This window comes from Pholcus phalangioides, unplaced genomic scaffold (genome assembly GCF_987345545.1).
Source record: "Pholcus phalangioides strain wild (caught in Gottingen) unplaced genomic scaffold, Ppha-v1.0 ptg000009l_1, whole genome shotgun sequence".
NCBI classification, from domain to species: Eukaryota; Metazoa; Arthropoda; class Arachnida; order Araneae; family Pholcidae; genus Pholcus; species Pholcus phalangioides.
In genome coordinates this window covers 39645591-39717679 of record NW_028301602.1, presented here as the reverse complement: position 1 = coordinate 39717679, position 72089 = coordinate 39645591, and the positions used below count along the sequence as shown (strand labels likewise).

General features: G+C 36.3%; 3 protein-coding genes across 7 annotated transcripts; 1 reads left to right on the top strand and 2 right to left on the bottom strand.

Moving 5' to 3' along the window:
• Nucleotides 1–18060: 18060 nt before the first annotated feature.
• LOC149083052 (alpha-tocopherol transfer protein-like) lies at nt 18061–30951 on the bottom strand. 3 transcript variants are annotated; one of them, XM_089236165.1, is made up of 7 exons: nt 30394–30586; nt 28117–28362; nt 24308–24426; nt 22706–22948; nt 21970–22163; nt 20630–20740; nt 18061–18430 (listed from the first exon to the last, which is right to left on the bottom strand). In XM_089236165.1, exons 3-7 carry the CDS (start codon nt 24417–24419, stop codon nt 18254–18256), a joined length of 837 nt encoding a protein of 278 aa, XP_089092291.1. In that variant the 5' UTR covers nt 24420–24426; nt 28117–28362; nt 30394–30586; the 3' UTR covers nt 18061–18253. The 3 variants fall into 3 exon arrangements, with proteins under 3 accessions (XP_089092291.1, XP_089092290.1, XP_089092292.1); XM_089236164.1 differs by lacking the exon at nt 24308–24426 and having other exon boundaries at nt 30394–30951; XM_089236166.1 differs by lacking the exons at nt 20630–20740; nt 24308–24426 and having other exon boundaries at nt 30394–30724.
• Nucleotides 30952–35066: 4115 nt separating this feature from the next.
• Had1 (beta Hydroxy acid dehydrogenase 1) lies at nt 35067–50183 on the bottom strand. The gene is made up of 6 exons (XM_089236163.1): nt 49966–50183; nt 46177–46411; nt 44419–44580; nt 37758–37952; nt 37063–37168; nt 35067–35475 (listed from the first exon to the last, which is right to left on the bottom strand). The coding sequence occupies exons 1-6, from the start codon at nt 49998–50000 to the stop codon at nt 35261–35263; spliced, it is 948 nt and encodes a 315-aa protein (XP_089092289.1). The 5' UTR covers nt 50001–50183; the 3' UTR covers nt 35067–35260.
• Nucleotides 50184–53083: 2900 nt separating this feature from the next.
• LOC149083050 (alpha-tocopherol transfer protein-like) lies at nt 53084–71169 on the top strand. Of its 3 annotated transcripts, none has more exons than XM_089236160.1 (6): nt 53084–53318; nt 59013–59172; nt 63297–63542; nt 64543–64736; nt 69957–70067; nt 70726–71169. In XM_089236160.1, the coding sequence occupies exons 1-6, from the start codon at nt 53316–53318 to the stop codon at nt 70906–70908; spliced, it is 897 nt and encodes a 298-aa protein (XP_089092286.1). In that variant the 5' UTR covers nt 53084–53315; the 3' UTR covers nt 70909–71169. The 3 variants fall into 3 exon arrangements, with proteins under 3 accessions (XP_089092286.1, XP_089092288.1, XP_089092287.1); XM_089236161.1 differs by having other exon boundaries at nt 53214–53402; XM_089236162.1 differs by lacking the exon at nt 69957–70067 and having other exon boundaries at nt 53201–53318; nt 70726–71001.
• Nucleotides 71170–72089: the final 920 nt, after the last annotated feature.

Sequence of the window (72089 nt, the reverse complement as noted above, 5' to 3'; positions counted from 1 at the left end):
TATTATTCTGTTGTGTCCGTGGCCTTCATCTCACTATGAAAAAGAGTCTCTGCTTCTGTCTTATTGACATAATGGGTCTCTGGGGTAGAAACCTTTGATGAGCCAGGGGTTCAAGTAACCCTGGTTTAGATAAAGATGACCACATCACCACACGTGTGTGCTGCGTGTTGCCACATGGATCCCGAGTAAGCTAATTAGTTCGAAACCAGCTGGTTAATGGGACTCCTGGTTAGCCAGAATTCACATCGTTTGCATGCGATTACTGTATCAGCGCATAACAATTTGATCACCACATATACCATATATATATCATCGCATATCAGTATATGACAAGGCATGCTTGTTTGGGTGCGATCTTATCATCCCTTGAAATACGACCCGATAGTTTTAAATTATTCTGCATGCAACATTGTGTTTCAATACACTATATTTAGATATATTTTCATCCATTTCTCTCTCCATTTATCAATGTATTGATATGGAAGTCCTTGTTTCGAAAACAAACACTTTTGAAGTTATCTTCAATGCCCTTCGCACACTGATCTTCCCAGCATGTCCTTTGTTATCAGTGAATTTTTAACGTGGAAATGATCCTGTTTCGAAATGTTCAAATTTTTTCTGTGAATGTCCCAGTTCACCTCGAAGCGAGAGAAAAATATTATCGTAGCTTTTTTTTCAATAACGTGATAAGATAAATTGCGCTGAGACTGCCACTTTGTTTGCCGGGTAAAAAAAAGTATAGTCAATTTCGGTTATAACAACATTGAAGATTCTACTAAATTTTGTCGTTATAACCGAGGTGTCTTTACAACTTGACGTTTTCAAAACCATTTAGATACAAAAATTGTGTTCACATGCAATGAAATACAGTCGGCCCCGCTTAATCGGATATACCGACTCTAGCACACAATATGTGATTATGCAGGGAACAATTCAATTGTCATTTCACAACTTTTGTATAGTTTGTATATTTGAAAACTGATGAAGGATCAATATTAATAAAGCTTTTAGAATAAATGAGACATCAAAAAGGAAATGAAAATTATATTTTATTACAATGATCACAATACCCAAGACTTTTCTGTATATCAGGAGAGTTGGCGTCCTTTATTGCGTCAACAGAAAACAAAAATAAAATTATTAAATGTACATATTGAATAACTTGAATACTTGGAGGTCAATACCTACTCCCAAATGTACTTATCTTAACCAAGTTACATATATTACATTAATTTCAAATGTTTCATTTAATAAAAACATATGTGTGTAATGGTTGATACATTAACAGTTTGAAAATTATCTTATTAAGCGGAGAACTTAATAATTGAGACGTTGTCTCTGTGGGAGAAATTTTGGTGCCGGATGCTTTTATCCGTTCAGCGGAGTATCCGTTTTTCCATGTTGATCGGTTAAGCGGGACAGACTGTACTGTGTGTGAAAATTGTAACTTCACCATGATTAGGGTGACCATATTTCGACGAGAGAATATACGGGAAATTGGAGTCATAAATACGGGATGTTACCCATTCGGCGAAATTTCACGCAGAGCTAGTCGGCAATGACAGAATTTATTTCACGGAAAAAAAAAGAAGCTGAGCAAGACAGATATGTGTGAAGTCCAGAAATTACGCAAATTACTTCCATCCCGATTTTGGTAAAGGTTGTGAATTGGAGTAGGCTTCATTGGGGAAAACGAGATAGTTTTATGAAACGTCGCTGTCTGTCGCCATGGGCAATTTACGGGTGAGTTGTGCCGGAAGCGTGTATGTGTACCTAATATTTGAGGGCATAACTAGAGTTGTGCGTGAATTTTTTGTGCTGCCATCTGTTATTCAAGCTATGAGGGGAATTGAGGCTGAAATACGTGGAAAATCTTGATAAGGCCGGGAGGCTTGAACCTCACCAAGGAAAATGTAGGAAATCGCGATCCTAAATACGGGATATAACTAATTGTAGCAAAAAATTCATATGTGACAAAAATTTGCTAATTACTGCTAAAATGGGTAAAGGGGGAGGGGTGAGATAAATGACTGATAAAAATCTCAGAGTAAGGAAAAATGTATTCGATGAAAAAATAACATTCAAATGACAGGATATTGAGGTACTGGGATCTTTTGAATACGGTAAAAAACTGGATGTTACCAATTGCCATCAATACGTTGCCGTAAGTCGGCAAAACGCCCAATTGTTCAAATGAGGAAAAACCGTTGAACCTGGCAAATATGTGAGATGAATATTTTTAAATACAGCCATAGTTATCATAATAAGTTTTGAAAACGCTGTTCATTTACGATCTTAGTAAACATTGCAAATTCAAATAAGCATCCTTAAAAAAACGGAACAGATGTATAAAAAAATTCAAAACAACTAAAAATAAGGGTATGTCCCGTAAGCACGCGATACAAGCGATCAGTCGAATTGTTTCAGACATTTACTGGTCCTTGAGTCCAAAAAGGTTGAGAAAAGCTAATTTAGGCAATAAAAAGTAGGTGTTTTTTTAATTTGAATTCAATCTATGAACTATCCTAACAGAACTTCATAAATTAAACAAAACAAAAAGAAAACTAAATCAACATAAATTATTAAATTGAAAAAATAAACAAATGTAGAAAACAAAGATAAATAAAATATACAGTAAAATAAACCATAAAAAATAATGCTAGATAATAAATAAATGATCAATTATTCAAATATTGACAATAATACCCAAAGCTATAATTCAATTAAAACTATGAAGCTAATAAGTAAATTACAAACAACTGAATTTCGTTCTATTTGTGCTCAATCCCTGAACATAAATATTTTCAAGCCAATACTAACTTGCTAACAAAACATAATGCAGTAAATGGCAGTTGTACGTGAAATTTTATGCACAAGACATTTTAACTTGGAAAAAAATCATTAACTTGCACGTGCGAATTTAAAACTTAGCGGTATAAAATATAGAAAATGATACATTTTCTTGTCGTGATTTCCATCTGTTGTCCTTTATGCGCATTGACATCACGAATGAGCTTCCTTGATGATCCATAACAAAACGATTTTCTGTTAATATATTTCAATACGCAATGTAGCTTATTTCATTATTGCATATTTATCCTTATCGCGCCATACATCGACTGAATTGAGAGGAAAAATACGTATATTAACTACCCTCGTGTTACTACTCTCATGAAAATAATAAGTTCTAATTAATATATTTGATATCTATCACGTGGCATATGACGTCTTCACAACTCTTCTCAATTTTTCACATCATACTCAGAAGGTGAGCAAGAGGAATTACGGTATGTATTATCTTGACGAAGTATAAACTTAAGATGGTTCCGGAAAAAAAAAACAACTAACTGTGTTGTCTTCTTTCTTGATTCTGCAAAAATCTAAAGTCATCTCTAAAATTTATTTGTCTTAAAAATAAAAAATAAAATTCTCGGTGTTTTATTTTAAGCCTGTACAGGAAGGCTATCACAAATTGTTTGCACAGCAGGCATATCTGCAACTCTTGACTTTAGAACCATACTTTCAATTAGAAAAAGTTTTCAAATGTAGCGTGGTTACTTGATATCTCAAAATTTGTTTTTAAACTTTTTATACAGTCCCCGTGTGCCTATAATGGAAATGTAGCTCTCTTTCTGAAAAGTCATTTTCAAAAAATTCCATATTTTTAAATTCAATATTAAAATATATAAAATCGGCCATGTTTTTGAAAATTTATCACTATGTTGGTAAGTTTTCCTTGGGTCACACGTTGGCATTTTTATTGACTGCATGCAAATTGAATGAACTCAACCATTTTATTTCATTCTTTGTTTTACTTACAATAAATAAAGTTACATTTTTCGACAATTACAGAATTTTCACAACTTTCAATTTAATTTGAGCTTCGTAATTCGTAACCACACGCTCAACCATTGAACATAAATGCTGTGAGAAATTCAAATATCTCCGTTAATATTGCATTTAAAAATATGAAATTCTTTGCAAGTGACTTCTCAGCGAAGCATTAAATTTTGCTAATTGGAAGTTTTAACACAAAGGTTCATACAATATTAGTTTTAAAATACTAATTTTATGACCCTTATCATTCGCTGAGTGCAATATTCGCTGAGGTATTTCAATTCAAAAAATTGAGAAAAGTTGGGAATAAACCCGCATAAATGCTTGTTTGAAGGGGTATGCTCAACACACCACCTATAGAACAAGGCTTCCGCATGAAGCTTCTGACGTCAGTGAAGAAGGCCATTTCTCCCATTGCCATTGGATATACTGAAAAAAGGTAAAGATATTGCATGCGTCGGCCTGCTATATCCAATGGGAATAAGTGAAATTTCAATGACGTGACGAGCTTCGTGCGGAAGCCTTGTTCTACAGGTGGTGTTGGTGTGGTCGGGATAAATGGGTATAAAAACTCGTTTAAGGCTGGTATATTACACTATAAAAGTTTGATAAAAGTCCTTTTATAAAACTTGAAAAATTCAGCCAATAAGGTCAACGGTTGCATTTTCTAGAATGTAACCAATAACCTTATTGGTTAGATTTTTCAACTTTTATAAAAGGGATTTTATCAAACTTTTATATTGTAATACCGGCCTTATCCCAATTTTTTTCAATAAGTACATTTTTCACTAGCTGTAGAACGACAGGTGAATGTGATCAGCTTTTAGCTAATGAATTTTTTCGGTAAACTTCATCGAAACAAAAACAAAAGTGTGACGAAAAATCCATATCCGAAACGTTATATTCAAGTTGGTTCATTTTCGTCGACGTTATAACAGTGGCGTATTTACAGAGGGACTTGGTGGGCTGTATCCTAGGGCGGCAAGTTTGGAGGGGCGGCAAATGTTTAGAATGAGTGGCTAAGAAAATTAGTATAACGATAAAATTAGTATGGTTATAAGGGCGGGAAAATTTTATAACCACGAATCCGCCTCTTCCCAGTAAGAGAAAGACCAAGTCAATGAGTGAGCTAGAGAATTTGCAATCGTGTGAGTAAACAAAAGAGTGTGCAATCACGTAAGTGAGCAAAAGAGTGACCTACAGCATGCACAAGCATGTGATTTGCAAAAACAATGAAATAACCTAGACCGAGCGCGAGCGGGTGAATAGCCATAAGAGTGACACAAAGTGTGCGCAAGCATATTAATAACAGAAAGAGTGACGCAAAGCGTGTGCAAACATATGAATGGCTGGAAGAGTGACCTAGAGCGTGTTCAAACATGTAAATGACCAAAAGAGTGGGCAAGCATGAGGGTGACTGAAACAGTACGCAAGTATGTGAGTGACCAAAACGATGTGCCAGAATGTGAGTGACCAAAACGATGTGCCAGAATGTGAGTGACCAAAACGATGTGCAAGAATGTGAGTGACCAAAACTGCAAGCATGTGAATGGCCAAAACTGCAACCATGTGAATGGCCAAAGAGTGACTTAGAGAGTGTGTGAGCATGGGAATGGCCAAGCAGGCATGTGAGTGACTAAAAAGGTATGCAAGCATGTGAGTGACTAAAAAGTTATGCAAGCATGTGAGTGACTAAAATGGTATGCAAGCATGTGTGTGACTAAAAGAAGGACTTGGAGACACCGGTACATTTACAGTCAGAGGGGCTGAGCGGTTATAGCGCAGGGCTGCGAATTCGAGGAATGAGTGGTCAAGAAAATTAAACTAGAATGAGAGAAGGGCGGTAAATTCGGGTAGCCCCAAGGCGAAAAAACCGTAAACACACCTCGGCGTTATAAGCACGGTTCATTAAGATTATTCTCTATGGGAATCAACCAGGACGACAAATTATTGACGTTATAGTCGAGATGTCGTTACGACCGAAGTCGTCATGACCGAGTTTGATTGTATTTGAGTTTTTTCTTCTGTTAGTGTACGTTAACGAAAATATTCATTAACCGGCGAATGCATGGGCGCGACGGCAGTGTTTAAGATTTGTGGATGCTCAGATCGAGATTTTTTCCTTGATATTCTGAGGGATTTGTGAATTAAAAGAAATTCTGAGAAGGTGCTAAACTCCGTTCCCCCAAAAATACTACCCACAGCAAACCAGCGGTGACGCTACTGTGTAAATGAGTATGCAAATAAGTCAGTATGGATTCAGAGGACCGTTTTCTAATCATCTAGTGTTCAGAGGAGGAAAGAAAGTGTCAATGTAGAAAAAAAGATGCAGAGAAGGTCTTCCGTGAGACAGTATTTATAGCACTGAAACTTGCTCATTATGTAAATATAAATTTCTTAGTTTATTTCCTAAAAGTTAACAGACCTTATCTTTAGAACATCTATTTCGAAACTGAACACGTAATAACACCCTTCAGCTCCAGATGCGTTAACATTTATGAACAGCTAAACCATTATAAAACTCGCAGAACAAAGAAATTATTTACGCATTATTACAAAATTTGCAGTTTAAACTGTTTTTCTACTCACCTGTGTAGAATTCTATGGATACGATACCTTAGAGAATTGGAAGGAGGATTCGTATTGTTCCCGTAATTGAACGAGGAAAAACTCGGGGTTCGTCCAAGTCGTACATATTTAAGACACTGCAGTGTCTTAAACTTGTATCTGCCCTCTTCGGGTCTGCGTTCAGCAAGGGAGATTGGTAGCATATCTGGATGAGACGGTATGTGTAACAGTTTACCTTTTTTATATGTGTATATGTTGCGAAACAAATCGGTAGTTATGCATAATCACCACTTGTACATAATCATCAATAGTCTCGGGAAGTTTGATAAATTTCACTGCATTTATTACTTTTTCCCGCGCTGCTATCGTTTCTACAAAAGCGATGAGGGATCCAGATTTGTGTCGGAGACTGATCAATTTAATGTCTTCATGTATAAAATCTATGGGCAAAGGCCAAAATAGCAGTTCTGTTTTGGTAGGAAAACTATATGTTATTGATTTTTAAGTGTAGTGGCTCCATCTATTGTAAACAGAAGTAAGTGAGTCATTGCGAAGAGAGCATTGGCACGTCCTCATTTGAGAGTTTCGGGATCTGTAACACTTATGTATTCCCCCTTCGCCCTTTTTTTCCGATTTTATTCGATCTGTGCAATGTTTGGGTTTGATTGCCATCTATTTTCCAAGACAGGAACATTTTTTTGACTGACCTAACAGAAGTGACCTAACAGAGCGAGATGGCCTCTCAGTAGACTAACCTTATTGCTACGAAAATATCGCGAATATAACCACAAAACCTTGATTTTATAGTGGTTATACAAGCATAGTTTTTACAGTGTCAACTGTGATAATGTACATTGTTTTATGTACTGAAGTACGTACTCTCTCAGCGTTATTGTAGACAAATAAATTGAAAATAATACCTGGCGCATTTTTTGGCCACCTAATGCGGGCCGTTGATATTTGTTTTGCATTTATTTGTCTTCATTACGTCATATGTATGTTATATTTCTTAGTCCGTTTATGCCCGCACTTTGATGCGCTTTGCATTCCATTTCGATATTGGAATATTTTGTTAAAATTATACATCAATTAAGAATGTTCCAAGAGATTCTTTTAAGTACATCAACAGGAAGTAGGACAATCGACGACAAGTGTCCTCAATTGAGAACAGCAAAATATGAAGACATATTTGGAAGAAAAAAAGTTCCAGTGAAAGGAAATTGAATCGTGTTAGTGTAATCTAAATAATCAATTACTACAAAAGAATCACTTGTTAGAAAATTGCAGTATACTGTCGATAATACAGGCGCTGATCCAGGGTAATGTGTTAATTGGCCGATTCATTGTGTAGGTTCGTTTGATCGATCGTTCCGTATTTTACGGGACAGACGAATTTTTCCCGTATTTATTTGCGGCTCTTGGGAGGGGCGATCTCTCCCCCCCCCCCGCTGGACCCGCGCTTTGTGATAATATAAGGTGAAAACCAAAAGTACCCACGACATAATAAAATACACAAACTTCAAAAGAGCATTTCTAAATCAGAAATGGCTTCTCGAGAATTTTTTCGAAGCTAATCTCTGAGTAGGGTTTTCATCTATACGTGCTAAAATATACATCTACCTGCAAGGCTAAAATATTACACAAAGCTGTATCCTCGCTGCTGAAATGAGTACAGTCAGTGCGTGTGGGCTAATTACCGGGGTTCTCAAACTGTGAGCCGCGACGCCTCTGGCAGAGGTCTCTTCCGATGAAATAATTTTGTAAACTGCTTTAGGAAGTCACGGATATGCGTCGACTAGGGAAAGGGGTGCCGCGGGTGGAAAAAGTTTGAGAACCCCAGGGTTAATATATTAAGGCAACGAGAGTTGTTAGTCTTCAATTATGTATGTACTCAATCACTGTACATATCAAAATAAAGTTGGTGTTGTGGATAATTCTGTGGTGTTTGGTTAGAACGTGATAATTCCAAAATCACATTTTTGAGATATATCATTTTCATTGTCATTTAAAAATCAGAAATAAATCATACACATAAATGCAAATGAAAATATCATACGTCAGAATGTTGTTTAATCGCACGCACGTATTTGTACATTTATCTTACTTCTAATTAGTTATAATTAGCAAGACCTACTATTAGATCAAAAAGACATTTTTTGGAGATATCATGTTCTGACCAAACGCCACAGAATTGAGTGGACGAAAACAGGTATTTAAAACATAATTTTACCTTTCCCTGCCAACTGAACAATTTCGAGATATACAGTCAAACCTCGTTAGTGCGTTACCCGGTTAACACGTCACTCCGCTTACCGGATCAATTTTTGGAAGTCCCAATTATCCTCAAGCAGCAATTGGCACAGCTATGGCTTACTCCGCTTAACGAGTCACTCCGCTTATCAAGTCATATTTTTGCTCTCCCAAGAGGGACTCATTAACGAGGTTTGACTGTACTGTGTAATTAATTATGTAAATATTCCATAAAACCTTTTCATAAGTGGGTGGAATTAAGGCGGAATTCTCGATATTTTAAATGTTATGTCTATTGCACAAAGTACAGGGTGATTCAGGAATCATTCTGATTTCAAAGTGATATTTTTGGCGTGAATACGTCGACGATACTGAATGCATTCGCAAAAAGTTGTTTAACGAAATCATTTAAACACTCATATTTTAGAAAGTATTCAGAATCTATGAGTGTTTTTGATGTCTGCCGGTAGATCCGGTTAAGACAAATCCAATGATGTAACTCTGATTTTAATACTTCTTCTGGTCTGGGCACTAGGCTCGCGGCCCGCATTCATAACAAAACTGTTTTTCACCATATTTCAGGAAGTTCTCAACGCAAATAGACGACTATGGTATCATCTGTTAAATATTCCAAAGACAAATCCGATTGTACCCATTTCATTAAGTCAGTACCTATCTACCACGCGATTCAAAGCACAAAGTGACATCAAAACTTGCGGCCGTGTCTATGACACAGCCTACACACATTCTGTTATTAACTAACGGTGCAGAATCGTGAGTAATGCATGTAAATAAAGGGAAAATGTCGTAGTTTTTTTTTAACAAATGTTCAATATGACTTTAGTTACCCGTATAAGGTCATTATGAAAATCTTACAAAACACGTGCTAACAGAAGCCAGATGCGGAAACTTTCTTCTTCAATAAGCTCTTGCATGTGAAGGCAGAAATTAATTTTAGCCCATCACGAAGCTTCGGAACTTGTAATTCATGCAATTTGCATGTCTAGCAACATTTTTTTTCCTCCACTCGCAGCAAACAGTAGGCTCAAGAACACTCTGAGCGGTGATTACCGGCTGACAACATCCAAACGAAAGAAAACAAAAAGCTTTCGAGAAGCTTAACTTTTCGAGAATTTTTTCTCCAGACACTATTTCACTTTCTGCTTTTCAGTAAAATGTTAAATGGTGGGAAAATTTCAGCGATGCTTTTCAATAGGCTCCTTCCCCCCCCCCCCCCGTCTATTTTTGAGCAGAATTCTTTTCCGGATCTTCATTCTATGAAAATGTTTTGAAATTTTTGTTTTACGTAGTAAACGCTTCATATAAAGATCTATATTTTTTGCTCTGATCCTTTGTCTGTGCTTCCTTTTTTCATGCCGTTTCATTTCTTCCTGGCGAGTTTTCATTAGGGGCCGTTCAAGTAAACTGAAGAGGCAAAAAAACTGGTACAGGCATGCGTATGCAAATAGAGATATGGAACCCAATCAGAGTACGGCGCTGCGGTCGGCAACACCTATACAACACAACAAGTGTATGGCACAGTTGTTAGATCGGTTACTGCTGCTACAATGGCAGGTTATCGAGATTTAAGTGAGTTTGAACGTGGTGTTATAGTCGGCGCACGAGAGATGGGACATAGCATCTCCGAGGTAGCGATGAAATTTGGATTTTCACGTACGACCATTTCACGAGTGTACCGTGAATATCGGGAATCCGGTAAAAAATTAAATCTACGACATCGCTGCGGCCGTAAAAATATCATGCAAGAACGGGACTGACGAGAATCATTAAACATGACAGACGTGCAACCCTTCCGCAAATTGCTGCAGATTTCAATGCTGGGCCATCAACAAGTGTCAGCGTGCGAACCATTCAACGAAACATCATCGATATGGGCTTTCGGAGCCGAAGGCCCACTCGTGTACCCTTGATGACTGCACGACACAAAGCTTTACTCCTCGCCTGGGCCCGACAACACCGACATTGGACTGTTGAGGACTGGAAACACATTGCCTGGTCTGACGAGTCTCGGTTCCAATTGTTTCGAGCTGATGGACGTGGTACGGGTATGGAGACAACCTCATGAATCCATGGACCCTACATGTCAACAGGGGACTGTTCAAGCTGGTGGAGGCTCTGTGACGGTATGGGGCGTGTGTGCAGTTGGCGTGATATGAGACCCCTGATACGTCTAGATACGACTCTGGCAGGTGACAGGTACGTAAGCATCCTGTCTGATCACCTGCACCCATTCATGCCCATTGTGCATTCCGACGGACTTGGACAATTTCAGCAGGACAATGCGACACTCCACACGTCCAGAATTGCTACAAAGTGGCTCCAGGAACACTCTTCTGATTTTAGACACTTCCGCTGGCCACCTAAATCCCCAGACATGAAAATTATTGAACATATCTGGGATGCCTTGCAACGTGCTGTTCAGAAGAGATCTCCACCCCCTCTTACTCCTACGGATTTATGGACAGCCCTGCAGGATTCATGGTGTCAATTACCTCCAGCACTACTTCAGACATTAGTCGAGTCTATGCCACGTCGTGTTGCGGCACTTCTGCGTGCTCGCGGGGCCCTACACGATATTAGGCAGGTGTACCAGTTTTTTTTGGCTCTTCAGTGTATTACGTAAGCAAATTTTTAGCCATTTTTGACCCCCCCCCCCCTTGTCAGCAAAATTTCGTCATCAGCTCTGCCCCTCTGAATCCTAACTCATATTTTCATAAAGGGTGGTTGATGACGTAAGCATTATCCGAACCCCCCTCCCTCCCCCCTTGTCATCAAAAGTCAGCAAATCAAACCCCCCCCCCCTTTGGTGATGACGTAATACTTGAACGGCCCCTTACTGGTTGCAGGGCCATTCTCTTTTTACACGCATTCACACAGCGACTCGATGTCATTTTATCATGTATGCTTAATACGGCCAGCACTTTAATCTCTCTGCCATTAAGAAGAAGAAAAATGATGTCATCTAAAACAATGATTTATGACGGGATCCGCAGAAGATTATGCTCCTATAGATGATAATGTGAGTGATAATAGAAGAGCAACCTCCGAGAAATATCCTACATCGTCAAGAAATTAGCATTGTCAGAGTGACCTGAAGAAGAAGACGATAAGGAAGAAGAATGTGAGGAGCAAGAAATCTGTGTCAAAAACTATTCGGGATTTGAGTACTAGACGAATGAAATACAATGACGGAAAGGCATCGGATTTAGTCCTACAACTTAAAATATATTTCGAAGAAGTTGGAATGCTCAGCTAAACCAAACATCGATTGATCAGTTTTCCCAAAAGATGCAAATGCAGTGTGCAAACTTTGCGTAATTCTCCTTTTGAAATTTTAATTGCCTATCTGTGAAATATTTATGCACTTTTATGACTTAAAACGCATCTTGTATTGTCAGAATTTCGTTCATTTTCAAGTAAAGAACAAGTTAAATTATAGTTAATACTGAATTTTACAGTTTCAAGAGGAACCCTCTCCGGTATATATATATATATATGATTATTTTTTTCCATAATGAACAGTCCATATTATACTGTATCAAAACCGAAAAATTTAAAAAGCATCTGAGAATTTAAAAAAAATTTCGAATAAAAGAATCTACGAAAATGCTACTTGACTGCAACAGAAATGAAAAGATCTGGATATAGATAATAAATGAGGAAAATCCTAGAGGAGTCTTTTAAAGCCTTAGTTCCTCCTCTTAGGGAAGATCAAATCTGCTATTACACACACGAAAGTCACCAATGGAGTTAAAAAATTATTTTTATGTAAAATACTTGCTATTTTATAACGTATTGACAGACACTTGTACGCGAATTTTCCGATAAGAATTTAACGAGAGTTTCAGAGAGACTCGCATTAGGCAATTTGTTTCGATGTGAATTCACGCCATTTTAGATAAGATTTGCAGTCATTTTCTAAGAATGATAACGGCTACGAGTAAACGTTCAAGTTAATAAACTAACATATGATGTTAGTGCAAAGATGACGTCACTCACCGCTCCCATACGGAGGTTTTTAACAGCTGGCTGATGCGAAGATGAATTTCTGGAAAGAGAAGAAAATTCAACCGCCTTTGCGGGGAATCGAACCCACGGCCTTTCACTTTCCGTGTGAACGCCCCGTGTGAACATAACTGCAAGCTTGTTCAATGTTTTTGTACAGGAATACTTGAGTCATGGACGCCGGAACCTGGGGGGGGGGGGGGAGAGGCTGAGGTTATTTGAGCCACCCAGTGAGCTGTGCTTTTTTTAGTGGTCAGAGTGACGGACTCGCATTGTGAGGACCTGGGTTCAAACCCCACCGCCGCCACAGTGGCGGTCTGCTGAAGTTGGTTTTCTGTGGTTACTATCTTCTAGGTGCGAATGGGAGCCGATCTCCCCATTAGAAGGTTTCGCCACAGAGAGCAACAGGTCTACAACAGTACAAATATTCAAACATCACACATCATTCAGAATTTGTAATATAGGTGGCACCATTACAAATTCACACATGACACTATATACGCACTCAGACTGTTAGGTACACACACTCACATTTCCAGCACAACTCAATCGGTAGTAAATTGCCTATGGCAATAGACCGGAGTTGTACACAAGCACAAAGGTAGATAAAGCTGGTGCATCATCGCCCGGGTTCGACATATTCCAAGTGCACATTGGTACTTGTGTAAGCATACGTATACTGCGTGGTGTCGAAAGGGAAATTGTGCATGCTTGTACAAAAAGATTGAACATATATGTAAGATATGCTGGCAGTCACGTGTGTAGCCACCTAAAGAAGATAGACAACTTGAATAATTGCTATGGACAACCAAGCACGCTTTCAGTCTTTTAGGATTGGAGCACACGTGCTACTTACGAGCGACACGTGCAAATTCTAATAAGTAGCGCATTATTTTAACGCATGTATCCCGATAGAGCAAGCTTTTAAAATAGCCCTCTACTTAATCATCGCACGTCGGTCTATAGCCTGGAATACACAAGATATCATCATTGGATTGCATTTGCGTTGTAAACTTCCCAAGATATAGCGTGAAACAAATTCGTTACGAATAAGGGCAGCGGCCCTGGTGCTCAGCTTTGAAGAAGTAGTTACACCAGTGGGGGCATCATCAAATTTTTCTTATTGAGATCTACCATCAGACATCAAAAACCTTGATAGGTTCTGAATACTCCCTGAGATATGAACGTTTAACCCTTCATCTACCACATCATAAAAGTTAGAATAATAAGGAAATGATAATGAATATTTAAAAAAATAAATAAATATAATGATAATAATAAATAACTATCATGTAAACTATTTGGGGGAACTCATTTTAGTTCAAACTAAAGACAAAAAAATAGAAAAACACTGTTTTCTAAGGCTGGGATTACACTATAAAAGTTTGATAACAGTTCGCTTATAAAACTTGAAAAATGCAACCAATAGGCGGATCAGTTAAGTTCGTTCGAATGTAACAGATGTGCTGATTGGTTATATTTTTCAAGTTTTATAAAAGAATTTTTATCAAACTTTTACAGCGTAATACAGGCCTAAAACAGTTAGTACATAACAAATTATCTAACCCGGTGCTACTTTGAACTACCGTCGGTAGATATAGGCCTCGATGAATTCGTTTCACATCTTTTTTGGTGATGCATCCAATATTTTCAAATGGTTTGAAAGAAGTTTTCACGCGTAGAAAAAAATAGGATCATCCCCTATTGAGAAATCCTCGTATGCTACTGGTCTCGAATCCTACTTCAAATCAGTGGCAATGTCGGCTGTGGTTTCATTTCATTTTCAAGATATTTGTAAAATTATTTTTGATTGATTTTAAGCAGGGTTGGGGGGGGCCAACCTTTTCCCAAGCCACGCCACAATCAAGATTAATTTCAATGCGCGTACCACCTTGTGGATTGCAACAAGCAGACCATACAACCCGTTTTTACGGGATACCAGCATTCCTTCCGTCCCTGAAAAATATTGTTCGACTGTCCGCTTATTTTCTCAAAAATTTTTATTTTGTCACTCTTTTGAGTTTTAAATTGTTTTTATTTTTGAGTCATGAATTCGAATATCACATTTGCAGATTGTGTATGTACGTATTTGGTAGAAGTTTATCTTACACCATGCTCGACATAGATACCGGAACTTTGGTTGCTTGGGCCCTCCCACCCCCAATAAACTTTGTAAAAGCTTAGTCCCCTTACAAAGAGTTTATAGAAGTATAATGTAACGTTATATTATACAAAAATGCACGTCCCCCATGTGGACGATCTGGAATCTCGTACACATGGGAACGCCCAGCAACTGTGCCCAAAGATGAAAACACTCCTGATACCATGACATGTCACTTGTGGCCACCCCGATACACCATGTATAAAGCATTGTTTTAATATCAAGAAGTCTTACTCTATTCAGATGAAACGTCTCGACTGCAACTGAAATTATCTCTGCCACTATTTGAAGTTTTTTTTCATTCCATTTGTTTCATTTAGTTTCTTTCATTTCGGTTACATGAACACGGTTTAACACCTAATGGTCATTTAACCTTTGTGTATTCGACCTTGTTGTTCTCAAGCAACGGTGTGTTGCTTACATTTCTTTATTTTTATATCAGAATTTTATGTTTTGAGCTCGTTTCGGCATTGATGTTTCTTAGCCAGTTGTTCTCAAAGAAGACAAATATTTTGTCACCAGCGGCTGCCTTCGACTTGCCATCGTTTATCTGCGACTCCCAGGATAAGTTTGATAGATAATATGAGTAGTATATAGGGCCCCCAGAGAATGCCAAAAAACCAATCAAAAATCTCAAAATCGTGTGTTTTTTGAATATTATATTTTATTATCCAAATATGCTTTTGTTGCCACATCGTTTGTTATTGTAGGATTAGGGGAAATAAGAAAAGCAATAGAAAATATACCACATACAGAATTAGAATATGAAAATTGCATAAGCCCTGCCTGCTAAAGCTAAAGGACCATCAAACATAAAATAATTTCGTTCCCAGATATGATATTTTATCATCCACATTATCTTTTTTTTTTTTTGGATTTTTATCATAGGATTGATACAGAAATCAAATACTAAAAATATATATGTATTAGATAAAATATTAAAATACATTGCTCAAAACAATTAGGGGAGCACATGGTTTCAACAAAATTACGCAAAGATGTATACCGATAAGTAACATAAAATGAATCATCCATAATTTAAAGCCTAGCAGGAAACGGAAGAAGAAAACTTCATATGCAAATCAAAGTTCATGACGTCAAAAACCAGAAAAAGGAGATAAGGGCAGAAATCGGGATGTTGCAGAAACGTCTGTTTTACTGCCGTAACTGTGAAATTCGATTGCGCAGTATTTTTTTTTTGAGACAAGGTGACTTGAGGATGTCTCAACAACGTGATTTACCGGAATCCATGGCATGGCGTGTTATAGGCAGACTGGAATCCGGGCAAACACAACGTAGTGTCGCGGACGCTGTTGGAGTCGCCAGAAGTATTTTTGCAAGGCTGTGGAATCGATTCCAAGAAACAGGAAATGTTAGACGTCGACCAGGGCAAGGTCGGCCACGCGCCACTACAGCAACTGATGACCGGTATATACGGTTAACAGCCCGTCGAAACAGAACAGAGAATGCTACGCAGCTGCAATAACGGTTGCTCTTGGCAACAGGACGAAGGGTGTCCAGCCAAACAGTACGTAATCGGCTTCATGAGGGAGGGCTCTATGCACGTAGGCCAATGGTCTGCATTCCGTTGACCCCACGCCACCGTGCGGCCCGAAGAAGATGGGCTGCTGAACATCGAGATTGGGAGCAACATGATTGGAGCCAAGTGCTGTTTACAGACGAGTCCCGATTCAGTCTGGAGTGTGACACCCGACGTGTTCTGGTATGGAGGGACAGGGGCACTCGAAATAACCCCGCATTCGTTCGTGAAAGGTCACAATACAGACGAGCTGGTTGGATGGTATGGGGTGGAATCAGCATAGGCGGACGTACGGACCTGCATATCATTCGGAATGGCACTTTGACGGCCCGAAGGTATGCAGACGAGATACTGCGACCTCATGTCATCCCTTATGCTGGAGCCATTGGAGATTCCTTTGTTTTCCAGGATGATAATGCCCGACCGCATAGAGCTCGTCTGGTGGAGAACATGGTTGAAGCTGAAACAATACAGCGTATGGAATGGCCAGCGTGCTCTCCTGACCTGGACGACGCATTGCTGCGCGACCAAGGCCTCCTGTTACTGTCCAAGACTTGCAGATTGCACTTCTTGAGGAGTAGAGAGCAGTATTCCCCAAAGTCTGATCGATAACCTCATCGCATCCATGGCAAACAGGTGTGCAGCAGTCTTAGCTGTTCGAGGAGACCACACGCCCTATTAATACTCATGCATCATGTCTAAACAGTACTTTTTTTTTATCGTTTACATGTAACCAAATTGTTGCCCTAAATCATCTTTTCATGTTTTTTCCATATTTTCAAAGCTTATTAAAGCTTAATTCCAAATTTTTTTACGCCTTTTTTCTGTATTGTGCATTGATACGCTTGTACTACCCATTGTATGCCAATACGTGGCTGTCTCGCACGGTTTTCTTCACTTTTTTGCTTGCTCCCCTAATTGTTTTGAGCAGTGTATTATAATAATTCATATCATAAATCTATAAAAATGACACCGGTTGAATCTAAGAAAAATGAATTAGAAGTTTCAAAGTTCAAAAACCACTTTGCAAAGTACCAATTTAAAATCATTTGTTTTACAAGTTTTCTACTGCTAATTAAATCCTTCATTTTAATGCTTTCGAAATCATAGCTATTAAAAATTATTATTCAAAAAAAAAATAGTGGACTTCCGCAAAAAATGTTGAAAAATGTTCGTAGTCATTGGAGGTCGAAAATGCAAAAAATGCATGATTTTGAGATTTTTGATTGATTTTTAGGTGTCCTGTAGAGGGGGGGGGGCCCTATGTACTACTAATATGCACTCCTTAATGGAACCACCTCAAAACATTAACAGGCACAAACATCAGTGTGTCTAGCTAGTCGCGACGTCCCTAACAAAGATTGGTGATGCCACTTGGACCACGTCTATTTCTATTCTAACTAATTCCTAAACATGTGATTTTTACTTTTGAGCTGTTCATATTTTTTGATGATTCAATTTTTTTAATTTTTTGATAATTCACTTTGATAATCCAATTCATCGAGGAAAATGAAAACAAAATCACAACATGAAACATTCGATTTTTTTCTAAAAAATAAGATCTGTATATTCAATCTAAAATACAGTGATGTAGAATTCCTTTCAAACACAATATACTTGAACACAATACACAGAATAAAAAAAATAAAAAAATTCAATTTTTTTCTAAACAATACTCTCTCAGCGCATAACGTGTGATAATTTATTTACATTATGGCAACTTAATGAGATGATTTTCCAAATATGTACAAAAAAATTGTTGAATTCGAAAAAAAATGAACTTTTCTGATGAGATCTTACATTGATTTCTGACTTCACTTCCAATCTTGTTAAAAAATTATCGAGAATGAATTGAATTGAATAATCCAACTTCAAGACAGAACGTAACCGTAGTATGAATTCGCTTTCATAGCAATATCGTTCTCAACCATGAGTTGGTAGAACTCTCGGCTGTCAAAAGATTCGAGTTTACCTCCGAATTCCTCGGGTAGAATAGCTGAAGGAATATACTTATGCAAATTTTCCATTTGGCTTCCGTGGAAAAATATCTATTGGGAACACAAAATTCAAAATCAATATATTTTTAAATTTATTTCAACTTTTACAAATCTCTATAAAAAGACAGTAGTGAAAATTTGCAACTTATATTTCTATCGCGTATTTCGACAGAGCCCTTGCATAATGGAAGTCAAGACTTTCAAGCCCCTTTATCTACTGACGATACTTTAAGGTACCTTTGACCTTTGAAAACCAAACACCCCCTGCTTCCCATCTCATTGGGATATCGAAGCGTTCCTGGAGGATGGGTGTGTCTGGAAATTTTATTAAATATCTTCAGAATAATAAATAAAAATATTACATATAGATTGCACATATAAATTCACATATAATCAATGTTCGTCAATGGACGTATCATAATATACGGAGGAAAAAATTAAATAACTCCGAAAGGTATAACCGCCAGATCACGCTCATCTTATAGTAAAGAGTTGATTTGAATAATCGTTGTATCGCCAAGACTAATTAAGATTGATAGTCTCCGGAATATAATCTCAATTTACAAGTTGATTAGACATTCGCCTGTACAAAATGCCGACAGGCGCAACGTCGCTTGGCTCTCAGTAGATGGGTTTCAGCGACGAGGCCGCAGATCGTATATTCTAGTAGGGTCCGGGTGAAAGCACCTAGCTGGTACATAGTCGTCATCAGCACCTCGTTTACGCTTCGTGCCAACCCATTATGTATGAATATGATGAAGATTTTTGTCCAGGAATTGGATCAGCTGGCGAAGTCGGCCGAAGTTGATTGGGCTCTGAAGTACGCGTCGCTTCCAGCAAAGCTTTCCATTATCCGGAATGTGGCCGAAATGGAACTGTTTAGTGCGCAGGCAGGAACACAGATAAGGCTGTAATGTCCCGACTTGACCACAGAGACACTTGTCATTGTTGGACTTTTTAAAGCGTTCTAAATATACTGGTAACGGACCATTCTCTGTAACCAGAATAATCTTTTCGCGCGACCAAATGAAAGGATGCCAGCGAACATGCCGTTGGATTAAGGTACTTTAAGGTACCAACACTTTTTAACCCCCACTTTTAACTTTAGTCATAAAATGAGTAGTTCGATTGAAAGTTTCTGATCGAATCATCGTTATTATTCTACTGTTTCTACAAGTCACCTTCGTCAAGCTATCATTTTTGCAATCTTTGTTGAAATTTTTTTACACGTGATTCTTTCAATGAAATTTTAAAATAAATCAAAAAATATTGCCGTGTTTTTCATTGATCAACATGTAATCTGGTTAAAGCGGCATCGTATAAAAATGATCTCGTAGTTAATACAACGCACTGTATGAACTTTCCCTCAAAAATATTGACTTGATAGTAAAAGAGAACAAATTACCACATTCTGGCAAAAAAAAGTGTTGATTTGGTTAAAAAAAAAGTTTCAAGGAGATCTCATTTGGCTAACACGTTAAAAATCTGCTGATAAATTTGCCAATATAGTGGATGAACCTAACCCACACAATTACACGTAAGCTACACGTAACAACAAGGTTATACTATCACACTACATTGAGAGAAAAAGCGCCAATCGTGAAAGAAGAAAGCCGAACTTGGCTTCTTATGGGATTGAATATTTCAGTTCATTTTCAACAAGTGGCAACCCGCTGCTGACGGAAAAATTTACTTTCGTTCGGTGTTTGGCACGTAACTGACAGTTAGAAAAATGACACGTTACAACCCTTACATACGTTATTGGGTGTTGGTGTTTTGAAGTATAAATGATGTAAGATTACTTTATGATTGACAGATGACAGCAGAAGTGTGAAGTATTCAAAAACCAGAGTAATTTAATCGTTGTGTACTAAATAAATTTTTTGAAAAACATTATTATTATTATTTTGTTTTTAGACCTTAATTACAGCTAAAATGATCCACCAAAAAATGTAAATGATAATTAATTCTATTTTTTCATAATGTGGTGGATAAGGGATTAAACATATTTTTAAATAAACTTATAGTGCAAAAAAATAATAAGATTGCAACTCGGACCTGGGCTAGAGCTCAGTCACACCCTGTAGGAGGGTATGATTTTTGGTATTTAATGAAGAACACATACACACACATATTCTTAATGAGAGAGAGAGAGAAATATTATAAATTATATATTCAAGTGTTTTTCTGCAATTATTAAAAATATTTAACATTTCTGTGTGATACTGATAATATAAAAGTTTTCCTCACCCTTTTCTTTATTTTATTATTCAGAAGAGGTTTAATAAGAAAATACAATCTGGAAAATACAGCAGGATTATTCACAATGTGTATTTCTCTCTGTCGAAGTGGAAATGCGTCCTGTAACAATGAAACCAGAGTAATGTCGTCATGCATAATGTATGAACATGAGTATTCATTCTATTGTTAGAAGATTGCCGTTAAATTGGAGTGCATCCTTGCATCCATCAAGAAATTCCGATTTTTGAAAATTGAATCTCGGTAGACAGCTGAGTGGATTAGATTCCTGAATCAGAGATAACAAAATTGAAAAAGTGAAAAAAGTAACTGATTTCCTTCAGTTATCTGTCAGTTATCTTACTGAATTACCTCTGGACAGCCGAAGTGATCTAATCTGTTCTGCTATCATCTTGACTGATGATAAATCGAATACACCGCGGCTCTTTAGTCCAGAATCTTTCAGGATATCAAATCCTTCACAAATTCCTATGAATACATTTCCTATGTATTCTCTATTAACAGTTACGGTGGCAATGACGAGATATTTCACCTAACTTGATGCCTTTTGTTTCCGCAGTCCCGAAATATCTCGCTTCCTTAAAATCCTCTTGTTTCGGCAATGACGAGCCAGATACAGCACATTGTAGTTGTTTTTACAGTAAAACATGTTTTCTGATCACCCCATCCCACAACCTGTCAGATCAACCACCAGTGGACCGAGTTAGCTTTTGTTCAGAGTTTGATAACGGAAAAAGAGAGAGACGGGATATTATTCGATCATTTTTGTCGCACAGAGGTCATTTTCTGCACACGAGGGCCTAATTAGACAAGAACTTACAAACCATTGCTGATTCCGAACAGCAGCGTTCGACATTTTGCGACATTTCGCCCTTTTTATGTTCGCTGAAGGGAGGTTGGTGTGTGTGTGTGCGCGTGTTCATGTTGTCGCTCCGCGTCAGGAAAGTTTCGGACACGGATGAATCGGGTATCGTACTCGTGACACCTCTAAACATCCTTTGGTACTTCAGGCGAGTACCTTATACTCCTGAGCTACCGCACCCTTGGGTTAGTAGAGGAATATGGGTATAGTATGAATAACAGAAAAGAGTAAAATGTTTCTCTTCTTTGTTTTTGTCATTATTCTCGATGTTAGGAGGCGAAACACTTATCAACTGCTCACAATATCGAAAAAAAATATTCTTCTTGAAAACAGGGTGGGGCATTTTACAGAGGATTTAGTAGTAATTTCCACTCTGGCGGTTCTAACAACGAATCAGGAAAAATTAAAAAAAAAAAACCCTTAAAGGATTATGCTATTGACTGTTATTGTGTCATAACCAATAGTTTACCTGAACTCCACTGATGAAACATTGGATGTTTTTCAAGCCAATGCTAAAAACGTGCCTCCAACCGAATCCTTTCAGATCAACGATGCCAACAACCCCACAGATTTGCGTCATGGCGTTCTTCACGACCGCTTCATTACATAACATTCCGTACTTCAGTATATCTTGGAAAGAACATTCATCTGGGTTCCACCGACCTTCAATTATATGGGAAATAATTGAACCAAATTAGAGCAGGAAATAACACTAATTCGTAAATAGAAAATTACTTTTTAAACGCTTCTTCATCGAAACGGGTAGAACCTAGATAATTTAAAAAATAAATAATTAATTACACTACACTACTAAACCAGACATGCACCTCGTCCATATTCAGCTGCGGAACTTCTAACGAATTGATACACGTTGGGATGTGTTTGTGTGCGTGTAGTGAACCTTCCGTGAAGTTTGTTTCTGTGTAATGCCTGTTATGTATAGTGCTGCCATCTGCCATAAATTTTTCTAACTATGCATAAAGTGTAATGATTGATTAGTATATCGTTTGTAGGACTGTTGCTCTCTGCGGAGAGACTTTTTAACAGGGAGATTGGGTCAAATTTGTGCCCTTAAGTTGGGAAATTAATTAATTAATTGATTATACTACATGATGACTAGAAATTAATATTTCCAACTTAAGTTTGAAATTTAAATAAATAATTATAAAAAAAAAAATAGACTTGAAAAAATGTCGTTACCTTACCAAAATGTGATACCATAATCGGACATCCAGATAGAGTCCTATAAGGAAGGTACTTGAAACAATTTGTTTCGGCGACGTGTTTCACTGCTGAAGCCGTGTAATCTTCATAGATATCTGGATATATGATGCGATGATTGTAATAGGCTTTCACTAGAGCGGAGGCCCGGCTCGAGTCGAATTTTTTGGCTCTCAGAAAACGTATTAAAAACCTATCGTCTAAGTTAACTCTTAGACACTTTTCATCTGCGAAGGAAAAAAAAGCTATTTATACAGCAGGGTACACTGTAATTAATGCGCGTAAGATAACATTTTAATGAGAAAATTATTTGAGAAAAACATTACTCTTATATGAATAATAGTACCGTGTATATTCAGTTTTCTTTTTGATATACGCAGAGTCGCCTTTAGGGGATGTGCGACAGGCGCGGTCGCACCGGGTTCCGCACCCCAGGGCCGTCATTTCAACTTTTTCCGGGGGGAGGGGGTAAAGCACATGTACTCAATGTATATATATATATATTTTTATATGCTGAAACAGAATGATGCTTGATACATACAGTGAAGCTTGAAATCGACAGAAATATAACGAACTCCGATTTAACAAATCGATTTTACGATCGCACCCCCTATATAACAAACTTTCATTTAAAAACTCTTCGATTTAAGGAATTTTTACAAGTTTTTGTGCATACACAGTCACAAAACTCCTATTTAATGAATTCTACAACCGGACCTCAATATACTCATTTGAAAAATTTTATATATATGTATTTATCAACTTCACCAATTACACTAGGGCAGCGTTTCTCAACCTTCGCCGCCAGAGTTGATAATTCGATTCTAACTGAATAAAATATTACCCAGTTGTTGTTTTGATACAGTAAAACCTGTCTTTAACGGAATCTATATTAAGCGGGAAACCCCCCCCCCCCTCCCACCCCGTCAAAAAAATCGTGGTGCCGTAATTTCAATACCAAAATACACATTAAAAAACCTGGATTAAACGGAACCTGTCTAACGCGGAAACGGAAAGGAAAATTTTACCCTCTAACGGAAAATTTCCCACAAACACTTCGACTGTTTCATGACCAATTGACAAAAGGATCATACAAAATGTTAGTTCTTCTATTGAAATTTTTGATGCAATGACTGCTTGCCAATGCGAGTTCTACTTCAGCCAAGTAAAGATTTGTAAAAACCGTTACCGAACATGATGCTGTGGTTTTTGAAAAGCCGCATGTTGTGAATCAGTGGCTTTCTGAAATTGTTACAAATTTTTTTCGATAAAGCATCCTTTTCTGCGGGAGAAATCAGTGTAATGGTTAGATTTCCAAATGATATACAAGGACTTACAAAATTGTATGCAAGCTGCTTTGCGTGATCGCAAGAGCTGCGCAGGGTAGGAATTAGAGGGAGGCGAAGGGGGAGGGAAATTGGTCGGGGCGGCAATTTAGGTGGAAAACTTTACACGGGAAAATCATCGAATTTTTTGCAGTGGTCGGGGCGGCGAAAACATGTTGTCCCCCCCCCCCCCACAAAAATCCTAGTTACGGCCCTGGTGCTGAGGATTACATTAGCATAGACGACAATGTACTAACTAACCTGACACGACAGATATTGACACCACCCTCAATGAAAACTTCAGAGCACAAGTCAAAAAGAAAATAAATGTAGTCATTCCAGATGAAGAACACGATGTGGGGTGAAATTTCATACAGATGCTGTGAAAACATAAATATTTAGTAATTATAGAGTGAGTAAATAATGTACATTATTTTATTTTATGTACATTTAAATTAATAAATTTATTTTCAAATGATTTATTTTTATTATGCTGTACTTGATTTACACACGAGAACGTTACATAATTTAATGTACATTATATAACATTCATAACATTCATAAATAACTTTCCACGTATTACGGGACATCAGTGGTCCGTCGAATTGTTTCAGAAATTTTACTGGTCCTTGGGTTCTGAAAGGTTGAGAAACGCTGCGCCAGGGTATTAGGCATACGCTCCGGTGAAAGCGATTAATTACAAATATTTATAAAATTAACCCAAAAACGCTTGTGGGTATTATGTGTAGTTTCAGTAAGTTATTTTTTTATAAAATTCACCAACAACGCATGGGTATTATGCAGAATCACCGGTAAAAGTGATAAATTTATCAAACTTACCGAGACGATTGGAGATTAATAACCGGTTATTATGCGTGGTAACCGATTTATCACACACATTTAGCGAAATATATCTCCTCACTCACCATTCAATTTTCGTTTCATTGGCTTTAAACTCTCCAATCGCCTTTCTTCCGTTTCGTATAATTCAATTTCAGCTTTCTTCAACACCCAGTCAGGAATTTCAAAATCACCACTTCGAAATGGGATAAATCGTTCGGACCCTTCCTCCATCACAGCGATTAATACTTAGTGGATTTTTAATAACGACTGAGACGAAAAATGACCGTAAATTGGCTTTTTATTCGACAAAGAAGTGTATTCAAGGGAAAATTAAAAACATACTGAGGCAAACACGGAAAGTTTTATTTCCATTTCGTCCTCTGCAGGAAATCTGAATATTTTGCATTTAAAAAAATAAATGTTATGTAAAGTTATTTTTCGTCTCACCCCCCTCCCCCCAGCTGAAATATGGATTATATTTCACGGATGCTACTTCTCTGTTCCCAGCAATTAGTTACGAAATCAGTATAAATTTCTCTTTGAAAGACGGTGTATTGTTTGTTTTTTCCCTATAGAAATTTTTCCAGCGTCTCATCTTCTTCTTTCACAAGAACATGAAATTACACATTGAACTGCCAGTAGTTTAACAAAAGGAAAAAAAATATATTATCATCGATAATTATGACGTGCATTCAAGTCAAATGCAAACAGGTCACGTTATTATTATAAGGATTTTCCTTTGAGAGAAAATATAATAGAAATTTAGACTGTAATTATTTTTAGATTTAAATCCTTTATGTACAACTTTTTGGCAAGAAATTTGGAAAATCTACATTTGGCGTATCGTTGATAAATATGATAGCCTTGTCCAAAACTAACCGCACGTTAGAAAAGAACGAAGAAGGGGGAAGAAAAAACGTAGAAGAAAAAGAAGAAAAAAAATAAATTAAAAAAAAAATACCGTATATAATACAGTTTCCCAATCTTTTTTGTCCCATCGCCCCCAACGCAATCTAACCCATAGGATAGATTGTTAGATTGTTATGTTGATAAATTCTTAATATCCTATGTTATACCCGTAGCTTCTACCGCCCCTCTGGAACTTTCTATTGCCCCCAAGAGAACATTGTTGTTGTTTTTTTCATACTTTTCTCTGTTTTTAGAATTCAAATATCTCATCAAACATTGCAAAAATAAAACGTGGATTTTTTTACATCAGGAGAGACGACAAAAACTTTCTCATTGGATTTTGGGGCACACGGAGACTAATTTTTTCCCTATTTTAATAACTATGCAACCACTTGCAATATGAACGATGCATCTGAGTTCTACACGTCATTTTTTATACTTTTTCCTCCTAATGGGAAGTATACATTTAGGATCAACGGTTCGCCAGTAAAATGCTGTGCGTACTGGTAGCTATGCGCATCCTAAGACACCTTTACATATGTATCGTATATAAAGGGACTCTTAATTAAATTAATGTGTTGATGTAGCTACTGTTTCAATTAAAAATATGCTTAAAAAAACAGCACCAATTTATATACATCCACTTAGTGGACAAAACAATTCAATACGTTTTTATGGGGATGAACTGTTAAGAGTTGAATAAATAAAATGTTCGCCTGTTTTTATTGTGCTGAAAGAAATATGTCTTGTGGTGATATTGGAATAAAATAATATTACAAATTTTACTAATTGATAATTTTTTCATTCGGGGAATCGTACAAAAACTTAAATTTATATGATTCCCTAATTATTTTACCTTAGTTTCGTTATGATACAGAGAAACCTTGATATTACGATACTCTGCAGACCAAGAAAAAATATCGTTGTGATTATCGTTGTATCAAGGGGTAGCATTATCCAGGGTCATTTCTATATGGATTTCTACGTGGACAGCATGGGCATCTGCCTAGGGCCTTTCCCCTTAATTTTTATAATAGTATATATTTGAGTCAAATTTTTATCAATTTTATTTGATAAAATTTTGGAAAATCATAGAATTTTCCCTAAATCTCATCTCATACTATTTCCAAAGTCCCCATTGTTAGAAAACCCCTATTAAATGTGAATTTCAATATTATACCAATTAGTAATAGTCTTTTGTCGGACAAACTGCAACAATTTTCATCCTTGGTTCAGTTGGGTGACACAATGCCACAAATGTTAAATAATGCTAGAGGTTTAGGAGAGATGTTTCCAAATCTTGAGAAGTATTGAATCGTTGTTGACAACACAACCAAAATGTATGCATTAAACTGTTCTATAAAAAGATAATTCTTCTTATTAAAAAAGGATAAGATCATCAGTTTGCTCAAGTCTTTTTCACGAAAAACTGCCATCTTCAGCTTCGTTGCGTATTGAGGCTGAGATAACTCAAAAATTAGATATCGATGACATTATCAATGATTTTGTTCATATGAGAGTGCTGAAAAAGTATTTATTGTAAGATATTTCATGTGAAGAATTTTGCATTACATTTCTCATTCGAAACAGTACATATTTTTTTTTTATGTGTTTACGATGTACAGTATTTGCTGTCGTACCAAACCTCTTCCACCACCAAAGGTTCCCCAATACCTCTTTTGCCCAGGGCCCCATCAATTCAAAGTCGTTCCTTGGTATTGTCATCAATCACCGCCAAATTTATGTTACTGTTGGCATCTCTTCTGAATTATCATTGGTGGTACCACCATAAAAAATGCCTTTATAAGCATTTATTCGCGACAAAAAAAATTCAAATTGATTAGTTGATTAACGAAATTCAGTTAATTGTTTTACTCTGTGAAGTTGTTTATATATATATATATATATATACCGCATAACAACTTCATTTCCTTTTGTGTACTACGTAAAAAACAGCTTCATTGAAATTCATTAACCCTTTTCGGAGGGTAATTAGTACAAAATTCGATATTATTAATCACCTTCGAAAGAACAAAGGCTGGTGAAAAATTAAAAAAAAAAACTTTAAGCTAATTTTGAGCGAAATATAAGAATTATCGTTATAGTGATTTCGAAATATCTTAAAAAATATCGTTATAGAAGGATTTATCGTAGTAAAGGATATCGTTGTATCGGGATGAGTTTAATATTAGAGACTATAGGCAATTCCAAACAAGATTTGAAACTTCAATTTTTCAGAATCAGGTCGTAAGAATTTTTTTTCCTTCATTCGGAATTTTGTATTAAAAAAAAAACGTATAAGATTTCTTCGCACTTACCCTGTAGTTTCCGCTTGAGTTTCCTCAAACTGTCTGATTTCACTCCTTCAATCTCATGCAATTCGATTTCGGCTTGTCTCAAAACCCACTGAGGAACGATAGGATAATCCAACGGAAGGAAAGGAATCCTCTCCTCATTTTCTGAACATTCCATGACTTCGCAAATCAAAGCAACTACAAAGTATCGATCATAGTTGGCATTCGTAGTTTCTCTATCTTATCTCTTCTTATCAGATTTAGAAAACTCTGACAAAGCAAAAAATAAATAAACTCTGTATTCAGCAAAAAAAACGTGTTAGATATTAATTAAAATAACATCTAAGGGTCATTGAGATTTTGAGACTTTTTTTATCTCTCCTCTAAAACAACGGAATATATTCTACTAGGTATTTCCTGATAAAATTAGTCATTTAAATGTCAGAAAAGATTACTTATAGTAATTGATAGGGGCTGGAATCGATAAAAAAAATAAACCTGGTTAATCAAAAATTCTTAACGGACTGATTAATCGATTTTTAATTGAATATTTATGGAAAATATTAATAGATGCTGTAAAAATATATTTAACTAATTTCTTACTCACCTGTTCGGGAGATGTAAAAAAATATAGGAATAGATTGAGAAATTAAGGTTTTCAATTTAATATGTTGAACATAATTTTGTCAGGACCTGTAATTTCTTCACATGGATCTCGTCTTTTTTTAAATCGGTTATTTCACATTACTCCAGGGCTAGACAAATTCAAGGCGCCAGGTCGCCATGGCGACTAAAAAATTGGTATTGGTGCCTAAAATTTTCTTTGTAGTTACTAAATTGAGGGAAGTACAAAAAATTTGGAACTTATAGCAGCATATCTATCTGCTTCCAGACCAACCGTGGCACCCGCTCTGTCCCCCTAGGGGATATAAGCTGGTTCGTCTCAGGAGACGAGGGCCACGGTGGAATATATCTATCTGCTGACATATGAAAGAGGGTCATTATGCTCTGAAAAGTCAAAACAACCATTATTTTGGATCTTTTTCTTCGACTAAAAATTTTTTTGGTGCTTAAAATGTTTTCTGCCCAAAAGATTTTTTTACGATTTGTCCACCCCTGCCTGCATTACTCACCGATTTCGAAACTACTTTCGATCAAAAACTGTTATTTGTTTTCCTAGCAACTCCTCCCAAATGGTACTTGAGAGGAGGGGGGAGCTGATGCTTCCAAGAGCACGAAACTCCCTCCACTGCTTATTAATAGCGGCCATAAATTTTGGTGTCTTCTAAAACTCATCAAATGAATTTGAAACTGAAATCATCGTTTCCATTGAATCAACTCGTCGAAAAATTTAATCAAATATTTATTCATATATTTTTAAATATGGTCACTTATCCACTAATTTGTAAGACATTTAGTCTGGATTTTTTACAAACAAATCAATTTAATTCAAAAACTTTTAATAAACAATTTAATCGAATTTCTTTTTCTCTCTCTCTCAATTGAGTTGATCGAGTTGATTAACTGAACTAAATTTTCTAATTGCGATTAACAATTAATTGATTAACCGACCCGATGAATTCAGCCCTAGTAATTGACCAATTTATTCATTTAGGCCGGAATCCATGAACTTAGCACAGTTTCTTGGCAGTATCCAAAAAATGGATGTGTTTTCAAAATTTTAAGGCATATTTTGCATATTTAATAATTTTCGATAATTTCAATCCCGCTTCAGACTGGTTTTTCCGGTTCCCACTTCTGACGAGAACTCTTACATCTAGTATTTTTATGCAATAAAAATAGAACACCGTTGCTGATTGGTAAAAAATCCTGAAATGCAGGTTTACCAACCAATTAGCGATGACATTGAATTTTTAGAGCGTAAAAGTAATAGCCCTTCAACGACACTGGAGTGTGGCTGTAAATAGATTGTCATCTAAATTGGTGTGGGTGATGATGACTCAACTCGTGGGAAAAATTGGTCCGGGGGGGGGGGTATTTTTTAGCATTTGTGGGAAATTTTTAGAGTTTTCATCAAATAAAAATAATAATAATTATTATTATTTTAGTTTTACGCAATGCTTTTCTAAGGTAAATACAGTACTTGGCTAGCTACTTTTACCTATATCCCACTTACAACGTTTTCCAGAAAAAACCGTCATGAAAAACTTTATAAGAAGAGAAAACGCTGTAAATGGGAACATCCTACGGGATTCACATTAATTTTGCACTGCATAGTTTTGTTACTTATTAAAGAACTTTGACAAAAAATCATTAAAAATGGATAAAATTTATTCTTACCTGCCCTTTTTGGACTCGTTCTTTAACGTCTCGAAGTAAGAACTTCAGCAAATTTTGGAAAAATATTCACAAGAACGGAAAAAAAACTTTGTTTTTTGAACTCTCACAATTTGTGAATTCATCGCGTAGAAAATAAAATTACAATCAGCGTTTTGCTACTTTTTTGCATCCGAGTAGCTGTTGCATAAATGCCGATGTCATTTGCGCATTATCGTTAAACTCTCGTAAGAAACCTCCCTTTGATTTAATCTCATTTTCAGCAAAACAAATACCATTCGCTCTCGTAGAAACGCGTGATAACCACGTTATACCACTATCTTTTGCTTTTGTTATTCATTACTTGAAAATAGCCGTCTAAATTATTTCGAACACGTGTGTTCAAGCTCCAACTGATATGGCTACTAAAGTACCCGGCTACGAATAGTTTTATAAATTGCTCTTGGAGGTCGCTTCATATATATATATATATTTGTCCATGTAGGAAATGCATTGAGATCAAATAACTGTAGGACTTTTTCTCAAAACTAACTTTAACCAAACCTTTATCTTCTTTTGATCATTCTTATCGCGTTATTCTTCTTCTTCCTACAATTTACTGTTACTGAAAGGCAACGTCCTATAATTTCTTTTTGGTTTTATGTCTCGTACCGAGAGGCTGGTGCATTGGTGGAGATGCGGGAGGGGGGCATGGGAAGCATTGCCCCTCAGCATCAATGGTGGAGCCGACTGATATAATGTATATTCGTGTATATGAATTAACATCACATCATCAGCATGCCCCCCCCCCAGCTTTTATCATTGTGCCCCCTCAGCCTTTCAAGTCTATCTCTGCCTATGGGCTGTAGATTTGTAGATTGGGTAGCAATGTGTTCTACGGTTATCTTGTCGCTGTTTATGTTGTAGCTCTTTATCAAGAGGTTTTCTTTTCCCTGATTGTTTAACCTTTTCAATATCGGTTAGCTGAGGGGTTGGTGCCACCAGCCTCCGATGCGGCGACTCATGTTGGGACCAAATCTCAGTAAGTGAATCACTGCCGCTGTGGTGGTCGAGTGGTCATAGTAACGGACTCACATCGCGAGGATCCGGGTACAAACCCCACCGTCGCCGCAGTGGTGATCGGCTGAAGTTGGTTTTCTGCGGTTCCCAACTTCGAGGCGCGAATGCGAGCCGATCTCCCCGTTAAAAAGTTTCGCCGCAAAGAGAAACAGGCCTACAACAGTATAATTATTCATTCATTACCCTTCACGCACTATGAGTTGAGGAAAAACTCATAGTTTAAAAAATTGATTGCAGATGGCAGCACTTACACATAACAAGCATCACACAGAAACAAACTTCACGGAAAGTTCACTATACATACACACACATTCCAACATGTACCAATTCGTTAGAAGTTCCGCTGAGGAATATGGAAGAGGTGCATGTCTCTGGTTTAGTAGTAAGTAACACTAAACAACCAAGCAATCACTAAGCAACTAATATCAGTAAATATATCGAATCCCCTTTTTTTCCCGTCGTGAATACGTCTTTTAAATCATCTTACGATACTGGTGCATTCGCAAAAAGTTGCATAATGAAATAATTCAAACGCTCATATCTCAGGAAGCGATCGGAATATAGTCAACACGCCGCTTATTATAATCACGGATAGTTTCATTTGGGTATTGTTGTCATTTTTGCAAGGAACGGAATGAACCAATATCATAACATGGGGAAAAAATTCGTTTGTTGTTATAAGGACTTCGGATAATGTTATTTTTCTTCCGTCGAAAGTTTTTTTCTTTTCGCATTCTAAAAAGGTGTAACTCTTAAGGCTTTACCAAACTTATTTTTTTCCCCGTAAGTTATCTTTATCAGGCTTCAAGACTATGTAGGCTAGTATAGAAGAGGTTCTCTATCTCCCCTACCTTGTTCACAAATATTTCCGTATGTACAGGGCATAGAAGCACGCAGGATTTTACCGGGGGGGGGGGGGGGCGGCTCAATTTTCTTTCTTCTGGGGGGGGGTGTGTTACGTTATACCCCCCTCCCTTTGCGTACGCCGATGGTACAGGGGCAAATGCAGGATAGACCTTTGGAGGGGGTTCAAGAAATTTCTTCCCGGGAAATTTAAAGTTACTACCCTTCAAAAATCATTTAAATTAACAGAGAAATTGGTTAATATAGCATATATAAAGAGTATAATATTTTTTTCCCATATTTTCAAAGAAATATTTTTTTCAAATTTTTTGAAGACTTGTGGGGGGAGGGAGGGGGGTCACGGGTCCTCTGAGCTTCCCTTTCCCTGCGTATCTATATATAGTGAAGGTAAATGTATGACGAAAAGAGTGATCATCTCAAACCATGATTCGAATTTCATTTCCCGAGAGATTCTCTCAAGAGATCTATGATACTTATTTGGAACATTAAAAAAACTCTTAGTTTGTGATCTACATTAGACAGCTTCATTCTAATGCCTGACAACAAAAACGCAGAATTTTAGCTTCAAGCAGTAGTTCTCAAACTTTTGTCACCCTCGGCTTCTTTGCCCAATTCGTGGTTCAACTGCGGCTCTACAGAATAGTTTGGTAGATATTTTCCCATGTAAAAGAACCACTTCAAAGCTTACACTTCAATTTCTCTACCTCGACCCGAAGCCATGACGAAGGATGGCGACGCCTTTAGAAAGCGCGAAGCCCACTTTGAGAAAGCCTGAGTTAAAGGGGCGAAAAAAAAGTCTCGTTTTTTAAAGTAGGTAGAGCAGAGATCTTCAACCTTTTTCTAATCCCGAGCACTGCCCGTACCCATCATCAAAAGAAAAGAGCACCCTTACGCGGCATGTTTGGAATACGAATGCACGAAATCAGGATGATTTCAGTCCATGAATACAGTTTGTACAAGGAACGTTAATCAAGTGCTCGCGAGAAACAAGTTGAAGATGTCTGAAGTAAAGTAAAAAAAAATGAACGATTTTGCAACCAATATGTGGGGAGGAAAAACAGTTTGATGTCTTCCGGTATGGGCACCAGGCTCGCGGCCCGTTTTCGTAACGAAATTGTTTTGGCCTATATCTCAGGAGGCTCGCAACGTAAATAAAATATCGTCTGTTAGATGTTCCGAAGACAAATCTGATAATGCCTATTTCATTGTCATTACCTACCTCGCGATTCAAGGTACGAAGAACGTCATCCCCGCCTTCAGTATGCTCCAGTATCCAGCGTTTATATGCCAAACTTGAATATAAACCACGAGCTTTTAACCAAATATTGCCAGGTGAAAAGAAAGGATCGCGGTTGAATTTTTCTGCATTTTTACTAAAAAAAATAAACTCAATATAAATTTTTTTTAATACTTTTATTTATTAACCCTTACAGCGTCAATGACGAAATATCTCGCCTAACTTGATGTCTTGTATTGCGGCAATTCCGAGAGAGATATCTCGCTTCCTTAAAACCCTCTTCTTTCTTTTCCTGATAACACGTGTTTTCCATCGTCCCCCCCCCCCCCCAACTTGCCAGATCAACTGATAGGGAGCGGAGGCAGCTTTTGTTCAAAGTTTGATAATAGAAGGGAGACGGGGCTTTTTCTTTTTCCCATTGGGGGAGGTGAAGCATTTATCAGCTGCACAAAATCAAAATAAAATATATTATTTTTGTAAAAAGGTACATTTTTATAAAGTTCAGTGGTTGACACTGTGGCAGTTTTCATGCAGATTCGGTAAGTTTTAGAAACAGTTGAAAAGGATGTGGGATATGAGAAAATGTTATAACACAAAATAGAAAGCAACATTGGTAAAAATTGTTTTATATGAGACCAACTGTTCAAGGTTTCGAACAAATGAACCTCATCTTCAGGATTGTTAAGGATTAACTTTGCAATATCAAATGTGGATATATGATAGTATTTTCCCCCTCAATTTTCCTGACATGAAAGTTTATATTTATTTGAATTGATTTAAAACTACTTATTGTACAATTTCATTGTAAGTAATTTGATGTGCGTACTGCGACTGGGCCATCGTAACAGCACCACACCCACCCCTATCAAAATGATGCTCTTGGCCTCGAAGTTTGAAGTACTGGCCTACCGATTTCCGTACTTAATCTCAAATCATAGTACCAAGTCTCATTATGACATACTTATGTGCATGAGGTCTTCCTCCCCCAGGCCGTGAATGGTTGGACCCATGGACTGTAAAATAGCGCAATTATTGCCATCTGATTTCACAAGACTCTTATTTTGATTTTCATAAAAAATTGCCCTCACTTTTTTTAAAAATATATTTCATAAATCAAATTTATAAATTTGTTTTTGCTCATATAATTTTTTTCAACTTATCAGATATATATAATAGTGTTCTTTAACATTATTTTAAATCTATAATATACTTTTTAAAAAATTTATTGATTTTAAATTGTTCATGAGAGAATTCTAAATAAAAAATTATTGAAGAAAAACAGGATTGCAACTCTTAATAACCAAAAAAAGTAAAAAATGTTTGCCTCTTTAAAATGTAAGTCAATTATGAAATCGGAATTTTCTTCAACAGAGTGTGCACAGAAAAAATGTTTTCTCCAAGCACAAGTTGAAGTACATATTACTTGATGTGCGCAAGCATTTATTGATGTTTCATTTGTTTTTTTTTTATCTATAGCAAGTTGATTGGGCTTGACTAAAAAAATTCTTTCGAAGCATAAAGCAAATAAATCAACAGGGATTTATTGTCTGCAGGAAAAAATTACATGTCAAAAAGAGATAAAAATATTAAAAATTCTATGATTTAACAATTATTGTATATGTTTTTAAAAAAAATTAGTGATTCTTTTGCAAGAGTATCAAACATCTATCTGCATAAAAATAGCACAGAACTCTTGAGTGGTATTCAAAATCACTTGTCGCCAAGTTCTCTCTTCAGCTTAGCTAAAGATGCTAAGCATCCATCTCTCCACTTTCTTCGTTCTGCAATATCTTCCATAGGAGATATTTTGCACAACTGTTCATGGACATTTTTGGCTAATTCTCCTTCCATTCGTGGGTTGGGACCAAATGTTTGCGATACATTATATATGCCATCTGAATACCTTTTACAATAATCCATCATACCTGCAACATAAGAAAAAAGTATGAAATATGTATGAATGTAATAAAATTAAGAAATTTTAAAAATAATAATTTCGAACAAATAAAAACTTGACAGAACATCAAAGAAGTGAATTCCCAACAAAAAAATTTCCCACACTATTTGTATATATAATAGAAACCAAATCTGTGAGTACTAGTGCTGGGCCTCAGAGACAGTTTTAATTTTTCTTGAGCTGTATGCAGCAATTGGTAATTTTGAAGGGTTAACAAATGAAAAGATGAAAAAAGTATTTTTTAAAAATAATTTAAAAGCAAATTTCTTCATTCATCTTCATTAATCAGTTCTTCACCAGTAGATACTTCTTTCAGTAGTGTTTTTAAATATTTTGTATAGTGTTTAAATTTTTTTTTTTTTTCATAAGTTAAATTATGAGCCATCTTGACTGTATAATCAACATTTGCAACATGGTACTAACATGAAGCACTGGTACTTATGTAGTCTATGTGACCAAAAGAACCAATTTTTTACCCCAACTAGATGTCAAAACTTACTGAAAAGTACTTATGCAATTGAGGGTCAACTTTAACTCAGTTATGCTGGGAATCGTGGCCCTCACAAGAATAGGACAGACAGTGTTCTAGCCCAGGGCTACAACTACTAAACCACACACATGCACCTCACTCACATTCCTTTGCGGAATTTCTAACGAATTGGTACATGTTGGAATCTGTGCGTATGCACAGCAAACTTAACGTAGAGTTTGTTTCAGTGTAATGCTTGTTATGTGTAAGGGTGCCATCAATTTTTCTAACTATGCGTGAAGTGTAACCATTGAATAATTACATCATTGTAGGCCTGTTGCTCTCTGTGGCGAGACTTTTTAACGAGGAGGGGAATCCCCAAACAATTTTAATGTAGAAAGCAACAATCTTAAAATCAATGTGTGTTTTACAGGACCATTACGTGTGCCGTCTCGGGCCCCCCCCCCCAGGACAGTCCTTTTCTTGGGGCCCTCCTAGGATTATTGGGAAAAATAATTGTATAGTTTTTTTTTGCGGACTCCCATTTGTGGGCTGGAGACAGTGCCCCGGTTGCCCAGCCTCGTTATGGTCCTGGTGTTCTACCATGTGATATGGTCATTGGGCCATTTTCCCCTCTGAACAACAACAAACACACGTAAAAGAGCACTGATTTTTTTTACAAAAACTTTTTGAGTGTGGCTTCCTATAATTATGTACTTCTCCTTTCAATCTTCTTGTGGAGTGTAGGAACTGCCAAAAAATAAGGACATTTGAACTTGGAACCCTGTACACCGAAGTTCTATTTCACAAAATTCAAAAAGTGTGTTAATGAGCTGTGTACATTATGGGAAGTTCGACAACGTAGTAGCAGTATAAGCATTTCTTTAACATAAATTTATTGAAAACATAAAACTTTTCCAATTTAGAACTATAATGTCAAAAAAAAACTAACTAAAAGATATGGCATTTCACCATCATCCAACATCATGGGTGCAATATACTACAAAAAATTTAATTTTTTATATCATATCTCATTTAGAACATTAGAGCATAGTATATCCTAGTAAGAATCATAATGAATATTACCATCTGCATTCAGGTGGCATGTCTCCAATGGTCCAAGAAATGCATACCTTAGTCCCAGGCCATGACAAATGGTTGTCTCTACATCTTCAACGGACATTATGTCATTCTGATGGAGAAAGCATTAAATGAAGAGATTATTATTTATGAAACAAAAATATATATAAATATAATGACACAGAAAAAGAAATTGGCATGTGCTGCTAAGAAGGCAGTGCTGTCTTAATGCACTGAACCACCCTCGCACGAAACAAAGAGGCCTCACAGTAATGCGATCTGTTTAAGATTTTTGAGGTTAAGCATGTAAATTTGTAAGCAGGCATTTCTGAACAGTAAGGGCCTCAGAAAAGTATCTTTACCTGGGGGTCCATGACACACTTAAGATGGTACTGGAGGGGAGATGACAAAAACAAATTTTACTAAATAAGGAGATGGAACAAAAGATTTGGAAACCTCTGATTAAAAATAATCACTGAGTTTTTGTATGTATGAAAAATTAAAAAAAAAAAATGAATTGTAATGAATCTTAACACATGAAATTGAATTTTTTGTGTTAAGATTTTGGTCAAGAAACTCCTGAAGCTTAAAAAATTTGTGTGAATTAATCATAAAAGAATGCTAGCATATAACAGATAATAACTGACAGAAATACAATAAAAATTGAATAAGATATTTATTGATATTGGATGAGAACTCACTTGAACTAATCGCCAACATTCATTCAAAACAGCATATTGGATACGATTAAGAGCGAATCCAGCTACCTCTTTCTTTAAAACAACTGGTTTTTGTCCGATCTCTATCATGATGGCCTTTGTCCTTTGGACAACTGATGGATCAGTCCATGGTGCCGGAATCACTTCAACCAGAGGTACATAATAAGGAGGATTGACCTATGGGTTAAAAACAATAACTTGTATCAACAGAAATTAATTGGAGTTTATTTTATTCCATTGATGAAACAAATATAAACTCAAATTCCATAATCATTTCAAAGAAAACCACAAGAAATTAAAAAAAAAAAATTAAAATGAACAAACAGCAAATTACAATATACAAATACAAACATGTTGCACAACAAAACACACACACACACATATAATACCTTTGGGCTACATAGTGTATACACTATGTAGCCCAAAAGGACAATGAAATCCTTCCAGCAGGCCTATATGATTTTAATTACATGATTTTGTCCCTCAGCAACAGCTCTTTTCTTCATTAGATGTATTTTAGTATATAATTAATATGCATTGGTGCAATAATTTATTTCAAAGTACTGCATTAATATCCGTGTTTTTGATCATAATAAAGACATTGTAATCTGTATTTTTATTACTATTTGTGTAATTACTAGAGTAGATGAAGTTCATTATTTTTGGTGCGGTGTAACAAAAACTTTTTTGAAATGATGGATGTTTTGTTACTTTTAGGCACTTGATAGATATTTTCATATCTATTCGAGGTTCTATTTTCATTTTTTACTAACCATTCTTCGCATTTTTGATAAATTTATAAATTCTGTACATGTAGTTCTGTCTCAGTGTCAATATGTGGCACTGTATTTTTTTGTTTCCTATTGGAACATTACAATAAATTAAGAGAATTAATAAAAGATTGTCTAGATTACGTTTTCATAATATGCTCCTCCCCAGACACATATTCCACATAATTTATATTTTAATAAGCCCACGCATAGAAGATATCTTTCAAGAAGTTATTACCAACTATGTATTTAAGTTCATAAATGACTCCTGAATACATTCTGAGTTTTTTATCATTTTTTCACTATGTATGTTCCATTTTAGGTTATCTTGTATAACTATTCCTAAGTATTCATAATTGAACACTCTACCAATTTCTTCACAATTGCATACTGATATAGTTTGAGATTGGCAGTGAGTGTGTAATTTTACGTGGATTTCTGTACCGTCATTTATATTTCTTGTTTTTGTGTACATAAATTTAGTTTTTTGTGTATTTATTTTTAATTTGTGTTTAATTACCCAGTGATTTATTTTTGTTAGGTCCTTCTCTGTTCTTTTAACCAAACTATCTGTTTCTGTATCCTCAACATATAAAACTGTGTCATCTGCAAAAGATATAATGCTACCATTTAGATTTAGTTTACTCAGTTCATTTATGTAAATTAAAAATAGTATCGGCCCTAAGACCGACCCCTGTGGGACGCCTTTTTTCCTTCTTGAAAATTTCTAATTTTTTTCTCTATTATGACAGCTTGTCGTCTAGTGTAGTAGTATGATTTAAACCATTCTAAGATATTTCCTCTCTTATACCGGCTGAATATAATTTCTCTGTTAAAATTTTTAGATCCACATAATCAAATGCTTGTTTTAGGTCCAAAAAAACTATTATTGAATATTTATTTTTATTTATTCCACTGTTTATCAAGCCCGTTAATTTTAGAATTGCCATTTCTGTATTTTTTTTTTTTTTTTTGGAATCCATATTGATTGGCAGCAAAGAATTTTTGATAATTCAGGAAATTGAGCAGTTGGTATTTCATACATTTTCTAAAATTTTTGAAAAAATTGGGAGAATTGAGATAGGTCTATAGTTGTTAGTATCATTGGAATCTCCAGTTTTAAATATAGGATGTACGAGGGAATTTTTTAGTTCAGAATAAAATACTCCATTTGTTATTGAGGAATCCACTAAATCCTTTAATACATCTACATGGTAGTGAGAGATAATTTTCATCATTTTAAGTGTAATGTGATCATAGCCACTTGCTTTATTTTCTTTCATTTCTGCCACAATTTATCTCAGTATATGACTTTCAGTTTTGAGGTAGAACATGGAATTTATTGATGTGTTCGAGGAGCCTTCTTGTTTTATACAAGTACAATTATCTGCATTTTCCTCATCATTTATATTTCTCGTGATAAATTCTTGATTAAATTTATTTGCAAGTTCTGTTGGACTTTCAAAATTTGGTAATATATATCTTTTTCAAATCTTTATTTAATACATTTCTTCTAATAAATTACCATTGCAATCGTTTATTCTTTTCACAAGCGTTAAAGTTCATCTGGAAGTATTCTTGTTTTACCTTTTTTATTTAAATTTTTATTATAACTTTTGTACTTGTTCTCATATAAGGTTATGTATGGATTTTTTTTTTTAATGTTTTTTATGTAGCTTTTCCTTCAGGTTTATTCTGTCAAGTATTTCCTTAGTTATCCATTGTTTTTTAGTTTTCTTAGGGTAATTTTTTGAAACTTTAGTCCAGAGATTAGTATTCAATGTTATTATATCCAAGAGATGTCTGTATTTTGTACAGAATCATTTTCTCGTATGCAATTGAAATTTATTTTTGATATGAATTGTCCAAACCTTAAATAATCTATTTTCGTTATTTCATCCATTTTCATCATTCAAATTCTCTTCTTGTTTTTCAAGGAAGGTTATACTTCCCAATATTGGGTAGTGATATCAGTGTTAAATACTGTAAAGTTTTGTGAAGTATTCCCTCTTGTTCTATAAAAGACATGATCTATGCGTGTGTGACTTTCCTTTGATTCTCGTGTTATTTTTTGGTGTAGTGGTTTGAATTCATTTATCGCCATTACGTCTAAATATTGTGATGTTCCATTAGTTTTACTATATGGGTTATAGTAAAAATTTAATCTATAATATATTCTGGTTTTTATAGTTATAAAGCGAGAAGAAATTTTTAAATTCATGAAAATTAATTTCCATGAGTCTTCCTGCCTTTACAGGTTCCAAATAAATGTCTTTACCACAAATATAGCCTACAGGGTGGGCAAAAACTGACACATTTTAAAAATTGTAACTGACAATCAATTGCAATAAAAAAGTATGGTTTGCACAAATATATTTATCACGGGATAGAGGTTTTTTTTTTTTTAATTAAGAAATAATTCAGACTTCTCAGTCACAGATGATGCTCTGTCATAGAAAAAACTTGGCATAACACATGAAAAGTGATAGATAGCCAAGTGTCAGGAATTCTCTGTCAGACAGATTGAATGAGATGGACCTCTATCATGAACACCTTGGTCCCCCTTTGATTTCTACTTGTAGGGATAGGTTTAAGACAAAATTAAACCTCGTGTGGAAACATCCAGAAACTGAAGATAAGAATCCTAGTGATTGAGGCTCTTTCACAATCGATGTTAGGAAGTGCATGGGTTCAAATTGAGTAGCATTTGGATGTAGTCCAAGTTACAAAGAGTGCTCATATTACAATGTGATAGTTTTATGTAATTGTACACCAAATGAACATTAATTATGCACTGTTCGTGTCACATTTTTATGGTATAGTGCTATCTGTGGGTAAAATATTGAACTATTTTTCAATTCATCAAAAAACTATGCCATGACAGATATTTTAGTTTAAACTGTATATTTTCATATCGATTGGTTAATTTTTTTTACAAATAATTAATAATTAAAAAACAATTTTTTTGGACTATGGTAACCATTTTTTAAAAAACGAAACAATTTGATAAGTTATATATTTTTGCAAAGCTTGCATAAATAACATAATATTAAGTGCATACAGAGCCACATTCTCAAGAAAGTTAAATGAGCTAATAAACCTAATTGGACGTGATACAATGAACCCACCTGTCAGTCAGTCAGTCATTATAATGCTTCATTTCTATAAAAACCTTAGTTTAAGTGCATTTTTGAGTGTGTGATAAATATGGTTTTTATCTCATTTCATTCTGAAATTTCAGGCTGGTTGTTTACTGGAATCTACTATGAGTGATAACAAGTTGCCTGTATGCACAAGACTACTATATCAGTCTTGCACATACAGGCAACTTATTATAGCACTTAGTAACTTCAGTGGCGGATCTTGATTTTGGGAGGCCCCAGGCGCAACCTGATCTGGAGGCCCCCCTATCAGGGGCGGATTAAAGGTAGGGGCTGTCACACACACCCCCCCCCCCCGAGAGCAGAAAAATTAAATGGAAAAAAAAAATGTTTTCTACGTTTTTGACTGAATAACAAACCAAGAAAATAAATTTGCTTAAAAAAGGGGGAAAATTCAGAATTTTTTCCAAAAAAAATCAGAACCGTCCTGAAAAATTGAACACATGGTCACAACCACCGCCCCCACCCACAAATTTGCGTTTATCCACCACTGCACCCTTTTGGCCCTAATAAGAACGAGATGGTTCACTAAAATGAACAATATTATGAAAAATCATAACTTTTTTTTTATTTTTGCATCACCAAAACCATAAACACAAAAATAAGATAAGGAAATATAATGATATTCTCTGGTACTAGATGAAAAATAATCACACTCCCATTAAAAAAAAAATCACAGTAAAATTCTGCATCATATTTTTAGTAATCTAAGATGTGCCTTCATCCACACGGCAAAAATAGAGATCCGTCATAGTTTTAGTAATTTAATATTACTGATTAATAAAGATTTGATAATATCTCAAATATAATATATTTGATTTGATATAAAGATACTGATAATATTTAATAGAAAAACATTTCTTCAATAGAGGGAAGAAATTATATCAGAGTAAATATAAGAATTATATTTTTAATGAAAGAAATTATTACAGAATGAATTAAATGTAATGAAAGAAATTATTTCAGAATGAATTAAAATTATTGTCAATGAAAGAAATTATTAAAAAAATTTTTTTTAGAAATTATTTTTTATTTGTTTATTCTATTTTATTTTTACTATTATTATATTAATTATTATTATTTTCTCTTTCAGCCACCTCGTTGGGCACTCTGCCTGTTGTGGCCTTTGCATTATTTGTATTCAGAGTGAATAAAAATCTTCTATATTATGCCCCCCCCCCCGTTTCGTTTAATAACGAAAAATGCCACAGTATAACATTGTGGCCCGCGTACTTTATAAAATGTTTCAATATGGCCTGCTATGCCTCAAAGGTTCCTGCAGTAGACTCTCGCTAATCCGGTACGTATTAGACCACAGTGTGCCAGATTTTACCGAAATTGCTGGATTAACTTTGAAGAAACCCATTGAAATAATATATGAAATTTCGTGCAAAGACATAGTCAGGACTTGATCAGCAATTAAGAAATATTAGAACGTGTTAAGGGGTTAGGGCATCAGGAGAAAAGTGACACCACACCACCTAAATATCCTGGACTACTGGACGTGCTGGATTAGAGCACGACCGAATTCTCGAGAGACTACTGTAGTTAAATTGAAATGCTCAAATAAAAATTTATCAGATAATTTATATATTTTTAGTTTTGCTTACCGTTATTTTTGGAGATTCTGCAATCTAAATCCTAAAGGAAATCTTGAGGATCGGCATGAAAATTTTTTTCATTCCAATAACACACATTACAATTACATTAACAATAAACACTTTTCGGTCTGACACAAAGATGTTGTCTACCCAAGCCTCCTTGACCAAGCTCTTTTTTTTAGAAAGAAGGAAAAGAAACCCCCTTGACTTTTTTCAGCCGGGGAGGGAGTGTTAAAAGAGAAACAGAAAAATCAAGTGATTCAGAATGCATGTCATTCAGCATTCATTTCAAACCCCACTTTTTTTTTGTCATATGGTCGTATGGTTCCAGTCATAGATTGCAAATGTATATGTTGTTTGAACCAGCTTATAGTATTTCATTCAAACAAGTGGGAGACAAAATCACAATAAGAGCTCTACTACATTCATTTTAATTAGTACGAGTGTCTCTTCCTGTCGATGTCGCCGCAGCCATCTTGCCATCCATTATACTGTATACAAAAGCTTACACCAAAGCTGTCGTATTATTGGCGCCCATAAAAGCATTTAATACTGTGGAATGAGACATCTATTTATGCCTTCACTCCAATTTTCATTTCGGACAGACATTAGGACCTGCTGTTCTCATCCCTCCTCCTGCTTGTGCCCTTAGGGAAATACTGTTTGAAAATGACCCTCCCTGAATGATCGCTTTACAATGTCTCTTCTTTCTTTGTCGGGGAAGAACTGGCCCTTGAGAGCTGCGTCTTGTAAATTGTTATCTTCTTTCAGTTCCCGTTTTTCTTCCATAACTCATACGTACAGTATACATTAAAAAAAATTTAAAAAAATTGCGGTTAAAAAAAAAAGGGAGAGCAGATACTGTACTTAGTTCAAGAGATTTGTTGATGCGCATGTAAATTCATATGTAGGATGAAGCACACAACTATTTGGAGGCCCCCCGCTCTGCCGAGGCCCCAGGCGCGCGCCTCATGCGCCTGTGCGGTAATCCGCCACTGAGTAACTTCCAATTGATGATCACCTCAAAGTTGTTCAAGCACAAGCACAACGATTTATAGATTTTAAAAAAAAGTTAAATAACTGTAAAATATTAGATGTAAAAAAAACTCACTGGATGACCAACAATAACTTGAGATTTATGTTTCAAACCCTCAGAGAAAGATGATGCTGGAAAACAACTGGTGGAACTGCACAAAACAACTGTATTTGAAGCTATATCATCCATTTCTTTGAAAACCTTCTTCTTCAAATCTACATTCTCAAAGACGCATTCCTAAAAATATTCAACAGGTTTAAAGCATTGTCTCATTTGTCTAAACACACAAATTAAAAATCTTTATTGATATAAATACAATAGAAGTTGCAATATTTAAAAAAGTTAAGCATAATTTCTCTTTAAAATATGGAACAATCTAAGTATTTTACTACTTATATTCTCATGTGTCATTAATTTTATTGAGAAAAAAACTCAATTATTTTTTTCCTTACAAATAAAATATAAAAATATACAATTTGGATGTGCAGTAAAACCTTGTTAAATCATCATATTAATAAGTTGTCACTCTGGTTCACTAATTTTGGTTAAGTCGTAACTATGAAAAAGTTTGGGAGAGAGGAACAGATCATTTTTATGGCTCCCATTAAAAAAAGAGGTTGTTAACAGCACTGCCATATTAATAAAAGTCACCATAAAAGCCTATGTACCAAATACCAAAATGATACAGTTTAATAAACGAAAGTTATGATGGTAAGTTCATTTGCCAACTAAGGTTTTTGAAACCTTAGGTACTGTTCAAGATAGACCTGATTTCTGCACTGGCTCCACTAATTTAGGGCTTCAAATTTTAATAAAATATCTGTATAGAAAAACCAGACATTCTCTCCAAAGTTGAGGTCTTCTGATGTTTATTTTTCCCTGCCCAGGACCCCCCCCCCCCTTCCTCAATTCCAAAGTAGATCCTGTGTTTGAGATTACCTTGTAGTCATATCATGAACTACTGATGAAGAATTAAAACTATGTAAAAAAAAACTATGCAAAAAATTTTACATAGACATGAAATTTAATTTTAAAGTGCAATAGTTCTGTTGTAAAGAAAAGCTAACTATTCTAACAGTTGCTAATGATTAGTCTAAATTAAAAATTACTAGTACAAATCAAAGTGTACCAATACATTTTACCACAATAATTCAAGTAATAAGAGATCAAAAAAGATAAAAAATTTATTTTTTTTCTTTTGTAATCTGTAAATTTAATATTGTAATTTTCATTCATATTTTAATAAATGCTATATTATTTTAAATTTATATGATTTTTACAATATTGCACATTCAAACTGACGGCACTTCGCTTAAGTCGTCACTCCACTTAAGCAGTCATAGTTTTTCGGTAACATGAGGTGACGACTTATCAATACTTTACTGTATTTTATATTATAACTGAATACAAACATGAATTTTCAGGTAACATGAATGGTACTAAATAATTAATTGTATTTAAATATATCAGATTAAGGAAAAACTCATCACACCAGTTACGTATGGTTATAAAAACACAAGTTAACTCGTGTCTAGTGAACAATGTGTTAATATCCTAAAGAAGATCCTTTGCACATAAATGTCACTCTTACACTCTCTCATTTTCTTTTATAACTTATCGAAAAAATTTTGACAAAACAATTAGGTGAAAAAAAAATTGAGCCACAAATTACACTCAAAATTGAGGCAATCAAAATTTCTATAGCTTTATTTCTTATGAAAAATTTACATAAATAATTTGAAAACATAATGACGAGTGTAGCATATAATTCTTTGATTTTAACTAAAAGATTATTATAATTTTCTGTATCAATAACAAGAATACAAACTTTACCTGAACATGGATAGCATTTTCCATACATTCTTTTAGACTTTTAGAACTGGAAATGAGTCTGCGTTGCTCAGTTGAAGTCAATTTTCCTCGCAACAAATCAGCATCTTCCAACCTTTTGAGTTGAAACTCGATATCTTTCAAGGCATCTTCAATCTTACTAGATTCAACATCGTATATAGATACATGGTACCCAACGCTTGCAAAGAGCATTGCCCATCCTCTTCCAATGAAGCCACTTTTAATATTGTAAAAGAAGACAAAAAAACATTTTCATAGTGTCTTATAATTATTATAAAAGCAGCAACACAAATATACTGTGAAACCTCAATATGATGATACTCTGAGGACCAAAAAGTATTTCTTTGTACAATGATTATCCTTATTCAGAGTTTTGTTGTAGCGAGGTTTCAATGTATGCATATAAATTCATGATGGATGAAAAAGTATTCAAAATCATAACTCCAACATGGCCAGACAATTTTTTCGTGTTACACTTAGATAAGAAAAATTGTGTCGTAACTATTTCAATAGACATTAGTTTATAAAATGAGGTATTAATAATATTAATTTATAAAATTAAGAATTTTTATATAAAACACATACAAAGAAACTTCTTTTCTACTTAAATATGTGATTATTTTTCAGTAACATACAGTCCAAACTTATTAAAACTACTATGAAATAATAATGTACATTAAAAGCATTTAATATTGGGAGAAGAAATTTAGGCCTAATTGAATAATTAGAGATGTGAGGTGAGAATATTCTCCTGGATGTAAAAATTGGAGAATAATCGAGAATATTCATTTTTCTTTTAAATAATTTAAATTTTTTTACTAATTTTGTTTATATCGTGAAATATAAATCAGTTTTCATTGCCTGAAACATTTACAACAAAACCATTTTTAGTGTAATCACCCCCAATGACAAACTTTTAGTTCAAGAGATGGTCATGATGAGAGGTTTTAAAAGTTTGGTTATAAAGATTTTAGAAACCTTCATATTAAAACCTTAAAAAATTATTTTAAAATTAAATAAATTTTCAGAAATAAGTTCACAATAAAAGAAATTAAATCAAAGTCAATTGATATAAAAGAAGCTATTCTTATATAATCACCTTCATTCTAAGATACAGAACTGTTGTTTTCTTCAATGCACATACACGTAAATTCTCTATCACTCATATTTCTTCAAAAGTTGTGCAATTCAGCCATGTTGGTTTAATTTTCTTGCTTTCAAACTTTAATATTGTGGTGTCTACAAACTCCAATATTCCCATCTTCTTGACAGGAAGAGAGACGGGGACAGAGAATATTCTCTCAAAGGACTATTATAAATTACTAGAGAATATTCTTATCCAAAATAATAATTATTCTCAAGTTATTTATTGAGATTATTTATCATAATACATATTATTACATATATTCCTGATAATTCTCTCTGGAAAGATTTCGGTTACTGAAGAATATTCTCTGGAAGGACTATTATTAATTACTTCAGAATAATTCTTATTATTTTCTATAAGAATATTCCCCAGCAATTTATGAAAGTAATCCTTCCAGAGAATATTCTCAAGGATATTATATGTAACTATATTATATATATAAATAACAGCAGAATATTCTCATCAAGAACTTATAAGAATATTTAAGTTATTTATAATAGTTGTCCTACCAGAGAATATTCTCGAATATTCTCTGAAAGTATATTCTAGAGAATTTTACATCTGTATGAATAATATCAAAATGATTTTCGTCTTAAATTTATGATTCAGCTGAACAAACTTAAATTTAAGTAAGGAAAAAGTTATTTTCTCAGTAAGGAATTTAACACTAACATGGATCAGGGGTTTTAAACAAAACGCCTGTAGACAAAATGTGGCCCTCAAAGCTTTTTGCAATGGCTTGTCAATGAAAAAACTTACTTAAATACAGAATTCATAGAAATGCGGAATGAAAACCTAAATGATGAAATGTTATTGGTGCAAGGAGTGATTTCAAAATTAATTTTAGAAAATATTTCTAAACTAATGTGAGAAATAATTTAAGAATTAATGGGGGAGAAATTTCAAAGTCAATTTTTAGAATTAGTAAAAAATGACTTGATTATTGAAAAAAAAAATTATAATAAATGGGAGAAATGATTTCATAAAACTGAAATAAACAATTTTAGAATTAATGAAAAAAATGATTTTGTGATTATCGGAAGAAAAAATTTCAGCATGAATAAGAGAAATGATTTCAAATTATTAAAAAAAATAATTTTAGAATTAATGACAGAAATGGTCTCATTAGTTATTTGGAGAAATAATTCTAGTAATTACTGAGAGAAATGATTTCATAGTTATTGAAGAAGAATAATTTCAGAACTAATAAGAGTAATGATTTCATAATTATTGGAAGAAATAATTCAAGCATTAGGCTAGAAGAAAAAAGTATTTCGAAACTGATGAAAATTCATTAATTAAAAATGTTTCCAAAAAAATTATAAGAATTAAATGAAAAAATGAAATTATAGGGAAAATGAAAATTTATAACCGATAATAAAATAATCTAAAAGAATATAGAGTTCATTAAATTTTCAAATAACATAGGTCTCCTATTCGTAGGAGTACCCAGAATTTTCTTGAGGGGGGGGTTTTCCGATTTTTTTCCTTCTGAGGGGGGGGGGTGTTTTTTCCCTGCAATATAACACTGTAATCTTGACTCAAGGGCGCAGGGACGTCATTTCAACTTTCGCCGGTGGGGGGGGCAAAAACATGTACTCAATGTACGAATATTTGTGTATATATATAATATATACCATATTTAGTGTATTTTCAAAAGCCGGGGAGGGACAACGCCCCCCCCCAAATGACGGGCTTGCTCAGGGGGGTTAGAACCCCAAAACCCCTGTTTGTGTACGCCAATGCTCCTATTTAACTCGAGCCATGGGGCCCCCACATCCGTCAGCGCCCTTTCGTGAATTTATAGTGTGGGGGGAAAATTTTCAAAATCCTTCCGGGTCCCGGCCTAGAGCTCATAGGTGGAGACACGGGAGGGCGAGGGGGCCCCCAGCATCAAAAGTAGAGTGGACAGATCTAATTTATATGTGTGTACATATGAATTGGCATCATCATCATCGTGTCCCCCCCCCCAGACTGCCAAGTCTATCTCCGCCTATGCTAGAGCTACGTCAGGCCCATCCTTCTGGGGGTCATGTTCGGAGACCTGGGCCCGTTTGTGTGGGCTGGTCCTTCACCACCACCAGTTAAGACGCCACTACTAGGTACCGTAGAATGACTGGTGTATGGTTGTTTGACTTGTTGACAACCCCATTCCCCCTCCCCCCCCCCGGCTAAAAAAATACAATAGAAATGGGGTATATTTTGATATTGCTCGCTTTGACATTGAGTATATGATTATTGTTGAAATGAAAAAGGGGGGCCTGTTGTTGGCCCTCGGGCTTCATGCAAATTTGCTTCGGCCCGCAATGTCCGACGGGGGGGGGAGAGAAGATTGAAGACCCCCCCCCCATGGTCCCCCACATCCTGGACTAGAACCCCTAGGCTGGAATCTTTTGCGGGCCCCCCCGACCAGACTTTCGTGGGCCCTTTTATGATGGATTTATAGCGTTAAAAAACAAAAATAATGAAAATCGTCCCGGGCCCCAGGGCTGGAGCCTTGCCAGCCCACCCCTTGTGGGGGCCATGACCCCCCCTGGTTTTTATCAAACACGCGAAGTGTTAACTTTTCAAGCAAAATTCAAATAAAATAACGCGTGTATTTCTAAAGAAATAACACCACTTACCTTCCAACTATTCCGATTTTTCCTTTACCGGCCATTTTTAACCTTTTTTATAAAAAAGGATGATGTCTGTCTTCGTTCCTCTTTATATTGGAAGGAAAGATTCTGAGAAAGCTGTCGAGAGATGTAGTGTGTAGTGCACGTGAATTTCTGTTATCTACAATCAACATCTTGATAATATCAAGCTGTGTCATACCACGCGCGTAGATGGTGATGTTGTCCAATAGAAATGAGTTTTGTACTCTGAATTCACTTCTTAAATCATCGTTGATTGGTCGTTTCGACCACCTGTGTTGATAACCACGGGGGAAAAAAGATGGCTGAAGTGGATGATAAGGAGGGGGGGGGTTGTACATCTACTTTTTTCTTATCTTTCAAACGTTTTGGCATCATTTTATTAAATTCTCTTAACCATGAGCAGAGATATCGGGGGGGGGGGGTGGATTTCCCCGTACAAGGGCGGGGCCGACCAACACTAAGGTGACTTTTTTTGTATAAGGTTTTATATAAACTAAGACGCCTTCATATACGCCTTCATATGTATTAAGGAGTTCTAATATAAACCACCTACAGAATAAGGCCGAAACTCGTGACGTCACTGAAGACCATTTCACCTATTGCCATTGGATGTAGCACGCGATATCTTTACCTTTTTTGAAATATATCCAATGGCAATAGGAGAAATGGCCTTCTTTATTGACATCACAAGTTTCGTGCCGAGGCCTTGTGCTATAGGTCAGCGTTTCTCAACCGCTGGGCCGCGGCCCGGTACCGGGCCCTGTCCTCATTCAACCCGGGCTGCGAGTGATTAGCGTTTCATTTTTCCTTATTCATTTTCCGTTGGTCATGTATTAGATTGGGCCTTCGACTCACAATAATGAATGAAACCGGGCCGCGGGCTCGAAAAGGTTAGTACCACTGCTATAGGTGGTGTTGGGCTGACAGATCTCATCATTTTTTGCTTTTTCATGCTATAAATTAAGTATAGAAGGGCCCGCGAAAGATTCCAGGCTGGGGGGGGGGGGCGTCCTGTTCCAGGATGTGAGGGCACGGGCAGTTCAGGGTTGAATTAATATGAATGTCCCAAACACTCGAGTGATTATAACTCTTCTTTCCCCCCCCCCTCGTCCCCTTTACTTTTAATATCAACGCATGGCTTCATAACAATTAGATCTCTTTACAATTTTCGAGAGAAAGTATGCAAATTAGTAAGCAGATATTTTTAGGGTGGGGGGGGGTTCAGAAAAATAATTTTATTCAGGGCTATTCTTGTCCAGCGCAGAGAGCATCAGACCCCTCCCCGCTCTTCCTTAGTTGCGCCCCTGGTCAACCTATCGATAAAGATCTTCAACTAATAGAAGACGATAATGCTGGGGTTGGGGAGGGGGAAATTTACATTTTTAAAAAAAAGCACTATTTTGATAATTTTTTGTGGTGCCATTTTTCTCCTGATGCCCTAAGCACGAGCTTATTTTGCTCAATGGTTAATCCGTCCTCACCAGAAGCGGTTGCCAGGTACGTCTCAATAATTTCGGGGCACCTAAAATGCTTTCCACAGCTTTGCTTCGATTTCAAAAATTTTTGGGAAAGGAGAATCGGCCTCCCTAAGGATATCCTAGGACTGCCAGGGGGTCATATGGCCCCAGGTTGAGAACCACTGATCTAAGAGGTCACCAGTGTCCGAGTGGGCCCTTGCATTAAGATTTTGGTGTGTGTTTACTTTATTAGTTTGTAATTTTTTTTTCACACATTTTTTTTAAATATATAAGTTCTACAATTTTTCAAAGACTATTTTGATTTTAGATCATGAATTTTTTTTTTCTTTTCATCAACATAAATTGATTTGCAAAGATCCGTATTTCAACCTGCATAAGGAACCCCCCTCCCCTTTTGCCAAAACTAGAAGGCGTTTTTTTACACACATGGATATAGTAGGCCTATTATAGATACATCTTATCATACAAAACAGTGGGTTTCTAAAATACAGTAAATTATTTCTTAGTTATTGTGTATTTATTTACATTTCTTTATTTTACATTTATTTATTTATTTACTGTCAGGTGACATTTCTGTATGGGTGAAAAGTGCATTCGACCAGGGCAGAAACAAATTTTTGGGGCCTTAAATTGAAAAATAAAAAACACATTCAAGAGAACTAACGGTCTAAGTCTGGGATCACACTATAAAAAATTTACTAAAGTTCTTTTATAAAACTTCAAAATACAACCAAGCATATCGGTTGTATTCTCGAGAATGTAATCCAGTATTCCCCAAAGTGGGCAATATCGCCCTCTGGTGGATTGAATGTTCCGGTGGCGGGGGGGGGGGGGGGGGAGCGATAGAAGCTATGGTTTATAACATAGGATCCTATGGGTTCACTTAAGTAGGGAGGCTATGAGAGTAAAAATTTTCTGATGAAGGGGCAATGGAATAAAAAGTTTGAGAAACTATAATTGTAATCATATAGGCTCATTGGTTGTTTTTTTTCAAACTTTGTAAAAGATCTTTTATCAAACTTTTATTGTGTTTGAAGAGCAACAGTCACAGAGAGCAACAGTCCTACAACGGTAAATCATTCAACCATAACACTTCACTCATAGTTAGTAAAACTGGGGGCAGATTACAGCACTACACATAACAAGCATTACACAGAAACAAACTTTACGTTAGGTTGCACTACACGTACACGCACATTCCCGCATGTACCGATTCGTTGGGGGGTTCCGCCGGGGGGGGGGTTTGCATGTGTGGTGTAGCAGTAGTAGGTAGGGGCTCGGGGATCCATGATGTTCTTAAGTCAGCCACCTCGTTGGGCAATTTGCCTGTTGTGGCGTTGTATTTGTATTTGTATTTGTATTTGTGTAATCCCGAGGTATGACTAGAAGGTATTTACAATTTCACAACTTTTCAGTCCTTTCTATTTTTTTTCTTTAAAATTTTTGCGCATTTCGTATCTGATAGCTCCACTCATGCCTCCATCCTTATTGAAAACATGAGATCAAAAACGGCCTCAAAATTGTGCACCGTCAATCAATAAAAATTACCATAATCTGAAAAACTAGGTGATTGCCCATCGAAGATAAATCTAAAATGCCAAATAATTTCTCAGTGATTTTTCATCATATCATTTTTCAAAGTTTTACGTGTTTCAAGCTAGATATTGTTCTGAGACAAGGTCGTAAAATATCGAAGTTTCTGATAAAATAATCGCGGCAGCGCACTATATTGTGATTCGCAGCCGAGAGATTGTTGCATATTCATGATCAATAAGCAGTATTATAATCTTCGGCTGTTTGAGTAGCCTACGTTGCGTTTTTTGCCGTCATTACTTTTCAATGTAGAAATCTTCTAAGATGGTACGTTGTTGTTTTTTTCTTGAATTTCGTAATACAGTTGATTGCTCGTTATAAAAACCGTCCTATTATAACCACCTTAACCAGGTAAGTTAAAAGAAAAATTTCCTATTCATCCTATGTCATTTTTAATCCAGTATAACGACCCACTAAGGTCGGGATCACGCTATAAAAGTTAAATAAAAGATCTTTTGCAAAACTTTTGATAAAACAAAGCCCAATATGCCTAATCGTTGCATACGCTCAAATGTAATCGATGCGCTTATTGATTGCATTTTTTAAGTTTTATAAAAGAACTTTTCTAAAAAAAAAATTTTATAGTGTAATGTCGGCCTATGACAGGGGTGCTCAATTTTTTCACTCCGCGGAATAGATATGCGCTATTCCTACCTTGTCGCGGGCCACACTGGTATATACATGCCACAGTGGTATATACATATACAGTATTTACAGGGTGTTATAATTATACTTCCCGTACTCTGACTAGTTTCTCTCAAAAAACTGCTTATCTGAATGCAGCCAAATTTTTAGGATATCTTAATGAGACCATAGAAGAGAGATTTATGAAATAAAAAAGTTGTTCGATTTTCGACCACCAGGTGAAAAAAAAAGTGGAGCTTTTTTATTGTACTCTACATTTTTACATGGTTCATATAGCGTATATGCCAAGTTTCAATGGAATATATGTCTACCCAGAACGGGCACTACATAGGTCGGACTAGTGTCAGACTGACAACTTCATTGAAACTTTGAAACTTGGTATATATACGCTATATGGACCGTGGGAAAAAGGAAAATTCAATTTAAAAAAACGCACTTTTTTACCTGGTGGTCGAAAATTGGACTTTTTTTTTAATTTCAGAAATCTCTCCCATGGTCTCATTAACATATCCTAAAAACTTGGCCGCATTCGGATAAGTAGTTTCTTTGAGAAAAACTAGTCAGAGTACGGGAACTATAATTATAATCGTCCTGTATCAAGGAAGCTCCTGCTATTCCTTAAGAAAGATAAAGACCCACAATTGCTACGGTCATATCGTCCGATTTGCCTACTACCCACTCTAGGTAAGGTCTACGAGAAAGTTATAGTGCAAAGACTTATGTATCAATTGGAGTGCATGAACTGGCTAAGTCCTCTACAATTTGGATTTCGTGCTGGAGGGTCAGCTGAGAAAGCTATAGATTCACTGTTGCAAGTAATTGTCGGTATGCATCAACAAGGCTATCAGACGGCGATAGTCACGATAGATATTCGTGGAGCCTTCGATTCGCTGCGCCATGAAATAATTATCAATCAACTTCGCCAACTGCCACTTCCTGGAAACCTGACGCGAGTTATTGAGAATATGCTTTCAGACAGATATATAATGATGTCCACAGACGGAGGAATAGCCATGAAAAAGCAGATGAAAGGGTGTCCACAGGGCTCATGCAGCGGCCCCTTGATGTGGTCACTTGTCCTCAACACGCTTTTACAGATTAACTGGGGCCCGCGGGTATATATACAGGCATTTGCCGACGATCTGGTATATGTTATATCCGGCGAAGACCATATAGCAATAACGGATGAAGCACAGACAGTGTTCGAAAAATTGAGCATTTGGCTGGCTAATAATAAACTTCAATTGGAAGTAGAAAAAACCCGCTTCTTGTGGCCGCACCCAAAGAAACAGATGAAACCTAAGATCTACATTGAAGGTATACGAATTCGACCGTCTCAGATAATACGATACCTTGGTGTGTACTTTGATAGTAAATTGAACTTTATGGCGCACATCCAAAAACAGGTCGACAAAGTAAATGGCACACTGCAATTACTGCGCAGATTGGCCGGATCGAAATGGGGAATGCAGCGAGCCTTTCGCAACATCTTATATAAGACTATTGTACAAAGGCAACTTTCATATGGATGCGCCACTTGGTATCAGCACCCAACACAAAAACAAAAGAGAGCTCTGGATATCGCACAGCGTCCCTTTCTTCTATATGTTACAGGAGCATACGTTACAACCGCAAACGAAGTTCTGTATGTGGCTACAGGCAACCCAGCTTTGAGTATTTACATGGAGTACGAGGCTTTTAAGAACAGACTGCTACATCTTGAAAAGGACATAATATTGGACGAGCAGAGAATTTCGTCAAACCAATTTGAGCAGCGGCATAAGCAATGGCTGTTTCATCCAAGCAGACATCTCACCAAGTCTCAAATAATGCCATTTGGTATTGATAATATAGATTCCTTGGGCTCTAAGAAAATATTCACTGATGGCTCTAAAACAGAAATGGCTACTGGCTGCGCGTATGTGGTACTAGCGGAAGATGGTTCAATAGAGGAGCAATGGAGTCGAAGGTTAGCTAAAGAGAATAGCGTATTCCAAGCCGAAATTTTTGCGATACTCAATGCTGTTAAACGTGCGGGAGAGATGCTTTGTCCAGTAACAATCTTGACAGATAGCGCATCTGGCCTCCTAGCCATACAAGATCCTCGTTCACCTAACCCTGACGTACGAAGTATTCGTCTTATCCTACGCGCTCATGACAACATAAGGTTAGTCTGGGTCAAAGCGCACGTTGGTATTGCTGGAAATGAAAAAGCGGATCAACTTGCCAAGGAAGCGACAACATTGAAAGACTTGGTTGTTCTACCTTGGCCGAGGAGTCATGCCCGTAATATCTTGAAAGACAGAATGCTTCATCTTTGGCAAGTTGAATGGAACAAGAACTCAACGAAAGACGTCTACAAGATACAACGTCGAGTGGCTTTGCGCAAGTGTGTATGGCCGCGAACAAAAACAATCCTTTTAACTGAGCATGGTCCATTTCCGACATACTTGCAGCGCTTTGGACGATCATCTCACAATGCTTGTAAGTGTGGTGCTACGGGCTCGCTATGGCATTACGTCTGCCAATGTCCACACACATCAGCGTTTCATTTTGGTCAGATGTCACAAAGTCAGATGACGGCATTCAAAAGAAGAATACTAAAAAGTCCGATGAACTTCTCACGCATTCAAAATTTGATTCAATTTTTAGACCGTAACCTATATTTGCTGCACGACAAGATGGGTGGACTACGGAAGAAGCAGGATGAATTTCAGCCCTCCAGACCAGTAAAGCTGATACCAGGGAGAGTCTACAACTTGCGGCCACGTAGGGGTACCGGAAATTCACGAAACTGATACGTCGTTGAACGGTGAACTTTATTGGAGAAACTATAAACACTTAACATGTTAACGTTGTGAATCAATGCACCCCATAATCCAGCTAGCCAGCCGATGTAGCTTCGGGAATGATGAAATCTCCTAATCGCCCAGGAGAATTAAGACGTAGGATGCTTATGGAACAGGAATGTGTTCCTAGAATGAGCTAAAACATCTGGGTGTCCGAACATTGGCCGACTTGGACACTTGGACCAGGACATGTGACGCAAACATGACATCGATTCGTCGTTGTACGGCCTACATGACTAGTGACATCCAACGAACGCGGACGGACCGCCACCAACGGAATTTGATTATCGAGTCTGGACGTGCCCCAAGGACGATATAATATCAATTTAGATTTCGATTCTTAGATCATGATTTATCATAATTATTTCGTTGATTTATACTCCTGTAATTGGATTGTTATTCTGTTATACAAATTTATATAGATATATATACATATACATATTTAATAAAATTCCGGATGCACCCATCTTTCGGGAACGCTTTGATATCTCCTTGAGATGGGAAGCGGGGTGTGTCCGGTCCTTCAATGTTCAAGTGATAAATGTCAACTTTATATAAATACAAATGCAAATACAAGGCCATAACAGGTAAAATGCCCAACGAGGTGGCTGAGAAAAAGATGCCTATACAAGTATGGATGTCATATATTATCAAAATACAGCAGCCCAATTAAAAATGCAATCAAAAAAATTATAAACTACAACAAACTTTGTTAATCTTTGTTATTTTGACTAGTGATTCCGATTTCCCGTATGGTTGTGTAAGAAACATGATTGACGCGGGCATTATGGAACTCCCTAGGTGGGCCATATTTTACAGCGGGACGGAGTATGGGCACCCTTGGCCAAAGATCGTTCAATCCGATACAACGTCCGAAAACAGCCAGCCTCTTTTTTGAAAAGAAAAATGTACAAAATCAATTTTTTTTTTTTTTTTCTTGTAATTGGGCTTGACGTTTTACCCTTGATATTGAAGAATTCGGCTCATAGGTGCGTGCATGTAATTGATGTATATATAATTGCAATTTTATTACTATTTTCCTATCTGAAGCATTTTAACTGCAACTTCCCGCGTTATAACAAAATGGAATATATATATATATATATATACACACGCATGTATTTTGTGCAGATATGCATTTTCTTAGGAAGCTAATTTTTTCAAACGCTCGATTCAACGGCCTCCAAACATAACGTCCGTTTTCCGTGTTATGAGCGAAGACCGCATTACTAAAAATAATTTGCAATATTAATTACTTGACAAGGCTATAAGAAATTCCAGGAACCGGTCCTTACCATTACAGTTCGGTATCATTACAGACCATGACAGCCGGTCCCGCTTACACCTTTCCCACTAAAAAAAACCCGTTTTCTAGAAAACGGGCTCCACTTAGAAAATTTCCGTTTGATACGACTAATTTTCGTGGTCCTAAATCTAAGTAATCGTCATTAAGATTTTCCGTCTAAAGTGTTTTCTCGCTTACACCGTTTTATCACGACGGTATTTTGAAAATCGTTATAAACGGGATCTCTCCACTGTAATTTTTTTCCTCCCAATAAAAATCCTGACCACGTTGAGCTTTAAAAACCGTCAGTACATTCAGATAATACAGTACTGTATGTATGTGTGTGTGTATATATATATATACGGGGTGATTATAAAAAAACTATCCCGACATATGGGCCCCTAACTATCATACCATTCACAGAAACTGAATGAAATGTTGGCATAAGGTATTTTGAGGTATGCGCTCAAGAATGATATGGAAAACAACAGTGTCACTCTAACAGTTACAGTTACAGTGAGAAAATTTCGAAAATATCAAATGGCAACACCAAGTTTTTTGTATTGGAATGCGATCTCCATACTGAAAAACACTAAATAGCGTTGGAATGGCACCTGTAGCACGAAAATCCCCGGAGTTAGGCAAGGAAAAAGTAAAAAGGACTTTGCCATGCACCAGAGCATTAATGTTCGTTTCATTCATCACACCGTTTCTTCGGCTGAGATCCCAGCCTGCATAACTCCTCTACAAGGTCATGTGGAAAATTTGTGAAACAATAAAATGCTTTATTTTATGCTGCTTCTCTGTCCTTATTGGTTGTCCTCACTTTTAGCCTATCTACCGCCGGTGATTTTCATGCTACAGTTGCCGTTCGAACGCTATTTAGGGTTTTTCACAATGGAGGTCACATTCCAATACAAAAAACTTAGTGTTGCCATTTGATATTTTCGAAATTTTCTCACTATAACCGTAACTGTTAGAGTGACACTGTTGTTTTCCATATCATTCTTGAACGCATACATCAAAATACCTTATGCCAAAATTTCATTCAGTTTCTGTGAATGGTATGATAGTTAGGGGCCCATATGTCGGGATAGTTTTTTTATAATCACCCTGTATATATATATATTTTTTTTTTTTTTGATGAAATAATAGAAATATATGGCCATTGGATTATTGCAGATGAATTCCGAGTCCATACAAGAGCACTCAGGTACAAAATTATGGAATATCGACAGCCAGAAAATCACTGATAAATTGAGAATGAAAGCTTCATTGGAACTGAATGAAAGCGATGAGAAAATAGATGAGTATCTTGGAATTTTCAGGTCTATGATTTCAGGTAATTTTACTTATGTTAGGCTGGGATTTTTTACCCTGTAGAAGTTTTATAAACGATCTTATACAAAACTTGAAAAAAACAACAACCAATATGCCTAAAGGCGCGTTTACACACACCGTTTTATCGTACGTTCTGGGGTGGACCAAACCGGTCTGAAAATCGTGTCATTTTTTGGGGGTGTCTACACGCAACGATTTTTCAACCGTTTTATCTTGCGATCCAGCTTGTGACTGTTGATGGATGTCCACAATGGAAGACGCGCTCTTGCTATTCACTCTTTACCTCTTTACCAATTATATCAGTTGCAGAAGAAAAATAAAAGAAATCGCAGGTCAGAGACATAATTTACTATATTAAAGAATCGATGAAGTGGAGGGAACATAATATAAAATCAAAATACAAAAAAAAAAAAACCCGAACTATTCACAAAAAACGAAAATTACCCAACAAAAAAACGTTGGAGCACTGCCATAGGTGGAGATACGCCTGGGGGGGATGCACCCCCCCCCCCTCCCAGCGTCAAAATTGAAGTCGACAGATATAATGTATATGCGTATATATGAATTGACATCATCATCATGATGATGTCATGCTAATATATTAGCCCCCCCCCCCACACAGACTTCCAAGTCTATCTCCACCTATGCGCAGGGCAAGAAAAATACGTACAACTGAGGTCGGTAAAAGGCAAAAAGTGCCCTGAAATATGTCCTCTGATACGTGGATTTTATAGACTCCTTTGAATGGACGCAGACCATTTCAACTTTCGGGGGTCGCCGAGAGATGTGCAAGAAATTTGACCGTTTCCTTCGTAATTGTTTACTTAATCCGAGGTGGCCTCGGTCCGATCCTCCTCGAATTATCGAGAGACTACCGTAACTCTCTACTTGAGTTAAAATACCACTTTCAGAAGTTTCTCGATAAGCAAAATGGATTATGGCGTGGAAAACATTTCGTACTGCCCTCAGCCCGAAATTCCGTATCTACATATATAAAAAGTTTTAGGTGCCAATACTGATCAAAAAAGGTTTTTGACCAGTTCAGCAATTGCAGATCACAAAGTTATAATTAAAAAAAGTACTTTATTTATACAGCCAAACACGGTTAAAATGATATTGAAGATTCTGCGAAATTTTTTTGGTACAAACGATTCGTCCTTAGTAGAACCCGGAAGTTCAGGCAAAATGCCATAAATGCTTTTTTTTACTTATTTTTAAACTTTTCCAGTAAAAATGCCTTTTTTGTAATTATCGTGCCATAAATGCCTATTTAGTTTTTCATTTAGGACAGTTTTAAGTTTATTAGTGAATTTCAGAAGCATAATCTGTAAAACTTGAATATTACGGGCATTGAAAGCTTCAAAAAAAATCGCTCTTTTTAAAATTTCACAAATCTCAGTATTACTTATCGTCAGAAAGCCGCCCTCCCTAGCCCCATTTAGACGCAACTAAGTGATCTGAGAGATTGGTGTTGGCATGTATTAATTTTGCTTTGACCGGATGATATTAGCCGTGAATGATTTTGTTTCAGATGAACGCAGTCCGTGTTAGAAAAGCGGAGGAAAGTTAGAAATTTGTTTCTCCTCACAGGCTTCATATAATATGTCTCGCTCAGGCATTGGACTGCGTTGTATGCAGTGCTGTCTTAACGCATGGGCTCACCCGGGCATGCCCCGGGGGCCTCAGGAGAAGAGGGGCCTCACAAGAATAAGAATTAGTTGAAATTTTGGAGAATTTGCCTGGTAAGGCCTCAGAAAAATCACTTGGCCCGGGGGGCCCATGATGCTCTTAAGACGGCCCTGGTTGTATGTGTATAGTGGACCGATGATTGTCCGAAGAGGTCTTGAATTGACAACATGGCTTATGGAAGGCGGAATAGGAGCAAACAGGGCTCTGGGGCCCATGTTGGCTTTATTTTTTGCACCATAAATGCACTGCAAACAACCATGGTTATTTATTAAACATGCACATTTAAAATCGATTAAATTGACTAGAGTTCCCCCTCATGGGTGTGTGACAGATGCGGTCATGCAGGGCCCCACGCTTGAAGTAGTCTTGCATACGTAGTAATACAAAAAAAAAATATTTTTTTCTTTTTACAAAAATAGAACACGATAGCCATGTTTCAACTATAGAAATGACAATGATTATTCAAAATGATACGACAAATAAACAAGAATCATTCGCAACTCGAGATAGCTCCACAGATCATTATCCCTACCGACCCCGCGTCTGGTAATCGTGGCCCTGGAATTAGCCTAATTATGACGGTCTAGTAACATTTTATTTTTGTTTTGAAATCCATTTAACTTAAATAATAATGCAGTTATTATACATTGTAATTAAAATAATAGACGGATTAAGTACAATCGATTTTTCAGCTATTTTTTGGGACCTTAATACTTTAATTTTTAGTTATTTGCAGTTTTTTTCATTAAAATTGTCTTTTTTTTGTGCCTATTTTATTCATTTTTAGTGCCTTTTTGCCTGCCTATTTCGACCATCTTTAGTGCCTAAACTTCCGGGCTCTAGTCATTACAAGCGAGGCTGACGTACTTGATATTTTTTTTGACCAAAAATGTAATCAGATGCAATCAAATAATGTAAATAAAGTGTTCATTGACCATAATTGATCTAGAACAGTACGGTGAATTGGGATCATAAATACGATGCATCACCAATTTTTGCTAAAAATATAACCAATTGTAGGTAGAATTATCGAAAATTGGGAAAAATGGGGAATTTTCTTAAAAAGACATGCCATAAAAACAAAAGAAAGAGTGACAAAAAAAATGAATCGTTGTAACCGAGGGCGTTGAATTTCTTCGACGTTGTAAGCAACGTTCATGAAAATTCTTCTGTATGGGAATTAGTCATTCCGCCAAGAATTCTTGTTATAGCCAAATTGTCATTAAAACCGCGATCGTTATAAATAAGTCTGACTGGGAAAAATAAATTCAGGAAATTAAAAAAAAATACAGTGGATCCCGCTTATAACGTTTTTCAAAAAACCGCCATGAGGAAACGTTGTAAGCGGGAAAACGCTTTTAACGGGAAATCTCAATTAGAATTACCTAGACCCCCAAAATTAGTTTCATCAAGCGGGAAAACGTTATAAATGGGAACGTTATAACCGGGATCGACTGTACACCAAAATTCATTCCATAAAAAAGGGTGCGAGGAGGGAAAAAATTGACGACAAAACGGAAACGCGTTTACACGCACCCTTTAAAATATAATAACTACACAAATGTGAATTAACACAAAAATTAATGGAGGTAATTTTAAACTAATGTGAGAAACCGTTTCCGAAATTAAGGAAAACTTTAGAATCGATGGATTAAAAATAATTGAAAGAAATAATTCCAGAACTATTGAAAATTCAGAATTAATAAAAGAAATAATGCAGAAATTGATTGAAATCAAGAAATAAATGGAATTAATAATTCAGCAATTGATGAAAATTGAGAAGCGACATAAAATAAATGAGCGCTCTCCTCTTTTATAAAAAAATCTGCGCTCTCTCTCTCTCCCGAGCCCGCACCGTCACCGTAAAAATATAAAATAAACTAGTTGGTGACGGTGCGGTGACGATGCTCGGCTACGGTGCGGATATGTGTGAACGGCTGCATTGCTTAGCAAAGAATTATTCTTTGACCGTGTGATGACCTACACTCGGCCGACGCACGTGCCCAAAGCTGCATACCTTTCAAGCGGCTTTGCACGTGTCGGGCACGGTGCGGATATGTGTGTCCAGACCTTTTATCGTAGGATTTCACGGAAAACTATTGCTCGGCCACCAGATTTTTTGACGCGACCTTGAACCACTTGACCTTCGATTTTTTCCGTCTACACGACACCATCTTATCGCAGACACTCCCTCTTTTCCCCAAAACGGACGACAAAACGCTGCGTGTAAACGGGCCTTAAGGGTTGCATTCGCTTTAATGTAACCGATAAGCTTATTGGTTGCATTTTTCAAGTTTAAAAAAAAGAACTTTTATAAAGAGCTTTTATAGTGTAATCCTGGCCTTAAAAATGTTTCATTATGTAGTTTTAGATCAGATTGTTTAGCGCTATGAAAAGTTCATAATATGTCTTTTATTTTCTTACACATACACACAGATGAAATAAATTGCCATCCGAATGATTTTGAAGATCTGTTTCTTCTGCGTTTTTTGAGAACGAAGAAATTCGATCTTCGAAAAGCTCACAAGTTATTCAATGCTTACTGCAACCATCGTTCGAAGTATTCCAAGTCTTACGAGAACTTCAATCCTCGGCTTCTGAAACATGTAATGAAATGTAACATCATGAACTTCTTGCCATACAGGTCGCCGTCAGGTTGCGCTGTTTTTGCGGCACAAATGGGTGACCATTTCTATTATTATTTTTCAAATGCACACGCCCTTTATAGTAGATAAGTTACGGGAAATGTGATAAATCGGTTATTATGCACAATCGCCAATCGTCTCGGTAAGTTTGATAAATTTATCGCTTTTACCAGTGATTATGCATAATACCCAAGCGTCGTTGGTAAATTCGATAAATGCTGAAAGAATTATGCGTAATGATAATTTGATAAAATGATTCGTAATATCGGGGTACGATCGTAAAATTTGTTGAAAATAGTCCGTTATATCGGGGTCTGATTGTAGAGTTCGTTAAATGGGAGTTTGTTGCATTGGGGGTGTGATTGTATATGCACAAAAACTTGTAAAAATTCATTGAATCAAAGAATTTCTTAAATCTAAGTTCGTTACATCGGGGCAGGATCGTGAAATTTGTTAAACGTGAGTTCTTTTTATCTTGGGCCGATTTCAGAATTCATCAAAAAGAAGTAATTTCAGTGATGTTCGGAAAAATCCATTATTTCAGAGTTCATTATATCCGGTTCGAACTCTGGCTCACAAGTATGGTTATCTAAATAATATATTATTAAATCTTACCACGGCACTGGGATCGATTTACCATATTTATCAATACTAAATGGCGGTTATGCATAACAACCGGTAAAAGTGATAAATTTAGGGATATTTATCAAATTTACCAAAATGATTTCCGATTACATATAATATAATCGGATTTGTCACATTTACCGTAACAGATGCAAATACAGTCGAGTCCCGTTATAACGAATCCCAATAGACCAGAGTCTATTGGAAATCACTTCGCAATAATGAAGTTTCGTTATAAAGGATTTCCAGATCCTTACATTATTCCTACGTAAACTTATTTGGGGGATTACAAAAGTTTTTGTCAAAATGAGATTTTCGCTGTAACGTTATTCGTTGAAACGGGAGTCGACTGTATACAGTAGGCCTATATAAATATATTATTTCATTTCAAATAACACTCGTTTTTCATTTAGGTCAATGGAATCCAGATGAATGCTCGTTCGATGATTGCTTTAAACTTGGAATAGCTTTGTGTGAACTCGTCACGATGAATCCCGTTACTCAGATATGCGGAATGATGAGCATTCTAGATATGAAAGGGCTTTCACTGTATCACACTTTTCATTACACGCCAGCCAGGCTCAAATGTTTCGTTTCTTCGATGCAGGTAATGTTTTTAAATACGTACTAGAATAAAAATACAAGAGTGGCGAGATTTTCATGACATGCTCGCCATAAACATAGGGTTAGCAGATTTGAAAACTCCAAAATTAGGACGTACGCTTTCGCTTACCTTAGTAACTTACAAGGATATCAGGGGTGGGAAGTGACAAAGTCCATTTCGAAGCAGCTTTGGAACAGCAAAATTGAGGATTTGGAGCAGTTTTGGAGCAGCAAAATATAAGACTCGGAGCAGATATTTATAAATTGGAGCAGCGAAATTAACAAGAATATTTTCGTTAACTCCCACCCCTTTTCAAAATAAAACAACTGCGCTGCCTTTTGTTATCAAACATCTTTTCATCAGCTTGTATTTTGTTTTTGATGTTTCAGGCTTTTGATAAAATATTTCCCACCAGTCTATTTCAGATTATTTTTTGCTTACTGAGGGCACTATTTGCTGTCTAGAACAGAAGCAGTTCAAATGGGCTAAAATTTTTCCATAAGTTTCTAGTATTTTTATACTCGGAAAGAAATTGTTGCAAAATGGGAGAGAATTTCGGAAGAATCAACACGATGCTTAGCAATTTCGCAGTCATTATTTGGCGAGATTGGCGATCTGACACTCGCTATTTGGCGATACTGGCAATTTAACGCTCGTTATTCGGCAGTTTCTAAATTAGCATTTTTAATTCAGCGGCCATACGATTTTTACTCCCGGAATGAAAATTTTTTTCACGAAACATCGGGATTTGACGCATTGGCGATCGACTACAGTAATTTCTGCTGCTTCCAGCAGCGACTTTTTTGAAAACGGAAACTGACTCACATTTGCGCTTTAAAGCTGAAAGACCATTGCAAACCCCCTTCAGTTGCACGATCACAGATATTATCGGGATTTCGCGATGGAAAGCCCGATAGTTTAAATAAGGCAATAAATAGTTTAAGTACAGTGGAATAAAACGTCCTCTTTTCTCGGAAAGAATCGTTTCGCGGCAAGCAGGAAAAAAAATTTTCCCGGCATACTGCAGCTAAATTCGCTATTTGGCGCAGAAAAATACGAAAATATACTATTGGAGCAGGATGGCGCAAGGTGTTAATTTTGGCGCAGTACGGCGCAGAGTTCCCACCCCTGGGATATGAAACTTTCATACTTCCATACTAACTTTCATACTCATGTTTACAACATCACTACCACTGTTCACAACGGATGGCACCACTTTATTTAGAAAACCATAATCGTTATGGCATAATGCAGCGATTCTCAACCTGTGTAGTACTGAAAGGGGGCCGCTAGCATATCGAAAGAAATATGTATTATTTAAAAAAATGATTATTTTACTCTGAAAGGAAAGCAAAACAAAATGCATTATAAGATAATAAAAAATAAAGTTCGCATTTACACTGATATAATACACTTCAAATAGGACTTTATCAGTACTGCACAATGTATTTAATAATTAGAATACCAATATAAATTAAACACAAGTTCAATTATTTTTAGTGACTCCCTTGTGCTTGTCTTGAAGAGCAAAGTTTTTCGAAGGAAGGTTTAGTATTAGAAATGGACACTCTGAGTTCTTTTTCTATATTTAGTTGAGATCTATATTTTGTCTTCAAAGCAGCCACTGCAGAAGATCCGGTTTCGCAAAGGTAGGATGTTGGAAATGGTAATTGTATACGAAATGCTCTTTCTTTCAGTGCAGAAAACTCATCATCCACCCCTGCCCAAAATTCAAAGAGTGATTTATTACTAAATTGTCTTTTTATTTCGCCACTTGCCGTGAAGTCTATGAAGATTTCTTCTTCAGCAGTTGAGAGACCATGGGGAGTATTTCGAAATGGATCCCTAACCCACTCGTAACTTGCTACCAAGTTGTCGTCAGCAAGAAAATACTTTTTGAAATTCTTTGCCAGCATGGATAAATGATTTTCAATGGTTAGAAAAACCACTTTCACATGTTGTTCTTCAGCTTTGTAAGTTTTAACACATTCATCCACATTTGCAAACATTTCTTAGTTTTTTTGCTTTAAATTTCTGCTCCACAATTCTAATTTTCTACAAAAAGCATTAACTTTATCACTTGTATCCAACATATGTGTATTTGCTCCTTGGAGTTGAAGATTCAATTTATTTAATTTATCAAATATGTCTACCAAGTAGCTTAATTTCATCACAAATAAACGATCTCGAAACATCTCGGCTTCCGGTCGGTTTTCCTCTTCTAGAAAAATTGCGATTTCATCTTTTAATTCATAAACACGTTGCAAAAATTTCCCACGTGATAACCATCGCGACTCGCAATAAAATAGTAACGCTGAATGTACTGCACCCATATCTTTACAAAGTGCAGAAAGAATTCTTGATTTTAGGGGTCTCATTTTTATATAATTTACTACAGTCACAACCGTTGTTAGCACGTTATTAAGACCAGGGCTCATTTCTTTGGAAGCCAAAGCTTCTCTATGGATCATGCAATGTGTCCAGACACACTGTGGGGATTTTTGTTTCACAAGTGCTTGTATACTTTGAAATTTTCCAGACATTGAACGAGCACCATCGGTGCATATTCCAACGCAATTTTTCCACTCTATGTTTGCGTCGCTTATAAAATCATTTAAGATAGCTGGTCACTACCATGAACTCAAACACACACCTGTGTTTTTAAACTCAACAAATTTTAATTCTTTAAGAAGGGGGATTCAATAATGCGCGCAATAACACGCAGGGAACTAACATCAGACAACCTCCAACTAGAGAGTTGTGACATACACTCTTCAACTCCATCTTGTGTTGGGAGCAAAAGATAAAAAAGTTAGGCGTTTCCAATAGCAAATAATGAGAGTGCTGTTGCTTTGAGTTCTATTTGTTTGCAGAAAAGTAGTTCTTCTACTGCTGACGTACCATCACAAAATCGAACATAAGCAATGAGATGAGCATCTTTATTGCTATCTATTGCCTCATCAAGCTGAATTGAAAACAATTTGTCACGTAACTTCTCGAAAAGCTGATGCTGTACATCTTCAGCTATATCACCAATTCGACGGGCAACAGTATCATTTGATAGAGGTATGGACTGTAATTGTTTGGCAAAATTATCCCCAAACATAGTTTCTACAATCTCGATTGCAGCTGGCAAAATAAGCTCTTCACCTATGGTGTGAGGTTATCTGGCTATTTTATATGAAACTTTGTAAGAGGCAAGTAAAGCTTTTTCATTCACAGACAAAGTCCTTATAAAAAATGATTTTTGCTTTTCATGCGATTTTAATTTCAATTCAAAGAATTCTCGGGGTTTGTTAACGTACTCACCACGAAGCGTTTCCAAATGCCGTTTAAGTTTATTAGGTTACATGCTGTCTGCTGCGAAAATTTTTGAGCAAATGACACATAAAGGTCTTTCTTCTTCATTTACTTCAGTGCTGATAAAACCGAAATTTAAGTATTCTTGAGAATATTTTCTTGATTTCATTTTTGGAACCACGCTACTCTGTTCACTTGTCGATGCTTCGTCTACTGCTCGCTTGCGCCCACTTAAAAATTTATCCATGTTTCTGTACAAATCTACTGCGGTAATATGTATTTAATACCGTTGTAAACCGTATACACCTCCTCTAGAATAAAATCACTTAAATCCATTGTTTTTTTTCTTTCAATTTTAAATAATTTAATATTAACTTGAATACGACCGCGCAAAAAAAAAACGATTTCCTATCAAACATACACACAAACTCTTTCTTCTTTTCCCGTGATCTCGTCTCCACATGCATCTCCCTTCTCTTCTTTACTCCTTTTTTTTTCTTTCCGCAGTCTCCCCCCCCCCCCAACCGAGACTAAAACTAATGTCGTTAACTCCCACGAATAAAGGGGTCCTTTACTGCAGTTTTTTTTGTATCGATCAGCTAACACGCAGATTATAACATACACATTCACGTGGATTCGATAGCGATAGGGAACGGGGGGGGATCCCTGTTGGGAGGGATGATTTTTTTTAATTGTTGTGAATGGGTTGACATACATCCCATATTGTTCAGTATTTTCGTGACTTTCTCAGAGGAAAGATTGTTTTATTTTCGTTTAAAATAAGTTTATAAAAGTAATTTTCAGCAAATTATTTGAATGTAATATTCCATATGAAAGTTCCAAAAATTTCATGGGGGGGGGGGGGGGAGGGGGGCGCCCCCCTGTACTGCACTTGTGGGGGGCGCGATGAAAATTATGATTGAAAATTAGGTCGCAAATACTGAAAGATTGAGAAACGCTGGCATAATGGTTTACTTAGAGTAACCAGATTCAAAAAAACGGGGCAATCAAAAGAGTCTTGATCGGAATGTCAAACATAAAAGATCCGAAGACTGAGAACGGAGAACGTCTGCACACGCACCCTTAGTGACGTAACTTATCCCTGTTTTGCAAAATAGATGTCGCCACTACTCCGATTAAAAAAAAAAATGGTCACATAATTATTCCCAACTCTAAAACAAAACTACCAAAAAAAGCAGAAACAGAGAAAATTCTGGAGGTTTCGGCGTCTATTGGTTAATGCGTGTGGGTAAAAGAAACACAAAATCATTCATATCAGTGAAGAAATATATGTTTCAAGGTGGGGAAAAAATATCTCCTCAGAAAAAAATAAAAATAATTCCGGAAAGCTGTGAAAAGGAGGACAAAAGGGAGAATTTTCCGAAACGTAGGAGGACGCTTGAAATGACATCAAAATGGACGACGGTTGATAACCCTAGCTCGAGAGGGAAAATTTCGAAGGGGACAAAACAGGTATATTAAAAATTGCTTAAAGCAATATTTTTTTTGGGGGAAGGGGGTGTAATTTTTAGTTAAGAGTGTAAATATGAATGGGGGGGGGGGGGAAACAATTAATAAACATACACCTGATGAACAGATTTTTGTTCCAACGTGTTTTTTTTTCATTTAAAAAATGCCGGAGTCCTGATAATGATGACAAAAGAGAAAAATTTCAAAAGGGACGCTTAACAGGTATGAGGACGCTTAACAAGAAATCCAAAATGAGGACCGCTGGTAACCCTTCATAGACACGAAAAATAATAGGTTTGATCAATTAGCATTTTGTTTTTCGCGACCTGAATGGAATTTAAAATCGTGTAGCTTCTAGTTAAAAGTCTTGTATAATTTTATTCTTATTCATATTAGACTTTTATGATGATTTAATAGTTAAAATATATATTTTTAAAATGTTTGTAATTGCAGGACGCATTCCCACTGAGACATAAGATGATTCATATTGTGAATCAGCCAGCTATTTTCTCATTCTTTTACGCTATTGTTAGTCGATTTCTTTCGGAGAAATTGAGAAGACGGGTGAGTGTATAAACATGTATAGGCGTACGCAGAATTTTAGTGTATAAACATGTACGCGTAAGCAGGGTGGGGGGGGGGGGAGGGTTCAATTTTTTTTTTCTTCTCAAGGAGGGGTTTTTTACGTTTTTTCCTGCAAAATATAATCTCGGATTATATATGCACTATAATCTCGGCTGAGGGGGGGGGGGGGGTTTAGAACTCTAAACTCCCCCCCCCCCTTCCGTACGCCAATGTAAACATGATTGCGAATTATAAAAGCTAGTAATCCTTTTCAAAATTAATCATGTATTCCCATAGGCGCAAATATGAAGAAAACATTCGGGGGGGGGAAGGGGGGCTGAAAAGTTGTTGGTCGTCCCTTATATACAGGACTCAGGCGCGTACGCAGAAGAGGAAGGATGCATTGCATTGTTTTTTTTAGAAATTATTGGGGAAGGGGTCTCAGCTCTTTCACAAAATTCATTGGGGGGGGGGGGTGGGGTGGAGAATCAAATGTGTGATCATAAAAATGTAATTTAAAAGAAGAAAAAAAATTAGATCCGAACATGAGCAATTTTTTATCTCCAAAATTATGATATTCTTTATGTAAAAGTGATTTTGAATTCAAAATTCGAATATTTTTGCTTGTTTAATTATACTTATTAATGTGTTTTTGCAGATAATACTTCACGGAAACAACTGGACAACACTGCACGAGTACCTGCCACCAGAAATACTGCCTGAAGAATACGGAGGTCATTTGGGACCTTTCGGAAACAGCAATTTTTACGAATGTCTTCTCAAAAATGAAGACATGATGGTGAGGAATGCACGTTTGATCAGCAGTAAAAGAATGCACTGAAGAGGAGATGACTTGAAGATCTTGTTTGAAATATTAAATGACGATCTGTGTTCATATGCGTTATCTGTTAACATTGTGGCCGCTTGCTAGAAGTGCGGGAAAAACAACGATCGAGAGATAACATGGAGCAAAGATATCTAAAAGGCAGAATATTCGTTTGTATGTTCGTAATGCGTTTCAAGATATTCATTCATTATTTCAAAGAGATATTTATTTTTCAAGATATTTTAAATGGTTTAATGAGTAAATGGTTTAATGAGTAAATGGTTTTCTTTTGTCAAAGCTCAAAGACACTCTGAAATATCCCCGTGGATCCCTGGTCAAAATCCTCTGCCCTAGAATATGAGCCATGAATGAAAATCCCCGGCATGTTGAAATTAATTTTTCCTTTTGAAAAGATAATTTTGATAAGATTTATATTAAGTTAAACCTCCTAGTTCTTCCGTACGCAGGATAAGCCGAGATTTGGTATTTTTTGCAGTAAAAAACCAACTCCCTTTCTGATTAAAAAAAATGATGAGAGCATTCCCCTCTCCTTTCTCTATACGCCTGTGATTGGTCCAATTAAATTTTCATAAATTATTGGTTAAATCATGGTATGCACACTGATTAAAACATAATTCGAATGAGCCATTCTTAAATTAAAATTGAACAATTACCATGACATACAGTCAGTGTCGTCTTAAGAGCATCATGAGCCACCGGACCAAGTGGTTTTTTTGAGGCTGGCCCTACCAGGTAAATTCTGAAAAATTTCAACCAAATCTCATTTTTGTTAGGGGCCCCTGGGCCGTGCCCGAGTGGACCCATGCGTTAAGACGTATACAGTATATTTGTGCCGTCTTAGTAACGATTCACTTATCTCTGGTCACAACAAATATCGCCATTATACATAGAAAGAAACTTAATCCTTTTTTTTTTAAATTTAAACAAAACTGCTACAACTACTTTTTCGGTGTTTGACCCCGAGTAACCACCCAGATTCCAAAACTTAAAAATTATAACACGTGCCAACACCCCCTATAGATAAGATCTATCTCAGATCTTTTCTATAGGGGGGGAGTTGCACGTGCAAGCACTTGTTGGCATCGTCACTTACATATTTTCTCGACAGATGGCACCTCCGTGCTAATGCTGGCGAATGTCTTCTTTTTTTATGCAATTACCTAGGGTTACCATAT

Excerpts from the sequence above, each read along its gene's own strand:
- LOC149083052 (XM_089236164.1), bottom strand. The coding sequence starts at position 28,270 with ATGGAATGTTCAGAAAATGAGGAGAGGATTCCTTTCCTTCCGTTGGAT. Across the intron at positions 22,949-28,116 it reads ACTCAAGCGGAAACTACAGG|ATGAAAAGTGTCTAAGAGTT; the intron begins GTAAGTGCGAAG and ends TTTCCTTCGCAG. Across the intron at positions 20,741-21,969 it reads GTTTCATCAGTGGAGTTCAG|GACGCATTTCCACTTCGACA; the intron begins GTAAACTATTGG and ends TCATTGTTACAG.
- Had1 (XM_089236163.1), bottom strand. The coding sequence starts at position 50,000 with ATGGCCGGTAAAGGAAAAATCGGAATAGTTGGAAG. Across the intron at positions 44,581-46,176 it reads AAAATGCTATCCATGTTCAG|GAATGCGTCTTTGAGAATGT; the intron begins GTAAAGTTTGTA and ends GAATATTTTTAG. Across the intron at positions 35,476-37,062 it reads ATGCCACCTGAATGCAGATG|GTATGATGGATTATTGTAAA; the intron begins GTAATATTCATT and ends CTTATGTTGCAG.
- LOC149083050 (XM_089236160.1), top strand. Across the intron at positions 63,543-64,542 it reads TGTTTTTGCGGCACAAATGG|GTCAATGGAATCCAGATGAA; the intron begins GTGACCATTTCT and ends TTTTTCATTTAG. Across the intron at positions 70,068-70,725 it reads CGGAGAAATTGAGAAGACGG|ATAATACTTCACGGAAACAA; the intron begins GTGAGTGTATAA and ends GTGTTTTTGCAG.